General features: G+C 35.3%; 10 protein-coding genes across 22 annotated transcripts; 5 read left to right on the top strand and 5 right to left on the bottom strand.

Moving 5' to 3' along the window:
- Positions 1-21,147: 21,147 nt before the first annotated feature.
- On the top strand, positions 21,148-23,790 carry LOC110615228 (myb family transcription factor PHL8). Of its 2 annotated transcripts, none has more exons than XM_021757005.2 (6): positions 21,148-22,173; positions 22,265-22,341; positions 22,441-22,552; positions 22,649-22,739; positions 22,845-22,914; positions 23,003-23,790. In XM_021757005.2, the coding sequence occupies exons 1-6, from the start codon at positions 22,041-22,043 to the stop codon at positions 23,609-23,611; spliced, it is 1,092 nt and encodes a 363-aa protein (XP_021612697.1). In that variant the 5' UTR covers positions 21,148-22,040; the 3' UTR covers positions 23,612-23,790. The 2 variants fall into 2 exon arrangements, with proteins under 2 accessions (XP_021612697.1, XP_021612698.1); XM_021757006.2 differs by having other exon boundaries at positions 21,150-22,173; positions 22,664-22,739.
- Positions 23,791-23,805: 15 nt separating this feature from the next.
- On the top strand, positions 23,806-26,309 carry LOC110615227 (protein HOTHEAD). Its single transcript, XM_021757003.2, has 4 exons — positions 23,806-24,306; positions 24,404-24,554; positions 24,636-25,280; positions 25,366-26,309. Exons 2-4 carry the CDS (start codon positions 24,461-24,463, stop codon positions 26,238-26,240), a joined length of 1,614 nt encoding a protein of 537 aa, XP_021612695.1. The 5' UTR covers positions 23,806-24,306; positions 24,404-24,460; the 3' UTR covers positions 26,241-26,309.
- A 46-nt stretch (positions 26,310-26,355) lies between these two features.
- On the bottom strand, positions 26,356-27,395 carry LOC110615229 (E3 ubiquitin-protein ligase MPSR1). The gene has a single exon (XM_021757007.2). The coding sequence runs from the start codon at positions 27,165-27,167 to the stop codon at positions 26,499-26,501; it is 669 nt and encodes a 222-aa protein (XP_021612699.1). The 5' UTR covers positions 27,168-27,395; the 3' UTR covers positions 26,356-26,498.
- Positions 27,396-30,786: 3,391 nt separating this feature from the next.
- LOC110614902 (50S ribosomal protein L18) lies at positions 30,787-34,613 on the top strand. 3 transcript variants are annotated; one of them, XM_021756591.2, is made up of 5 exons: positions 30,787-30,966; positions 33,155-33,252; positions 33,435-33,523; positions 34,074-34,226; positions 34,414-34,613. In XM_021756591.2, exons 2-5 carry the CDS (start codon positions 33,156-33,158, stop codon positions 34,567-34,569), a joined length of 495 nt encoding a protein of 164 aa, XP_021612283.1. In that variant the 5' UTR covers positions 30,787-30,966; position 33,155; the 3' UTR covers positions 34,570-34,613. The 3 variants fall into 3 exon arrangements, with proteins under 3 accessions (XP_021612283.1, XP_021612282.1, XP_021612284.1); XM_021756590.2 differs by having other exon boundaries at positions 33,083-33,252; XM_021756592.2 differs by having other exon boundaries at positions 33,083-33,252; positions 34,074-34,266.
- Positions 34,614-36,533: 1,920 nt separating this feature from the next.
- On the top strand, positions 36,534-37,526 carry LOC110615845 (protein DMP9). The gene has a single exon (XM_021758010.2). It carries the CDS (start codon positions 36,853-36,855, stop codon positions 37,504-37,506), a length of 654 nt encoding a protein of 217 aa, XP_021613702.1. The 5' UTR covers positions 36,534-36,852; the 3' UTR covers positions 37,507-37,526.
- Positions 37,527-37,777: 251 nt separating this feature from the next.
- LOC110615844 (beta-1,3-galactosyltransferase GALT1) lies at positions 37,778-43,458 on the bottom strand. 4 transcript variants are annotated; one of them, XM_021758006.2, is made up of 10 exons: positions 43,285-43,456; positions 42,384-42,451; positions 41,732-41,852; positions 40,735-41,634; positions 40,101-40,330; positions 39,720-40,001; positions 39,278-39,406; positions 39,026-39,205; positions 38,433-38,540; positions 37,778-38,284 (listed from the first exon to the last, which is right to left on the bottom strand). In XM_021758006.2, the coding sequence occupies exons 4-10, from the start codon at positions 41,492-41,494 to the stop codon at positions 38,072-38,074; spliced, it is 1,902 nt and encodes a 633-aa protein (XP_021613698.1). In that variant the 5' UTR covers positions 41,495-41,634; positions 41,732-41,852; positions 42,384-42,451; positions 43,285-43,456; the 3' UTR covers positions 37,778-38,071. The 4 variants fall into 4 exon arrangements, with proteins under 4 accessions (XP_021613698.1, XP_043812895.1, XP_021613701.1 ...); XM_043956960.1 differs by having other exon boundaries at positions 40,735-41,852; XM_021758009.2 differs by lacking the exon at positions 42,384-42,451.
- A 2,670-nt stretch (positions 43,459-46,128) lies between these two features.
- LOC110615982 (ribonuclease 3) lies at positions 46,129-47,101 on the bottom strand. Its single transcript, XM_021758260.2, has 3 exons — positions 46,941-47,101; positions 46,695-46,850; positions 46,129-46,599 (listed from the first exon to the last, which is right to left on the bottom strand). The coding sequence occupies exons 1-3, from the start codon at positions 47,040-47,042 to the stop codon at positions 46,177-46,179; spliced, it is 681 nt and encodes a 226-aa protein (XP_021613952.1). The 5' UTR covers positions 47,043-47,101; the 3' UTR covers positions 46,129-46,176.
- A 1,080-nt stretch (positions 47,102-48,181) lies between these two features.
- Positions 48,182-49,710, bottom strand: LOC110614888 (extracellular ribonuclease LE). Its single transcript, XM_021756578.2, has 4 exons — positions 49,512-49,710; positions 49,279-49,434; positions 48,633-48,831; positions 48,182-48,541 (listed from the first exon to the last, which is right to left on the bottom strand). Exons 1-4 carry the CDS (start codon positions 49,611-49,613, stop codon positions 48,318-48,320), a joined length of 681 nt encoding a protein of 226 aa, XP_021612270.1. The 5' UTR covers positions 49,614-49,710; the 3' UTR covers positions 48,182-48,317.
- A 3,454-nt stretch (positions 49,711-53,164) lies between these two features.
- LOC110616255 lies at positions 53,165-57,436 on the top strand. 7 transcript variants are annotated; one of them, XM_043957016.1, is made up of 8 exons: positions 53,173-53,344; positions 53,453-53,909; positions 54,105-54,561; positions 54,739-55,125; positions 55,375-55,434; positions 55,744-55,827; positions 55,952-56,056; positions 57,122-57,436. In XM_043957016.1, exons 3-8 carry the CDS (start codon positions 54,159-54,161, stop codon positions 57,160-57,162), a joined length of 1,080 nt encoding a protein of 359 aa, XP_043812951.1. In that variant the 5' UTR covers positions 53,173-53,344; positions 53,453-53,909; positions 54,105-54,158; the 3' UTR covers positions 57,163-57,436. The 7 variants fall into 7 exon arrangements, with proteins under 7 accessions (XP_021614312.1, XP_043812952.1, XP_021614310.1 ...); XM_021758620.2 differs by lacking the exon at positions 53,453-53,909 and having other exon boundaries at positions 53,165-53,344; positions 54,823-55,125; XM_043957017.1 differs by lacking the exon at positions 53,453-53,909 and having other exon boundaries at positions 53,172-53,344; positions 54,118-54,561.
- Positions 57,437-57,520: 84 nt separating this feature from the next.
- On the bottom strand, positions 57,521-60,108 carry LOC110616254 (amino acid transporter AVT1I). Its single transcript, XM_021758615.2, has 3 exons — positions 59,923-60,108; positions 58,980-59,587; positions 57,521-58,033 (listed from the first exon to the last, which is right to left on the bottom strand). Exons 1-3 carry the CDS (start codon positions 60,059-60,061, stop codon positions 57,521-57,523), a joined length of 1,260 nt encoding a protein of 419 aa, XP_021614307.2. The 5' UTR covers positions 60,062-60,108.
- Between the last annotated feature and the right edge of the window lie 8,610 nt (positions 60,109-68,718).

The following is a 68,718-nucleotide window of genomic DNA, read 5'->3' as shown; positions in this document are numbered from 1 at the left end:
TGGGTCTGCTCCACAATGGCTAGGGAGGCTTCCCTCACGCCCTCTGAGGAAGCTGGAGTAGATTTAGACCCTTCAGCGGGCTTAAGAGTTGAGCTCGATCCACCACGGCTAGATGGCCGACATGATTTGGCGCCGCGAGAGCTTGGTTTAGAAGCTCGAGAAGAAGCTTTGGCAGGAGGTCGGCTAACCTTTTTGGAGGAAACAGCTTAAACCACCTCCGCAGCAGCCTCAGACACCGAACGCCCAGCCGAAAAAGCGTCGAAAACTGCATGCATATTATCCCGAGACAGGCCAAAGTTCTTAGGGAACTTGATGTCATCCATTTTAACCTCAGAAGCTGCAAAAAACACGAAATTTTAAAGAGTCAGCATACTTTCTGATATCATGAGCAAAGAAGAAACAGAATCGCTGGACAAAGCAATATACCCGTGTCCCGGATATCCCTAAGATTGGACACGAACATACACTTCTCAACGTCATACTTCCTTTCAACGGAAGTCAGTCGAAGCAAACACACCTGCTCAATAAGGCTCAATTGGGGCAGCTCGTTGCAACCCGGATGGACCTCCTCCCAACTTAGATCCACCTCCCACGATCGGGCGGACTCTAATTTCAGCTCCGCCACAAGGAAATTCTCTACCCATCCCTTTATGGAATCCTTGTAGCCCGTGAAAAGAGACAACCCACTACGGGGGGAAAAGTAATAAAAATCCTAAACCGCCCTAACCAGACGGAAAAAAGTGACAAACAGACACGCTGTGGGGGTAAAACCCCAACTCAGGCAGATAGACTCAAAACAGGACAGAAACAAAATAGAATTTGGGGATAACATCCGAGGGGTTACCCCGAAGTACTCGAAAACCTCAATAAAGAAAGGGGTAAAAGGAAACGGTAGACCGAAATCCCTCTGTTTGAGAAAGAACACTATACAGCGACCCCTTTGGTGATCCATCAAACCAAGAGGAGGAGGGTTAGGAAGGACTATCCTTTCGTTTTGAAAAGGCGCTCGAATAAGATACAGAGGAGTATCTAAGAGCCTCTGGAAAATGTGCTTAGTTATGTTGGAAGAAGTAATATGTGACTTAAGATTAACGACATCGGGGAGCTTTGGACCTTCCATGGAAGAACAAAAAAGCGTACCTGAAAATGCAATAGGGTGAAAAAAGCAGAAGGAGTTGCAGGACAACAGAAAGCAGAAGAGAGCTAGTTTCTTCAGAAGACAGAAAGAAGTCGAAATGAAAGGCAATAATGAGACGGAACGTTGATCTGAATAGTTTTGTCTTGGAGCGGTGCGATCATTAATTACTCTCGAAGTTTTCCCTCTCAACGGTTAGATAATAACCGGCGAGAAGGTAAAGGGGCAAAAAGATGATCGCTGGGCTTATCCACATCCATCAAGGGCCAGGTCCACGATGACAGCCCATCATTCAAAAGCCCATTCGCCGTTTACAAGCCCAACTCGTCCGAACCTTAAAGACAGGGCTCTACCCGGATTTCCCAGTCAGTACAACTTAACTTACAAAAATTTACCACTTCACCACCCCTATGGTAAATACCGAGGAAATAAAGGGGCAAGTCATGAAAAGGCTAAAAAATACAAGCAGATAGGAGCATGATAAAGGTCAGACCTGCTCAACACTTAAAAAGTTATAAGATTTGACTTATCGTTATTAAACAAAGGCTACGAGATCGGAAAGAAGCGATGAGGGCACTCCGGAATTATACAGAGCTGAGGGCTCAGAGTCCAACTCATGAATAAAAGACAAAGCTCACAGGTCGATTAGTCCAACCCGGGAAACATAACTTGAGAGCTCAGTTGGCTAAGGAGACTCAAAGCTCAATTCATCGAGTAAAGACAGAGCTCACAGGTCGGATATTCTAGTTCGGAAAAAGTTAACCAAAAGCTCAGTTGGCTAAGTGAGTCCGGAGCTCAGCTCATCGATTAAAAGCAAGAGCTCACGAATATGGTCAGTCCAGCTCGGGAAAAGCAAAACAAAATTTAGTTGGATAAAACTACGAAGAAAGCAGTCTCAGTACTTCACCCATGACAAAGGAAGAACAGCTCAAGTATGAATGAAAAACAAGAATTTCATTAAAAGAAAAGTACATTACAGCACGTTACAAAGGCCTACACTACGGGATGAAAGGCTATCTTTAAAGGTTTTACATGCCCGGATACTTCATCATCTACATTTACATCATTATCACCTACCCCACTACCCCAGTCTTCGGATCTGAGGAATTCTCATAGCTCGGAAAATAAATTTAGCAGGAAGGCCAAGATCTGTCTCGTTATTATAGGGGAACTGAACAAGTTGATTCCCATAAGCATCTCTCACTGTTCCCCTATAGGTCGGCGCCCTGTTGCCCAAATGTGATTCATGGTACATACGAACAGGATATAATATCTGAGCTTGTTCGTATGTACCCTGAAAACATAAGTTTTCTAGTTACGGCTTCAGGAAGATCACAGAGTATATATTCGAAGGCATCGCCGGAAGCTTGACTGAGTGTAGCAGATCTCAGTCTCTCATAATACAAATACTTCATTCCAAAGGGGACAATAAGCTGAGCACTTTCGCCACTTCCATTTATATCAAAAGCAGATGACAAGGGTATCGGGGAAACTTCCTTTTCCCTCTCGAAGGAAAGCAAAGTTAGAATAAACCCTTCAACAGCCCAGAACCTCTTTGGAGCCCGGACAACAAGCAGAGGAGGAGGCCGACCAGACAACCTGGGTAAAGTAGTTTCAGCAACTTGCCGAATGGTCCCACCCATCGACCGCCCTACCAGAAGGATCTCCAAAGCAACGTTCAAACTCCTTAGAGGTAACCTCAAATTCTCAAGAATTTTGAACTGACTCATCTTTATCTCAGGTACTGCAGAAAAGTTCCAAAACAGAGATAAGTTAGAATTATTTTCTAGCAAGATGACAAATGCAAGATTAAAGCAAACCTCTGGGACAACAAAGCAATGTAACCTCAAGCTCACCTCTATCCGTTTGAAAAAGGCGTCAAATGGACCCTTCACAGATAAAACAAGAATCTCTCGCTCCAACAGAGGGTTTGAGAATGAAGAAGAGCTAGCGCTGATATATATACTCAGAGCCTAAGGCCTTAGCACAAGGCAGAGTTATACTAGACTCTAAGCTAACGATGTCTGAATCTTAAAAGATATTCATGGAAAAGGAAAGAAAAGGCATGACCAGATGACGGTGACAGGAAAGCAAAGATAGCAGAGAACACGGAGAATAGAGAAAAGCCAGAAAGGGGAAAGAGCAGATAGGATTCAAAAACTGAGCAATGACAAAAAGATGAAAGGGTGTTATGAAGGCATCTGAACACGAACAGGCGCGGTCATAATGGTTCTCGGTATTCACCCCCTCGGTAGTTGGAGCAATAACTACCGAGAAGGTGAAGGGGCAATTGATGACCGCTGGATTTCTTCACCCCGGTCCAAGGCCTTGGCCACAACCTAAAGCCCACAAAGTAAAGGCCCACGTACTTGGTACTCAAAGCAGGCCCGGCTCATCCAACTTTCAAGGCCGGGCTCGACCAAGCTTCCTCACTCAGATCGACCCAGTCCACGCAAAGCAGGCCCTTTCCTCTCTGGCCCTACTCTCGGCCCAACCCAGGATCCAGAATGATACTCACCAGACAGCCTGGCAGATCCGCTCGAACGTACGCACAAGGAGAATCAGAAGCCGTTACGCATGGGGCAGGCGCCTGATACCCTCGTACGCTCGAATCTGTATCTTAAAAGACCTCCCGGAGCATGAAGACCGGGATCCCCTAGAACTTCCGAGAAAACAAAGAAGACCGGGATCCCCTAGAACTCCCGAGAAAACAAAATAAAAACGGCCGGCGAAGATCTCCAAGATCTCCCGGAGCAACAAAGACCAGGATCCCCAAGATCTCCTGGCAAAAGAAGACCTCACTGAGGTCCTGGCATGAGAAGACCTCACTGAGGTCCTGGCAAAAGAAGACCTCACTGAGGTCCTGGCATGAGAAGACCTCAATGAGGTCCTGGCAAAAGAAGACCTCACTGAGGTCCTGGCATAAGAAGATGTAATACCCGGCTAGACTCCGGTATCGGAATTCCTACCGTCCGGTGGAATCTCGGATGTCGGAAACCTCTAGAAGGGTAAAACCATGTTTTATGAAATGTTTTTAATGTATTTTATGTTTTAAGCAAAAAGGAAATTGAGTTTTTGAATGAAAAAGACCAAAGGAGGCTTTGCCAGCTTCGGCCGCCGAAAGTGAGGTTCGGCCGCCGAACATGGTGGAGTTTTGGGAGCGCTTTAGGCCTCCGAAAGCCTTGTTTGAAAGACTCAAGGTTCGGCCGCCGAACCTCATGTTCGGCCGCCGAACATGCATGAGATGTGGGGGCACGTTAGGCCGCCGAAAGGTGACAGAACCTGCCCTATAAAGGACCCCGTGACCGAAACAGGCGAGGTTTTCTCTCCCATTTCGGCCGACGGTAAGCTTTAGCCCTCCTGCGGTCATTTTAAGTGTTTTCCCTCAAATCCTTTAGATCTTAACAAGTTATATCTTGTTTTTGAAGAGTTTTAAAGTTTAAGCAAGTTTTGGAGCTTTGAAGTTCAAGAACTCGAATCTCCCCACCTTCGAGCTAGGATCGTTTCTCTCTCGATCTTCAAGAGGTAAGAGCCGATCTCTAGTTCTATATGTGTTTTAAGTAAGTTTTATGCAAGTTTTTGGGGTAGAAATGCATGAGTAGGCTTGATGGGTTTTTATGAAAAATCCATGGTTTTAATATGTGTTTATGTGCAATGTGGCTTGCTTGTGTGTTGTAGTTGGGGTTTAAGCTTGTTGGAGACCCCTAGGAGCTTGTATGCTTGAGTATGTTTGTTGTAGAATAGGTTTATGCATGATTGGTTGTGTAGGGGGTTGTTTTGGGCATGAAGAACCAAGTTTCTGCCCTTTGGCAGAAACCAGGTTCGGCAGCCGAAGGTACTTTCGGCCGCCGAACCAGCTTGGGAGGCAGCTTTAGGCTGCCGAAGCCTGCCCCCGAAAGTTGGAGTTTCGGCTCTGTCCGAGACTTTCGGCCGCCGAAGGTGCCGCCGAACATGCATGAGTTTCGTCTCTGTCTGGGAGTTTCGGCCGCCGAAGGTGCCGCCGAACCTGCCTGACTTTCGGCTCTGGAAGGACTTTCGGCCGCCGAAGGTGCCGCCGAAAGTGCCCTTCCCAGCCTTTTCTTGCATGTTTTCTAAGGATGTTTTGAGGTGTTTCTAGGAGGTTTTTGGGGGTATGTTTAGAGTTATGTTCTTGTTGTTTGGTGCCTCATTTGAGTCCACCTGTGTAGGTTCGGATCCGAGGACCCGAGACCCCCGGTTGTGAGATAGTCTTTCAGAGTCCGTCGTTAAAGCTTCGGTCACCAGGTGAGTGGGATTATTTCCCTAAGTTTTTAAGTAATGAATAAATGAACAAATGAATGAATCTGATAGCATACTCATGCATCATTAATGCCATGCGATGTTTCAGGATGTTTGCATTAGAAATTCACGAATATGTTGCATTGCATAATTTGATGTTGATGTGGATGGTTATTGGGTGATCCATAGTCCTCTAATGTTATGTTATGATGATATGTTATGGAAGACCAGTGAGGCCCATTCTACGCCCCTGGCACTATGTAAGAGAAAGACCAGCGAGGCCCATTCTACGCCCCTGGCACTTTGGAATGTTATGTTATGTATGTTATGTAAGAGAAAGACCAGCGAGGCCCATTCTACGCCCCTGGCACTTGGAGATGTGAGGACTAATGGTGACAATACCATCCTTTATGTGATTAAATGTGATGTGTTGCATTTCATGAAAGCATGCAAAGTAAAAAGTTATGTTATTTAATGTTATTAATAAAATGAATAATAATATACCTAAAAAGTGTGGAATTAAAGCAAATGATAATAATAAAATGAAGAATAAAATACCTAAAAATGGAGGAATTAATATCACGTTTTACTTTTTACTCACTGGGCTTTTTAGCTCACCCCTCTCCCCTAACCCCAGTCTTGCAGGTACCGTGTAGATAGAGAAGTCAGAAGAGTAAGAGAAGTTTATGTAATAGCATAGCTGTGGACATGGTTTATTCATAATGTAAAAGTATGTTATGTATTGTAATGTAAGTTTTATAGTGTGCTTGACTAGAGTCTGTTGTAATCCCTTAAATACATGATATAAATGTTTTTTGATGTTTATGTAACCCAAGCCTGCTATATGTTATGTACCCCATTGGAGTATTGGTTGAGGACTCCAAGGAGGGGTTTATGTTATGTTTATGCATGCACAGGCTAGGCTGGGTAGAGAAATGTGTGAATGAAAGAAAAGTTTAAATTTTTATGTATGTTTTGGTTCATGTATGGGATTGAACAGGTTCACAGGATGTATGTTTGGCTTGCTACGGGTTCCGGCGGCCTTAAGCCGACCTGGATCCTAGCGCCGGTAGCGGTCCGGTTTCCGGGTCGTTACAGAATGGTATCAGAGCCCTAGGTTCATATGGTCGGACCTAGAGTGTCGGGCTCATAGATGTTATAGAAAGGTCAAGCACAATAGGAAATCATGTCCACTAGGATAGGATGTAGAGTCCTGTCTAGAATGAAAGTATGTATGCCATGAGATATGCTATGAATATGATGTGTATATGATGTGGGTTCATGTGTTTCCACGTGAACCATTTGATGCTAATGTTTTGTTATCTGTGCTGTTTTTCAGTAAACAGAATGCGAGGGACTCGTCGATCAGCTAGATTGACTAGAGTACCACCGGAGGATGAGGGCACGAGCGCCCGTCCTCCAGCATTGCCAAGGGCGATGTCAAGCAGGTCCAACAGGGACAGAGCAGTGAGGGACCCTAGAAGGTCCTTGGATCTGGGTAGAAGCAGATCAGTAAGGGGTACAGTTCAGGAAAGGATGTCAGTTGATGAAGAAGTAGAGATGGATGTGGAGCAGAGGAGGGATGGTAACCTTGGTGTAAACATGCCAGAAGAGGGCATGGGTGAGTCACAGGGAGGCACTCAGGCCTCGGGGTTTGTTCCACCACCCCAGTACCCACCTTTTTCACCATACCCCGGGTATTCGATGGGAAGTACATCGGATTACCCCAGTTTTAATCCTTACCCTTCTCACATGCCATATCCACCTTTCTACCCACAGTATCCACAGTACCCTATGTACCCACCTCCATCCTTCCATCCAGGCACGGCAAACCCTATCCCAGGGGATGTCGCACCTCCACCACCAGCAGAACCCACAGTTCCAGAAACCCAAAGACCTCAACCTACCTCATCTGGAGGGAGCAAGGCCAAGATGACCGACTATATGAAGTTGGGTGCTCCCCAGTTTGATACCGGTGATGATCCGTTTGTGTACCTGGAGAAGGTCAGAACAATTACAGATGAGATAGGTGCTGATGATAGTAGAGCCATTCAGATGGCTGGTTTCACCCTGAAATGCAAAAAGGCCCGTGAGTGGTTCAAGGGCTATGTGAAACCAAGGGTGGACAGTCTTTCATGGGAGGAGTTTGCGAATGAGTTCGCAGGATGGGCTTTCCCTGACAGTTCAAGGGAGCTGAAGATGATTGAGTTTGAACAGCTGAAACAGACAGATGAGATGGGTGTCGATGAGTACACCGATAGATTCTTAGAGTTGTTGCCGTTTGCTGGGCAACATCTGGACACAGATTCGAAGAAGTCGAGGAGGTATACCATGAGGCTCAATTCCAGGTATTCCTCTTTGATTCAGTCAGCCGATAGAGAAAGTTTCCATGCCATTATAGACATGGCCAGGAGAATGGAGGCTAGTGCCGTAATAGAGGGAAAAGTCAAGCAGTCAGTGGCACAACCTTCTGGTTCTAAGACCCCAGGTGGGGGAAGGATAGATCCTTCATCCTTGAGTTCAGCTAGTAAGAAGTGGAGCAGTACCACTAAGAAACCAAAGAAGAATAAGTTCTGGAGCAAGATCAAGTCAGGTCTGGGACTAGGAAGTGGCTCAAGCTCTGGTGCTGATAATGCAGTATGTGCAAGGTGTGGTAAGCTACACAGAGGGGTATGCCGTTTTGGGACAACAGCCTGTTACAGGTGTGGGCAGGAGGGACACATGTCCATGGAGTGTCCTAGAGCAGTCCCTATGGCGCGGCCCCAGCAGACTACTTCAGGTAGTGTGGCACAGCCAGCAGCTTCAGCCGCGACACAGGCCAGTGGCAGAGGCCGAGGGAGAGGGTCAGCCTCTTCTTCATCAGCTTACAGAGGGGAAGGTCCGTCAGCTCCAGCACGGATTTTCACAATGACACAACAGGAGGCAAACGCATCCAACACCGTGGTGTCAGGTAATATCATCATTGGTTGTTCAGATGCTTATGCCTTAATGGACCCGGGTGCATCCCATTCTTTTGTTTCTCCGAGAGCGGTCGAGAGGTTGGGTTTGATGGTCTCTGGGTTAGAGTGTCCCCTATGGGTCAGTGGACCCAAGTGTGACCCATCAGTGGCAGAGTCAGTCTGCCAGTACAGTCCAGTTTTCATAGAGGGAAGATGCCTATCCGCCGACCTTGTGGTTCTAGACTTGACAGATTTTGACGTCATTCTAGGGATGGATAGGCTATCTACCCATGGTGCTACCTTGGATTGCAGAGACAAGGTAGTTAAGTTCAGATGTCAGGATGGGTCAGAAGTTGTCTTTAGAGGAGACAGGGGGAGTACGCCTAGAGGTTTGATATCAGCCCTACAGGCTCGTAGGCTACTCAGGAGGGGTTGTCAGGGTTATCTAGCTCATGTGAGAGAGCTAGATAGAGATGTCAGAGAGCCCACCTCAGTGCCTGTGGTTAGAGAGTTCTTAGATGTCTTCCCAGACGAACTACCAGGTTTACCGCCTCCGAGGGAGATAGAGTTCGAGATAGAATTGATGCCAGGAACCAGACCGATCTCTATCCCTCCCTACAGGATGGCGCCAGCAGAGCTGAAAGAGCTTAAAGAACAGTTGCAAGAGCTGGTAGACAAGGGTTTCATCCGACCGAGTACCTCACCTTGGGGTGCTCCAGTGTTGTTCGTGAAAAAGAAGGATGGATCCCTTAGACTTTGTATCGACTACAGACAGTTGAACAAGGTCACTACCAAGAACAAGTACCCGTTGCCTAGGATCGACGATCTATTCGACCAGCTAGCAGGAGCAGGTTGTTTTTCCAAAATAGATCTGAGATCTGGGTATCATCAGCTGAGGATCAGAGATGAAGACGTGCCGAAGACAGCTTTCAGAACCAGATATGGGCACTATGAGTTCCTAGTGATGCCGTTCGGGTTAACAAACGCCCCTGCAGCATTCATGGATCTCATGAACAGAGTATTTAGCCAATACCTGGATCACTTCGTTATTGTCTTCATAGATGATATCTTAGTGTATTCCAGGAATGCAGAAGAGCATGCCCATCATCTGCGGTTGGTCTTGCAGACTTTGAGGGAACATGGTTTGTATGCCAAGTTCTCTAAATGTGAGTTCTGGCTGAGGAGCATTTCGTTCTTGGGGCATGTAGTGTCAGAGAATGGTATTGAGGTGGACCCCAAGAAGACAGAAACTGTGGCTAACTGGCCTAGACCCACTTCAGTGACAGAGATTAGAAGTTTCTTGGGTTTGGCTGGTTACTACAGGAGGTTCGTTCAGGACTTCTCAAAGATAGCAGCTCCTCTGACCAGGTTAACCAGGAAGAATCAGAAATTTCTGTGGACCGACCAGTGCGAAGAGAGTTTTGAAGAACTTAAGAAGAGGTTGACTTCAGCACCAGTTTTAACTCTACCATCTAGTGATGAGGACTTTACAGTCTTTTGTGATGCATCCCGTGTGGGACTGGGTTGTGTACTGATGCAGAATGAGAGGGTGATTGCTTATGCTTCTAGGCAGCTGAAGAAGCATGAGTTGAATTACCCCACACATGACCTTGAAATGGCAGCAGTAATCTTTGCACTCAAGATGTGGAGGCACTACCTCTATGGGGTAAAATGTGAGATCTTTACAGATCATAAGAGCCTGCAGCACATCCTGAGTCAAAGAGATTTGAATTTGAGACAGAGAAGATGGGTAGAACTGCTCAGTGACTACGATTGCAAAATCCAGTATCATCCGGGTAAGGCTAATGTAGTAGCTGATGCCTTAAGCCGGAAATCACTCGGCAGTCTAACCCACATCACGGCAGAACGAAGACCAGTAGTAAAGGAGTTCTACAAGCTCATCGAAGAAGGGCTGCAGTTAGAGTTGTCGGGTACAGGTGCCTTGTTGGCTCAGATGAAAGTGACACCCGTGTTCCTTGAGCAAGTTGCTCAGAAACAGCATGAGGACCCCGAGTTAGTGAAGATTGCCAGGACTGTTCAGTCAGGCAATGATAGTGAATTCAGATTCGACAGTAAGGGGATTCTCCGCTATGGGAGTCGATTATGTGTACCAGACGACATAGGGCTAAAAGGAGACATTATGAGAGAGGCTCATAATGCAAGATACAGCATTCACCCCGGAGCCACCAAGATGTATCAAGATTTGAAGAAAGTTTATTGGTGGCCAGCAATGAAGAAAGAAGTGGCACAGTTCGTGTCAGCCTGCGAAGTGTGTCAGAGGGTGAAGCTGGAACATCAGAAGCCAGCTGGAATGCTTAACCCGCTACCTATTCCAGAATGGAAATGGGAAAATATAGCTATGGACTTCGTAGTAGGGTTACCGGCGGCGTCCAACAGAGTGGACTCCATATGGGTGATTGTGGACAGACTCACCAAATCTGCTCACTTCATCCCTGTCAGGAGTGGCTATTCTGTGGACAAGTTGGCGCAGGTGTATGTGGACGAGATCGTCAGGCTGCATGGGGTTCCCGTTTCGATAGTGTCAGATAGAGGGCCCCAGTTCACCTCCAGGTTTTGGCGGAGTCTGCAGAATGCCATGGGTACTAGGTTGGATTTCAGTACTGCCTTCCACCCCCAGACTGATGGACAGTCAGAAAGGACCATCCAGACTATCGAGGATATGCTCAGAATGTGTGTGCTGGACTTTGGCGGTTCTTGGAGGCAGCATCTACCTTTGGTGGAGTTTGCCTACAATAACAGCCATCATGCTAGCATCGGGATGGCTCCGTATGAAGCTTTGTACGGGAGGAAGTGCAGATCACCTGTTTGCTGGGAGGAAGTTGGAGAGAAGGCCTTGGCAGGGCCTGAGCTAGTAGAGATTACCAGCAGGGTGGTACCCATAATCAGAGAAAGAATCAAGACTGCTGCAAGCAGACAGAGGAGTTATGCAGACATCCGCAGAAGACAGTTAGAGTTTCAGGAGGGGGATCTGGTATTGCTTAAGGTGTCTCCAATGAAGGGAGTGGTTCGCTTCGGGAAGAAAGGTAAACTAGCCCCACGATACATCGGACCCTTTGAAATCTTGCAAAAGATTGGGAATGTGTCGTACAAGCTAGAGTTACCTGCTTCAATGGCAAGAATCCATCCGGTCTTCCATGTTTCGATGTTGAGGAAGTTTGTGTCAGATCCGAGCAAGGTTCTTAGTGAGCCTGATGTGGAGGTCCAAGAGGATCTCACCTATGTTGAACAGCCAGTACGGATCATAGACACGCAGATCAGAAAGTTAAGAAACAAGGAAATCCCGATGGTGAAAGTCCTGTGGAACCACCACAACTTGGAAGAATGCACTTGGGAGACACGGGAGTCTATGCTCCAGCAGTACCCTCAGCTCTTTTAAGGTTAGATCCCTATGTGTTGTTGTGCCTTGTATGTATGTTATATGTTTGCCTTGTTATGTGTTGTTTGGTGAACATTCGGGGACGAATGTTCTTAAGGGGGGAAGAATGTAATACCCGGCTAGACTCCGGTATCGGAATTCCTACCGTCCGGTGGAATCTCGGATGTCGGAAACCTCTAGAAGGGTAAAACCATGTTTTATGAAATGTTTTTAATGTATTTTATGTTTTAAGCAAAAAGGAAATTGAGTTTTTGAATGAAAAAGACCAAAGGAGGCTTTGCCAGGTTCGGCCGCCGAAAGTGAGGTTCGGCCGCCGAACATGGTGGAGTTTTGGGAGCGCTTTAGGCCTCCGAAAGCCTTGTTTGAAAGACTCAAGGTTCGGCCGCCGAACCTCATGTTCGGCCGCCGAACATGCATGAGATGTGGGGGCACGTTAGGCCGCCGAAAGGTGACAGAACCTGCCCTATAAAGGACCCCGTGACCGAAACAGGCGAGGTTTTCTCTCCCATTTCGGCCGACGGTAAGCTTTAGCCCTCCTGCGGTCATTTTAAGTGTTTTCCCTCAAATCCTTTAGATCTTAACAAGTTATATCTTGTTTTTGAAGAGTTTTAAAGTTTAAGCAAGTTTTGGAGCTTTGAAGTTCAAGAACTCGAATCTCCCCACCTTCGAGCTAGGATCGTTTCTCTCTCGATCTTCAAGAGGTAAGAGCCGATCTCTAGTTCTATATGTGTTTTAAGTAAGTTTTATGCAAGTTTTTGGGGTAGAAATGCATGAGTAGGCTTGATGGGTTTTTATGAAAAATCCATGGTTTTAATGTGTGTTTATGTGCAATGTGGCTTGCTTGTGTGTTGTAGTTGGGGTTTAAGCTTGTTGGAGACCCCTAGGAGCTTGTATGCTTGAGTATGTTTGTTGTAGAATAGGTTTATGCATGATTGGTTGTGTAGGGGGTTGTTTTGGGCATGAAGAACCAAGTTTCTGCCCTTTGGCAGAAACCAGGTTCGGCAGCCGAAGGTACTTTCGGCCGCCGAACCAGCTTGGGAGGCAGCTTTAGGCTGCCGAAGCCTGCCCCCGAAAGTTGGAGTTTCGGCTCTGTCCGAGACTTTCAGCCGCCGAAGGTGCCGCCGAACATGCATGAGTTTCGTCTCTGTCTGGGAGTTTCGGCCGCCGAAGGTGCCGCCGAACCTGCCTGACTTTCGGCTCTGGAAGGACTTTCGGCCGCCGAAGGTGCCGCCGAAAGTGCCCTTCCCAGCCTTTTCTTGCATGTTTTCTAAGGATTTTTTGAGGTGTTTCTAGGAGGTTTTTGGGGGTATGTTTAGAGTTATGTTCTTGTTGTTTGGTGCCTCATTTGAGTCCACCTGTGTAGGTTCGGATCCGAGGACCTGAGACCCCCGGTTGTGAGATAGTCTTTCAGAGTCCGTCGTTAAAGCTTCGGTCACCAGGTGAGTGGGATTATTTCCCTAAGTTTTTAAGTAATGAATAAATGAACAAATGAATGAATCTGATAGCATACTCATGCATCATTAATGCCATGCGATGTTTCAGGATGTTTGCATTAGAAATTCACGAATATGTTGCATTGCATAATTTGATGTTGATGTGGATGGTTATTGGGTGATCCATAGTCCTCTAATGTTATGTTATGATGATATGTTATGGAAGACCAGTGAGGCCCATTCTACGCCCCTGGCACTATGTAAGAGAAAGACCAGCGAGGCCCATTCTACGCCCCTGGCACTTTGGAATGTTATGTTATGTATGTTATGTAAGAGAAAGACCAGCGAGGCCCATTCTACGCCCCTGGCACTTGGAGATGTGAGGACTAATGGTGACAATACCATCCTTTATGTGATTAAATGTGATGTGTTGCATTTCATGAAAGCATGCAAAGTAAAAAGTTATGTTATTTAATGTTATTAATAAAATGAATAATAATATACCTAAAAAGTGTGGAATTAAAGCAAATGATAATAATAAAATGAAGAATAAAATACCTAAAAATGGAGGAATTAATATCACGTTTTACTTTTTACTCACTGGGCTTTTTAGCTCACCCCTCTCCCCTAACCCCAGTCTTGCAGGTACCGTGTAGATAGAGAAGTCAGAAGAGTAAGAGAAGTTTATGTAATAGCATAGCTGTGGACATGGTTTATTCATAATGTAAAAGTATGTTATGTATTGTAATGTAAGTTTTATAGTGTGCTTGACTAGAGTCTGTTGTAATCCCTTAAATACATGATATAAATGTTTTTTGATGTTTATGTAACCCAAGCCTGCTATATGTTATGTACCCCATTGGAGTATTGGTTGAGGACTCCAAGGAGGGGTTTATGTTATGTTTATGCATGCACAGGCTAGGCTGGGTAGAGAAATGTGTGAATGAAAGAAAAGTTTAAATTTTTATGTATGTTTTGGTTCATGTATGGGATTGAACAGGTTCACAGGATGTATGTTTGGCTTGCTACGGGTTCCGGCGGCCTTAAGCCGACCTGGATCCTAGCGCCGGTAGCGGTCCGGTTTCCGGGTCGTTACAGAAGACCTCACTGAGGTCCTGGCATGAGAAGACGTCACTGAGGTCCTGGCATGAGAAGACCTCACTGAGGTCCTGGCAAAAGAAGAAGACCTCAATGAGACAGAAGACCTCACTCAGAGAGGCAGAAGACCTCACTGAGGCAGAAGACCTCACTGAGGCAGAAGACCTCACTCTGAGGCAGAAGACCTCAGAGAGGCATAAGACCTCAATGAGGCAGAAGACCTCAATGAGGCAGAAGACCTCACTGAGGCAGAAGACCTCATTGAGGCAGAAGACCTCACTGAGGCAGAAGACCTCAATGAGGCAGAAGACCTCACTGAGGCAGAAGACCTCAATGAGGCAGAAGACCTCACTGAGGCAGAAGACCTCAATGAGGCAGAAGACCTCACTGAGGCAGAAGACCTCACGGAGGCAGAAGACCTCAATGAGGCAGAAGACCTCACTGAGGCAGAAGACCTCACTGAGGCAGAAGACCTCAATGAGGGAGAAGACCTCAATGAGGCAGAAGACCTCAATGAGGCAGAAGACCTCACTGAGGCAGAAGACCTCACGGAGGCAGAAGACCTCAATGAGGCAGAAGACCTCAATGAGGCAGAAGACCTCACTGAGGCAGAAGACCTCACTGAGGCAGAAGACCTCAATGAGGCAGAAGACCTCAATGAGGCAGAAGACCTCACTGAGGCAGAAGACCTCAATGAGGCAGAAGACCTCAATGAGGCAGAAGACCTCAGTGAGGCAGAAGACCTCACTGAGAGGTACAAGACCTCACTGAGGTAGAAGACCGGCGAAGATCTCAAAGATCTCCCGGAGCAAAAACGGCCGGGATCCCCAAGATCGTCCGGTGCCACAAGCAAAAACAACTCATAAGAACATAGTTCTGATCTCACATAAAAGATTGGGGCACGGGACCATAAATGAAAAGCTAAACTCCGACCTCCCAAAGGACCTCAAGTCACCAGGTAGAGAGACTTTGATCTCACACAACAGCCAAAAGTACCAAAGCATCATGCCGATCTCAAGAAAACGAGCACAGTACTGGTAAACCCAATAGGCAGACCGAATTAAGGCAAGGCGATTCCTAAGCAAACTGCATACCAAAATACAAAGCCCAACAGAGAATCAGGGGCAATCATAAGAGGCACCGACCTCGAGAATTGACCGCTCTGACCTAGAGAAAGGTCCAGGCAACAAAGAGCCCGCAAATCGCGCGAGAGAAGACAACCCATAAATACTCAGGGGCAAAAAACATACATGAGAGTCCAACGCTCAGACAAAAATAATAAAGAGGCAAGAAAGGGATACTTTCAACAAGAGCAGTTCTCAGACCACACGGTCATGAATAGAGTTTAAAGATTTATCCCCTCACCAGTCATGGAATAACTGCTGAGGAGATAAATGGGCAATTGATGATCGCTGGATTTCTTCACCCCGGTCTAAAAGGCCAGGCCCATGAAAACAGTCCATGATTCTAAGGCTTCAATATTCCCCTCGAGAGTCAGGTCCAGCCCGCTCAGTCACAGGGCCGGACTCCGCCTAGACTCCTCAATCAAGCCGACCCAAACCTCTTGGCCCAGTAATCAGGCCCTCACCAGGATTAACTTCAGCCCTACCATTCAACCCAGCCCGGAAAGGGGAAAATGACCAAGATGCCTCGCTAGTAGGTCCTTCCGCATGCGTATCAGAGGAGAATTAATGGCCGTTATGCATGGAGCAGGCGCCTGACACATCCGTACATACGGAGCTAGGCGGCAGAAGACAGCTAGCATTGTGGCAGAGAGACAGATATATATATCACGGTAGAGGCCACGCAGAAAGGGGGTTCTCTCTTCTTCTTCCTTCTCCTTCCTGGATACCATTTTTATTCTTTCTGCAACTCTTGCCTAAATATATTACTCTGAGCCATAAAACCTGACTCGAGCGTCGGAGGGTCTCCACCGGGGCACCCCCGGTAGGCCCCTGACCATTTTTTCTTATTTTACAGGTCATTTCACCAGGTAGAACATGGAGAGACCCACCAGGGAGCCCAGCAAGAAGGGACCCAGAAGAAAACCAGATCTATCATGGACCAGGAGGAGGAAAAGATTTATCAATTTAAATAATCCTTTATTTACAAAATACTTTTTATAGACTAATTAAATTCCACATTCTTAATAGGCATATGACTGACATTTAAAATTAAGCTATGAAATAAAAAGACTCTGTTTATTTTTTATATTTTTTTAATATTTGAGAGGTTAATGAAAATTGGACAATAAAAAATATTTTTTTAATTAAAAAAATTAAATTATTTTTTAAAAAATTACTTTTTTTTAATTGAGAAAATCATTTTCTCCACTCTAATTGTCTTATTATAAATTTTTAATACTTTTTATCTTTAAAATTAAAATTAACCAATTAAAACTAAATTATTTTATTAAAAAATATTTTTCATAAAAATATATATATTTTTTATGTAAGTTATCTTTAAAGGGAATAAAATTTGCATCCACAAAAACATGATGAAATCCAGATGAAATCCAAATGAAAGCCATAAGCGGCACAGTCCAGCGTTCATAACTCGACTGGCCTTGGCCGCCAAGCCCAATTCTCCGAAATTTGCTTAATTAATCATCTTATTCTAATCCACTGTCTCAATGGCTTGACCCTTCAGGATCCAAGCGCGAGTGCGCGACCACATCTAGATCCATTTTCCCATTCTCGGTCCCGGCAATGGCTAGCCGCCAAAAATGTTAGAACTACAATGCACACTGTCTGGAATCTGCCGAGATATGATTTTCTTTCCAGGTACATCCGAAAGCTCATTAATCATTTGTTGCTATCCTCTCAACCCACCTTTATAAATTTCCTATTTTTCAATTGGTAAATGGGATTTTTTTTAAAAAATTGGTTTCTACTTTGTCACTGTGAGTTTGCTGAATGGCCAATTGTTTCTTTTTTCTATCTGGATAATTCGTAGTCTCAATTGCAATGCAAGCTTTTTTTGGGAAATTTTGAATGCAATAGAAGAGGAGAGGAGTATAATAAACCATTTCATTGTATATTAGGTGAGTTTTGTCTTCTCCAATGATTATTGCAAATTTAGGTGATTATTGTATATTAGGTGATTTTAATATCTTGTGATAATAATTCCAAAATCAACTATTTATGAGATTCCTTTTGAGCATCATAATTTTCGGAATTATTTGCCTTCTAATAATTGTCATTGGTGGCTACATTGTCTGTGTGGAAATTTTGTTTCAGTCATTATATTGTGTGTTTGGCCATTTTCATAAACCACTCATATTATATTTATTTTTCATTTTCAATCTGCATAGAGCTGATAGAATCTCTAGCCAAGCCGGCCTCAAAATTCCTATACTTTTGTCTTAATTCTTTATTCAGTTGGGAAGAGTTGCTTAGTTAATATCACTCAGACACATAACCTCTAATCAATCCCACCGCTTTATATTAGTGGGCTCCAGTGCTAGAGTCTCAAATTCGAATTCAATTCAGAGCAAATTGTACTAAAAAAAAGTACAAAGCTTTGAAGTGAAGCCAAGAACTTCAATAATGGTTTCACTTCATTTTATATTAAACTAACAAGGGCTCAAGTGTTTTTTTTTTCTTCTTTTAACAGTAAAAAGAAAAAAAGGTTCGCCTGTTATGTATTTCCCTAGTTCTTATATCTTCTCAAGTTCAAACTCATAATTGATTTAAGACTCAAAATGAAACTAATTCTTGTTGTTAGCTTAAAATCAGGTTTCTGCATTTCACTGTACCCTCCTCCTCCCTCTTCCATGCAGTAAAAGGATCTTGGTGGTTTGGGTCAAGTCATGTAGTTCATTATTAGATGTAGCAATTTTATCAGGACTGGATGACTTAGTCTTGCCTGAATTATTTGAGCGAATATCTTTGTAAGATTCCACTTTGTCTCTGTCAATCAAGTCATGAGATATTGGACAAAGATGTGCCTCAAAAAGATTCTAGAAATTGGACATCACTTAATGTGGCATGTATAATGTTTGTTACTCTAGTGAAATTAGCAATTATGTCTACCACTAATAAGATTATGTGTTACATTGAACTCACATGTATTGAATATCAAGAACTACTACACCATATCCCATGATTAAGATGAACCTCAATCTGCACTCTTTGGTTCACAATCATGTCCAGATATTAAAATATGATGGGACTAGTTGGTAGTTCTGACATATGCATGTTCAATTTTTGTTTACTATTTCACTTGGGTAAGAGGGAAAACTTGCTAGGTGATTTACAATTGCAAGAGCCAAGACTGACTCTGGCTTAGTTGGTCTAGGCTCAAGATCATTCTGCTAATTTGATTCTTCTGAATGCTCATTTCCTAACTGATTCACTTTTAAATATTAAAGTTTGAATATATGATAGCTGTTGCTTTTCAAGTTAGATTATGATTGTTCATATGCTCTAATGAAATACTATATTCTTCTTTCTTATTGGATTGACTAGTTAATTTGTTAATGCCCATTCCACAAGATGGTGACATTTCACTTGAAGATGGAATTTTTTTCCTTTTCTTTCCCTTTTATTTGGCACCTCTTTCTCAAAGAAAAGTCCAAATGTTGTCCACATGTATAAGTATTGCTTTATCTATTCCTTTAGCTTTACCTAACTCCAGCCTTCTCCCGTGCTGCAGTAGCTTCAGTTTGCACAGGGATACTGCTGCAACTGGGCCAGTGATACAACTGCAGCTGCAGCAATTGCATTTTATTAACTATGCTATAACGGTCAGGAAAATCTTGTCTTCAACTGGCTTGCACCAGTAATGAGTGGTGTTATGTGACTTCATATCAATAATATGTGAGACTGTACATCTTTTTGTTCTTTAGAAACTCGCATTTCACTTTACAATGTGCATTAAATTTGCAAGAAATGCGTCATTTTTATATAATTGCTAAGTGCTCACTCTTTTTCCCTTTATAAAGCCTGCAATCACTTGCTCATTTTTAGTGTGTACAGAACTAAATAGGAGTAGTGACATATTGCTCACGTCATTTTCAGTGCGTGTTCTACGTAAATTTGCATTTGCTTCGATAACTCTCATTATTATTTAGTGGGATGGTGACTAGTTCCTTTTGTTTCTCTTTTCCTGATTCCTGAGGCCATATTCTTCTCATCTTCTTTACATGCTTTTTAATTTATGAGATCTCCTGTAATGGGCCCCTTAAAAGAATAATAATTGATGAGGCACCTTTGCTTAAATGACTTTTGATTCACCGGACCTTCTCCTACTGGCTTAAAAAAAAAAATACTGGGTCTCTTTGGCATCATCCTAGAATCTCCTTTACCTATTATGGAATATATTAAAGTGAGAAAGAAGCCTTCAAGTACAGCAGCTGGTTAAAGAGAAAGGTAATAACTCTTCCTTCTTTTCTTGTTTTTCAAACATTCGGGCCACCCACATGCCATAAAAACCTCTCAATAATTTTTATTCCTTTCTTTAAATATGATCTATGAGCTTGCCATTTCCACTAAGGAATTATAGCTTTGGGACAGAAGAAGATGCTTTTGTTAGGAAGAACTTACTGTTGAACTGGACCTGCTCCTAATTGGGTCCACTGCTTTGGTACTTTAGCAGTTAAAAGTTTTTATCTAAGGGAATGGTGACAGTAAAAGCATGATCAGTGGACTTTTTCTCTCCATTTTGACTGTCTTGTATTCAACTCGCAGCTGATGAAATAAGGATTGAGTCAACTGATTGAAATCCATCATTGATAATAAGCAATGGACTCTCATAAAGAATATCTTGCTGATTTCTTCCAAGGTTTCTGTTGTTTAGATAGGTCTATTACTAGACTAAATATCTGTGTTTAAAATATTACTTGGTATCTAATCTTCATCTTTGAATCCTGGGAAAGTAAATGCAGCAGACCAAGTGAATGTATGGCACTGGGATGGCAATGCTTTGGGAGATCAATCATTGAATTTTGATTCCATTTGATCAACACCCTTGACCGAAACCCAAGAAATCTTAAGATTGATCTGATTCAACTAACTTTTACGATCTGTTGTTGGCCATTTTGGCTTCTCTTTTTCTTTTTCTTCTTTTCTTTTCTTTTCTTTTTTCAGTTTCAGCTTAGATATGGATTACAGAGTTAAAGCTAACATTCCCTTTGGAATATATTTCTTTAGGAGACTTAATTGCTTTCATATTAGAAAAGTGTTCAACCAGAAATAAGTGGGTCTTTTTCCTCGATTTATTGTTGCGTAAGCGACACCCCCACACCCACATTCAATCTTGTTAACTCTTACATAGTAGTTGTGTTTCTTTGTATTATATAGCAACCAGCATGAGATGCTCTTCAGTTTCAGCTTTATTTATATTATCAGATCCATTATGGAAGTGTTAATTTAGCTTATCATCCATTTAACAGGAAGTAATATCCAACTTTAGTTCCCTTTGCAATTGAATTGAATGCAGCCACTTGCAGAATTCTAAAGCAAGTTAGATCATTATTCATCAATCATGATCTTCAAGGGAATTTTTTTTAATATATATAAGAAAAAAAGGGACAAAGATGAAAGGGAAAAAAGAAAAAAAAGGAAGAAAAAGAAAAGAGAACTAAAGTGGGGGTTGGAGGAGGGTGGGAGAGTAAATGTGAAAGAAACATGATTTTTCCTCCAATGGGCATCTATACATGATAGAAGATATACTTGAAAGGCAGGTTTTCATTACTGATTGATGGCATATCTTCTAGAGAAATTATTCAATGCAATCGTCTTGATCGTTAATTATAATAAGATTTATATAGAATCCACCATATGCTTAATACAATATAATTATTATATATACGATGGTTGTACTATATAATTTCTCTATCTTTTACCTTGTGTTAACTGAGAGAAATAATCCGATAGGGCCAACTGACAGTCTGAGTTTGAAACTGGGATTCTGAGATTCCCCTGGAAGTGGATAAATCTCACACAGGTATGTCTCTTTTTGGTTCAATTTCCAGAAAAGAATTTCTAGCGTGGAGGAAGTTTATCTTCAATTTAATAAGCTTGCTGATTTGATTCACCTTTTCTGGAATATTTCTTTATAAGAAAAATAGGGCAAGTTTTGGGTCCTAAAATCGAAGGATAGATTCTTTGATTCCTCCAGCCCTACAAAGAACAAAAAGAATCTGCCAATCACACTACAGCCTCCTCAAAAGAGAAAAATAAATAAATAAATAAAGCAAAAGATAGAAAATTTAAAAAGAACGATAGACCCATTTCAGCAAAAAGAAATATCCATTACAGAATTACCCATCAGACATTTTTATTTTTCCTCAAAGTTTCTCAGAATTATTCATCATGGTGGGGCTGCCTAACTCATCAGGGAATCAAGCACAGAGAGAGATAGAGATGTGGAAAAACAGCAAGATAAAAACAAACCATACACTTTTCCTCTTTTCTCTCCTTTTGAGAGACGCAAATTGAACTGTGTTGCTTTCTCTGTTTTTGCTGCATCATAGATTCTTTCCCACCCCCCACCCCCCCTTTCAAGTCAAAGAAGAAAGAAGGAAATTTTAATAAAGAAAAGTTAGTATGAAATGGAAGAGCCACAGCTCATGGGCATATATTCCTCCTCCAACATAACCCCACTCATGTTTCCAGATATGGAGTGAGAACATAGGACAGCCCAACAACTCCAAAATTATAAAGAGAAGGACACACCTCCCACTATATTGAATTGAAACCCATAGCTAAAATAGGATCCAACCCCATATTTATGTTTCACTCTTCTACTTCCCCTTTCATCCACACAACCAAATTTCAATGGGTCTTCACAATTTGCAAAATCAGAACATGAACTTGGTTTTGTCCACTGATGCAAAACCTAGGCTTAAATGGACTCCAGAACTTCATCAAAGGTTTGTTGAATCTGTCAGGCAACTTGGAGGAGCAGACAGTTAAGTTTCCACATATGTATATAATATATTTAAATACTCTTTCTGTTGTAATTGCAAAATCTGATCTTTTCCATGATTGTGTATGAGCAGAGGCAACACCAAAGAATCTGATGCGGTCTATGGGAATTCCTGGACTTACTTTGTACCACCTCAAGAGCCATTTACAGGCATTTTCTATTTACAGTGACTGGATCAATATTTCTTGCTTTTATCAATATAGGAATACAAAATTGTGATTGTATTTTCTTCTTCTTTATTTTTGGCAGAAGTATAGGCTGGGTAAGAGCCAACCATCGCAGTCACAGTCACAGTCACAGTCACAGTCTCAGTCTCAGTCTCAGTCTCAGTCTCAGGCCAGCATTGAGAATAAGAAAGAAGGTGAGATATGAGTAATGAACAAGTTAAAGCTATAGGAATTATTGTTTTTCTCGTTTGTGTTCTTTTTTGGATTTTGGGTGTTTCTTTTTTTCATAGTTCTCTCTGATGCAGATTACAAAGAGATCCAAAGTAGTAATTGTGATCCAAGAGCAGGAATTGCCGATGGAAATCAAAATCCAATTAATGAGTAATAGTCGGAAATAATCTCTATTTTCTTATGGATGAATTGGGTTGATAAGATCATGGGAAAGGTTTTCTTTTTTTGTCTGATTCAAAGTGCTGTGTTAAACAGAAGCTTTCAGATTGCTCAGGCTCTTCAAATGCAAATGGAAGTACAGAGGAAACTTCATGAACAGATTGAGGTAAGACCAGGAAATCTCCATTTCTTCCACACTACATAGCCATTCGTATATCAGAAAGAAATCAATGGAATTAGCGATGTTATTTTAGGTACAAAGGCATTTACAACTGAGAATAGAAGCTCAAGGGAAGTACTTACAATCAGTATTGAAAAAGGCACAAGAAGCACTTTCTGGGTATAATTCCTCTTTGGGAATAGAACTTGCAAAAGCTGAACTATCTCGATTAGTCTCAATGGTTAACACCGGATGTCAAAGCTCTTCAATCTCAGAATTGACAGAAATAGGCGGTTCGAACTTAAAAGACACAGAAAGGAAACTAATGAGAGGCACAGTTTGTTCAGTAGAAAGCTCCTTGACATCATCCGAGAGCTCTGGGAGAAAGGAAGACATGAAACAAAAAAATCAGTTGGGTAACACCAATAATTCCAATCCAGTTATCATTGAGCTACCTCTAATGGATATCCACCCCCAAGAAAACCCATGGGATAATCACAAAAGTGAACAAGTGAAGAAGAGAAGTTGCAGCACAATTTCCGATGGCATCTGCGTAGAGCAGCCGCTGGTGAAAAGATCAAAAAGTGGAGATAAATTGAGAATATTTGATCTCAACAGCCATTATCAAAATGACTTTGAATCAGGTTCAAAAACACTAGACCTGAATTGCAAGGGAATCGAACAAGTGAATGGACAAGTTTAGAGTTGTGGGAACATTGTACTTGAAGTGTTTTAGCAATATAGTCTATCCAGTAGCAACGTTAATAGTTAGAGTTAAATCTTTGTTTATAAACTATGTATATTGGTGGCATCTGCATGGAGCCCCTGGAACTTTTCACGCCATATCCATTATCAAAAGATGGTATAATATATATTGTGTGGGCACATCTCTGTTTAGCCTCTCTCTCTCCAGCAGCATGACATGTTTGAAATGCTTAATACTTGAAAGGCAAATGCTTACAGTGGTCAGAGAGTTCCAAATGTTGCTGTAGACCTATTTTGGGTAAAAGGAGATGGTGGTTACCTGATCAATTAAGAAATATTTTTATAGATTAAATCGTATTGTTGTCTTTCGGGGACATGACACGAAGTTCAATATTGTCAGCTACCTATTGACACTATTCTATTGTTGATTATTCCAGTAATGACGTGAGAATACTAAAACTAATTTTGGGAAGAAACAGGAAAGGAATTCTTAGGTTGCTCAATTTATCCTTGCTCTTTCAAAGAGAAAACAACCCCACCCCCATAAGAAAACAATAAATATATGTTGATTTAAAGGGGAAAAAAAAAGATAAAGAGGCAGCAGCAGGACACCAGAGGAAGAAATCATCATGGCAGCACTAGAATCATTAAGCACCCAACAAAGTTTAAATCATTAGCTGAACCACGCGTAAGGTTAAGTACATTAGTTCTTAAGTAACTTTGTTCAATTTTTGTTGCTAGGCCTGCAAAATCAAATAATTAAACTCACAACAATTGCCAATATATGCAGCAAACTTTTTTATTTTCCTAAGCAATCTCTGCGGAAGGGAAATTGGAAATCCAAGAGATGAATCATCCACTGATTATTCATGGTCATCTGCTGCTTGCGGCTACTCTCGTTCTATTTGTTAACTTGGGCGAATCTTCTCCGCTGCTTCAAGGTAACTCAATATTATCACAGCTTTTATTTGGTAACATCAAACATTTATCCTAATTTCATTCATCTTGTCCCTTCAATGTAGGAAAAAGCTTCCCCCACATGACTTCAGATGTCAATGAGGTCTCAGGAAAGTCGTTTGATTACATTATTGTTGGGGGCGGCACGGTGGGTTGCTCCCTGGCAGCAACTCTTTCAGAGAAGTTCTCTGTGTTAGTGGTAGAAAGAGGAGGCTCCCCTTATGGAAACCCTTTGGTGGCAAGTAAGATGTACTATGGTTTCTCACTGCTTCAGACTGATGAATTTTCATCGGTGGCTCAAAGCTTCATATCCAAGGATGGCGTTATGGGCCATAGAGGAAGAGTTCTTGGTGGATCATCAGCTGTAAATGGAGGCTTCTATAGCAGAGCCAGTGATGATTTTGTTGAAAAGGTTGGGTGGGATAAAGAGCTGGTGAAGGAAGCTTATGAATGGGTTGAGTTCAAAATTGTTTCCAAGCCTGAGCTGACGATGTGGCAATCTGTCGTTGAATTTGGTCTCCTTGAAGCCGGATTTCTACCTTACAATGGATTCAGCTGGGAACATATTGAGGGAACAAAAATCGGTGGGACTATTTTTGATGAATTTGGAATAAGGCATACATCAGCTGATCTTTTGGCTGCAGGTAATCCAGGAAATATCACAGTTCTGTTAACTGCAACAGTACGGAATATCATTTTCTACAGCAATGGTAAGTAGAGACATCTTCAAATGGTGTTCAAAGAGGTTGATGTTTAGTATCTTGATGGTTCATATGATCTCTTCCAATGACGCAGGTGAAAGGAACGAGACAACAACTCGTGGCATTCAGTTCATCAAGAGCGATGGAAGCAGCAATCAAACTTTCGAAGCTTACCTTAACCAACCGGACAATTCAAGTTCATGGGGAGAAGTTATTTTGTCAGCAGGAGCACTAGGCAGTCCCCAAATCCTAATGTTAAGTGGCATAGGACCAAAAAAGCATCTCCAGAATTTCAGTATCCCAGTTGTGTTGAACTTGAAAGGCGTCGGCCGAGAGATGAAAGACAACCCTGCCATTGCCCTTTTAGCAGACACAAAACCAGAATATCGGCTGCCAGATACACCTCAAGTTGCAGGCATTGCAAAAGACTTCAAATTCATAGTACAAGGTGGAACCGTACCAATAAGCTTCAATGCAACAAGAATGCCAATTGCTATCAAGCTTGCATTTCCAGAATCTAAAGGGAAGCTGAAATTAAACAGCACAGACCCAAGGCAGAACCCCTCGGTTCAATTCAACTATCTAGCCAAGGAAAAAGACATGGAAGGATGCACAGAGATGGTTCAAGTGCTTGAAAGAGTAACAAAGTCTGACTCAGTTGCTCTGTTCCTGAAGACTGTACCCCAGAATAATTTGATGTCCAATCCTGATGAGCTGAGAAATTTCTGCAAGAAGAACGTTAGAACCTATTATCACTACCATGGGGGCTGCACTGTTGGTTCAGTTGTTGACAAGGATTACAAAGTCTATGGAGTAAAAGGCTTAAGGGTTATAGATGGCTCAACATTCCTGGAATCCCCAGGCACAAATCCAATGGCTACCGTGTTAATGCTGGGAAGGTATCAAGGGATCAAGATTCTAAGAGAGCGACAGAATGCTTCCATCTCTACTAGCCAAGAATACCCATAGCCAAAAACTTGTGCTTCAGTTATCAATATCACCATTAATATTAAAGAATGTCAAAATTATCTCATCTTCCTGGAAAGCACAGTTGTTGGAATCAATTCTCAGGCACTACATCATATGAATTGAAAGTTGCTTCACACACACACACACACACACATATATATATTTCATTTTTGATCCAAGATGAAATACAAATGATAATTGTATACATGCTATTAATAAGATACATACACAAAAATCTTGCTACAAATTTCTCCAATTCTAACCTTCCATTACTTGATCAAGTCCTGGACTTGAGAAAGAATCATCATTAGAATTAGCTGAAGGTTGATTTGATTCCTCACTTCTCCTATTCCTGTTGAAAGAAAAACCGACCCAAATTTCTCTTTCAAATCTTCTCCTCTCTCTCCCTTCTTCTTCTTCTTCTTCTTCCTCCCTCTGTTTGCCTAAATCCACCTCATCAACAGGCATCTTATACCTGCAAACAGGGCAGGACCCATGAATCCCCAACCACTTCTCTATACAATGAGCATGAAACCTATGCTTACAGGGCATCTCCTTGGCCAACCCACCAAGCTCCCACTCCTCTAAACAGATCACACACTCACAATCACGATCACCAATTTCTGAAATCTCTACACTAGGCAAGGCCTCTATGGATGCCTTTGAGGCAGGAGGTTGACCATTCTTGGTAGCTAACTCTCTAAGAAGAGAACCCAAGTCCCCAGCTCCTTCAATCACCATCATCCCTTGAGTGAAAGGGTTAATAAGGATTATTCTTTCGTGTAGGTTGGTCGTCTGCGGCGTTTCTTGATCTGGGTTGGTGCCGGTAATGCCCAAGATGAGGGGCAAAAACAAAGAGAGATCTCTACGCCTCAACATCCTCTCAAAAGCGGAAGATAATTCAGCAAGTTGAGACTGAGAGGCCATTTTACAAGTCTTGCAAAGGGAGAGAGCCGAGGAAGATAAAAAGAAAAAAAAAAATTGAATTATGAGATGATTACGATATCATGAAAGGCAATGGAGGAGAAGAATATAAGAGCAAAGGCGCGAACCCACAGAGAACAGAGGAAGATTGTAGAAAGATCTGGAATTCGCGCTGGCTAGAATCCATTGCTTATGACCTGTATGTTTCTCTGTTTTTGATGTTTATCTTCCCTTCCCCACATGCCCTAACAAATATCGGATTCTATGGTATTTACATATTTTTTATTAAAAAATTTAGGTTTTCATTTAAATTTAATTAAATAATTATGTAAATTAAGTTATTAAAATACCTTTAACTTTATTTTAATTTAAAATAATTCATCTCATTTTTAATATGTTGATATCTAAGATATGATGTGTATATAAATGCGTTACACGTTGTAATTATATTTTATATTTTTTTATTAATTAAATTTTAATTTTTTAAAATTATTTTAAATACATTTAAGTATTATTTGTATCGATCACATCGTTCATTACGTTTACTGTATATAATTAAATAATATTATTAAAATTTAAAATTAATTATCAATAAAATTCTCTACTTTATTTTTATTATAACTCTATTTTATATTTTTATTTTTTATTAATTAAATTATATTTTTTTAATATCTAATCAAAATACATCCAACTATTATCTGTATAGCTGAAAATTTTAAAAATTATCAATTTATTCATTTTTATTATTAAATATATTTAAAAATTAATATATATATATATTATTTAATTTTTTTACTTTTATTAATAATTTTATAATAATAAATTATTTTTATTTTCTACCAATTAAATTTTATTTCTTTTAATGTCTCATCAAATATATCATACCCACTATTATTATTATTCGTTAGTTAAAAACTTCAATAATTATCACATCACTTATTTTCACTATTAAATATATTTAAAAATTAATATACATATTATTATTTAATTTTTTATTTTTATTAATAATTTCTCTCCATCTTATTCCGATTAAAAGTACAACCAATCTATTTTTTTTTAAAATCTGTCTAATTTACTTATTATTTAATATTATTTTTAAAATTATTATTAAGAAAATAATTTTATTAAATATATTAATTATAAAGTATTAAAAATAATTATAAATTAGCATTATTTTTAAAATTATTGTTAAGAAAATAATTTTATTAAATATATTAATTATAAAGTATTAAAAAATAATTTAAAATAATATTTAATATCATTCAGTTTAATAATATTAAAAATAATAAAATATTTTTTTAAAATATTTTTTTATTATACTTTTAACTTTTAAGTATAATGTTAATTCAACTATTTTTTAAATTACACTAATATTCAAAATAAATTTTTAAAAAAATAATAATAAATGAATTAAATATTTAATTGTTTAGTTTTGCTTATTCAAATAGTTAAAAGAATAGGTAATTTATCTCAAATTATAAATTTATTCTCCATTCGCCGTGCTCTAAAAAAATAATTAATAAAATAAATAATTATAAAAAAATTATATACTTTTAATTTTATTATAATTTTATCCTAAACTTTTAAATTATTATTACATTTACCTAAAAATTTACTAACATGTCATGACTTAGTGATGACATAGGAATTTCATTAATTTTTAACAGGTAAAATACGATCGAAATAAAAATTAAAATTTAATTAATAAAAGAAATACATAATATAATTACAATGTATATAATTTTTTTAGCTATTAACTCTAAATTTTATTTGATATTAATATTATACTATCTTTATCTTATAATAGGTATTGTTTAAACTTTATTTATTTAAATTAATAAAACTAATTAATAACCATAATTTAAAAAAAATTATAATAGTTTGTAAAAAAACCCTTTAGACAGTGATATTTTTATCCATATTAGTATTAAATAACTTAAAAATTAATAAGAGTATATGGAAAAAAATAATACTAACAACCAACCTTTTAAAATTTTATTTATTTTAATTAAAATAAGTCAATTTATCGACAGCATTATTGACGTCTGTAAATTTATTTAATCGTTTAAAATAAAATTTTCAATAAAATTAGTCATATTTCTAATAAATAATATCAATGATACTTTATCTATAATTTTATTTAAAAATAATTTTTATTTACCATACAATATTAATTGCATTAAAACTTATAGGATTAAAGAAGAAATAAGTATAAAATTAACTATCCGACCCACAATTTAATAGTAGAAATTCAATTCAAATCTCAAAAGTCCAATCTACAAATTCAGTCTACGAAACGACCGGTAGTAGTCGTCACTGATGTTGTCATCTTCATCGCCATCTCCAATGAGAGATCATAAAACAGTTGAAACGCAGTCGAAGCACCATGGCCAAACTCCAATTCACACCAAACGCAAAATAAATAAATAATAAAACAACATGCAAACAGACATAAATTAATAAAAAAAGCAAAAATGCACACAAGAGTAAAGATGATAACAAAAACAACTTTCCATCAAAATCAATTCCAATCTATAGTCATGCCCAGACAATCATACCAACAAACTCATTTAGAAAAACTTGAATCCTGCAGTTTTGGATAATAGACTCCATTTTGCAGGAGGTGATGCGACAGAGCTGCTAGAAGCAGTGATTGCTAAATGTAATTGTGCAGTTTTAGATTATGGTCGTGGACATGCAATAGATCTCTTAACAAATATAGATGGCACATTCATCAATCGAAGAGAAAAACTGACCCAAAGCCTCCCTAGTCTTCGTTTTCTTTTTGAAAGATACAGGAGCGAAACAATCAACCTATTGATATTAGAAGACCAAAAAAATTCTTTTCTCATTATATCGAAATGATAAACAGACTCATATCAATTAGATCAAATTGATATATCAACGAAATAAAATTAAATTGATAAAAATCAATCTAACTATGTACTATGAATAAAAAAAAACAGCGAGATAATCATCTCTTCTGTACCGATAAAATCAATTTTTATTATTTTTTTTCTTTAAATTAAATCTCTCATTAAAATCTCTTTTAAACAAATTCTTTAAATTACGGATAACTATTTCACGTTGTTATATTTATTTAGTAATTTAAAATTAAAATTAAAATATTTAATAAATAATACTGATAATTTTATTATTGGTATTATTAAGTTTTATTATTATATCTAAAATAGTGAAAGATAAAAGGTCTTGAAATGAATATGAAAATTAGCTGGTTTTTCAAATGGTTTCAGGACAAATGATAGTATGTAAATTTCCAAATTGACAATATTTGCTGAGAGATAAATAAAATTGCGACTTCCGTTTATTTAATTTCTTTAGTTATTGAGTAGAAAATAATGCAAACAATTAAATTAAATAAAATTCAACTATTATTAGACAACAAAAATTAAAAGTTAAGATTTATAATATATAATAAAGTAAATAAATATTTTCAAAGAGATAAAATTATTTTTTAAAATTAAAAATGATGAACTTGATATTTTTTAAATCAGTAGAATTATATTTTAGTAAATTTCTATAATTTTAATTTTAAAAAATATTAATATATTTTAATTATAATTATATTTTTACCTAAATTCCTCCCCCAACTATTTCTATAATCTGATTTCCCTCTCTGTTCCCTCTTTCTTTTTCGACCTCTCTTCTCTCTCTCTCTCACTGCTCCTGCTACTGTGACAACATCGTTTGTCGTCCGGCTATCTATCCGTCCTTTGTCCGGCTGTCCGGCTGTCCGTCTGTAGCAACCTGTCGTCCTTCGTCTCTTGTACCAATACTTCAGGTTTTTTTTTTTAATATTTCAATTTATTCAGTCTTTCATTCATCATTATTTGATTAGAGTGATTTGGATGAGAAAATCTTGAAATAATGAGTTATCTCTTCCTTGCTGTATCTGGGCAAATCCTGAAATAATGAGTTATCATCTGTTTTGGGGTTAGATAATAATGAGAATGTTTCAGAGTTATTTCAGAGTTTTTTCACTGAATGTTGCTAATTAAACTGTAGATCAGAGAATTATGAGAATGGTGTATGAATTTTTGGCTTTCATATATTTTTTTTGTCAGCCATAGTGTTTGTTCATTCGGCAAACTTGTTCCTCCTTTAGAGAGATCATTGTCCGATAGTTTTCTCTTTTGTTTTCTAATGTCCCATTAGCCACTCTGTTGTAGAGTGACTGAAGGCCATAAGAGTTTAACATAGCTTGTCTGGAGAATGTCTCTTGTCACTGGTTAAACTGAAATTGAACCAATGATTGGCCTACTCCAATTGGCTTTTCGTTTTTAAATTTTATAATGATGAATTTATGATTGAATTTAATTAGCGGGATGGATTCACTAGTCAATTTCCAGCTTTAAGCACCGTAAATTTTTATTTCCCAGATGTATGTCATGAGTTTGAAGGCTTTGTGCTTTGTAATTTTGGAGCCTATAGAGCCTTACCTTCTATGCTTTTGGAAATAGAAATCAGATGCCACCACTTTTTTGTAGTAACTGATTACTTGATCATCGGCTGTCAATTTGTTCTTCTGCCACAATCTGTAAAGGGGTTGTCTAGAAGATGGGACAGAACCTTAGCTATTTATAACTTGCTTAGAATTCATATTGAAATTGTTTTGGAAAAACATCCTTGTTGAAAAAATAGAACAATTTTAACAATTATTTGATATTTTGCATTTTTCTTTTAAAAGATATGTTAAATTATAATTATAATCATAATTTACTAAGCATTTAGTTGATTGTCTGAAGAAGACGTTAGAGATTGATTACAGAAATGAGCAGGAGTTCATTTGATCATATTTTCTTTTCTGAATGCTAAGACAAATACCATCTAAATTAGCTTATACTCTGAATGCTTCTCCTTTACTTGTTATATCCTTATCAGTGAGATTGGTTAATATATAATGTTATATAATATTATAAAATGCCCATTATACACTGAACTAGTGCCTAACCAAGCCATTCCAAGCATATTATAAAATATTATTACTACAAGTGGGGCCTTAGAACATATTCACATATAATGTTGGTGCAGTTTTCTTTGAGGCATTTAATTTCACTTATGACAGTTAAAGGGCACCCTGTGTAGGGTTGGCAACATGGCTAGGGTACCCTAACATTATTAAACATAGATACCTGTTCATTTCCTACTCACATTACTTGTGAGAGGATTGTGAATTGTCTTTGTAGACAATTCAGAATTGCATACTTTACTAGTCATTAGACGTTTGAAAAGTTCTTCGGTAGTTCCCCTTTGAGGTTCCGAAGTATTTAGAAAATTAACTAGTTCGTTCCTATTTCAATCTCCAAGTAGCATGTCTCGTATTTTGCAAAATCAAACTTTTTAATCTTTCGGTACTAAAAAAAAAACTTTAGTCAACTTATTTAACCGTAGTAAAAGGGACTAAATAACATGAATATTTAAAATTATGAAGACTAAATAATACGTACATTAAAATTATAAGGATAAAATAATATAAATATCTTAGACGACTAATGGTTGTTTTCTAATAGAATGACTAAAATACTGAATTTTATAAAATATAAGAACGTTTAGTTGAGTGATATTGAAATAGGATGAACTAATGAGTTTTCTAAAAGTTTAGGGACTTAATAGTAATTTATCTATATGTTAAGGACTTAAAAATGTGTTGATTTGCACTGTGCATAGGATAGAGACAAGTCACTTAAGGAATGTGTCGATTTTCGTAGGCAAGGCATTTAGCAGGTATCATCAAAATAACAGTTCGAAGACTGGCCATTAAACATGTATGAAGTTCAACTTTCGGCATGCCTCTTCTCACACCAAATGTTTGATGAAATTCCTGAAAGACAATTTGATTGCTTTTCTCAGCATGCTGTGCATTTTATTTGCCTCCTAAAAATAGTCATCTTTTGCAGATTTGCTGTTGCCATTTAAGCAACATTGCATTTTATTCTGGGGCATTTATTTAGGTTTCACCATCTACGCAGTATGGCTCTTATGAGTGTTCCTGCCCTCCAATTCAAGACTTGTGATATCTTTGGGAATCACTCAAAAGCTTTTAATTTTCTTCCTATTCAAACTACCAGTAAGTGGAAAGACTTAAAATTCCTTATTATTCTTTGTTAATTATGTATGGAGTCACTGGTAAATGAGTGTTTCTGGGTTTATGCTTGGATGTTAGAAGATTTTCCCCTCTTTCAACCTTTCTTTGTTTTAATAGCATTTTTTACTTTGTTATCAAGCTTAAACCTGTCATTTGCATGGTAGAATTTCAGATGATGACATTGGTGGCAAATCAAAGGGCAAATACTCGAAAAGAAAGTGCAAAAACCATAAACATAAGAAGGCGAAAGAAGGTATGTCTTGAAAATGGCCTCGACATTGGATACTTTACATCGTTTGAGTGGCTTTTTTATGCTTTGAAGTGGTGCTATTTCTTTGTCCACTTTTAGTTGGTCCTACCCAGAAGATAATGAACAAAAGGGTGATGATCTAAGTTAATATATACCTATATGATTATGGATAACTATGGTTTTAGGCTATCCTGATTTAGTGTGCAAAAGTAGAGCATGTTTCTGAATAATCAGTTTTTGCTTAGTAACTTTGACTGATCCAGGGAAAGGTGGAATACTTCTTGATGTATCTTTTCTATATCATATTCACATTTATTTGATATTGTTGGATGCTTTCTGATTTTAATGGTTTAAAATTTGGTTAACTACTGTGATTTCAAGTGCTTGCTCTCCCTCAGGCATTGCATTATGTGGCTGTGTTACTGTATGGCATTAACTAATCTATGTTCATAATGGATTGAACTCCTTTTGGCAAGAATTCACTGGAAAACTATTTTTTTGATACAACATTTTGCCTGACTGTTATTATATTAGCTTTTGATTTTTACCCCAGTTTAACGGCACATCTACAAAACCAAGGCTGTCAGTTTTCTGTTCAACTAAGCAGTTATACGCTATGCTGGTAGATGACCAAAACAAAAAGTGTTTATTTTATGGGAGCACTTTGCAGAAATCTTTACGCGACAATCCCCCTCGAAGCAAAATGGTGAGTGCTCCATCAAGATTAGAAAAGCAGGCAATGAGAGGTTCGGAAAATATAGAAATCCAGAAGTGCTTAAATTTGCTGCTTGAAAATTTATCTTAACCACCACCTTTAATTTTGATATCCATTTGGTAGAGTGTGGCTACCTTAAATGCTTCACATTGCTGCTTATTTTTTGTTCTTTTCACAGGAAGCTGCAGAATGCCTTGGAGAAGAACTTGTTAAGGCTTGTGTAAATCTTAATATTAATGAAATATCATCTTATGATTGCAATGGTTATCCTCGCGGAGAAAGAATAGAAGCGTTTGAGATTGCAATTTCTCGGCATGGTTTTTTACCAAGATAGTTATGTAACAAATTCTGCATATATATATTATTCTTTCACCAATATACACATTGCCGTATGCATTACTTTTATTTTATTGCACCATCCAAACTGGATTAGCATGCCATGTCTAATGATAATCTTCGTACTGAATTGCAGACTTCAATTTTTCTGATGTGAGAAGTTGTTCATTAGAAAACTTAAATTGATTTAAATATAGACACTAGACAGTGGTAAATTGTTGTCTAGGCATAGCGTCTCCTTACAAAGTGAGAGATGGTAAGTTCAAAAAATTCTGGTACCATAAAGAAAAAGAAAAATCTGGCGGATTCGCTGATGAAGAATTTTTCACTAGTTTCATCAAATAGGTCTCATGGTATGCAATGGAAGAAGATCCACAAAATAGAAAAAATGAATTAGGGATTTATCGGAAATGCTCTTTTTAAAAATAGAAAAAATGAATTAGGATTTATTGGAAATGCACTTGGTAAAAAATTTCTAATTTTACGTGAAATTTATATCATATTATTTTATTTTAATATAAAATAAAAACAAACTTTAAAATAAACCATAAATTTAAAAATAAAAATCATAAAATCACATAATATTGTTTTAATATATTTTTTTATCAAATTATATGGTTATTTTAGTGGGGAACGAGAGAGTAGGGCTCAAATTTAGATTTTTTAATTTATAATTTTAATTAAACAAATTTATAAATGACGGACTTAAAATAAATTAATAAAGAAAGAAAGCCGTAACTCTAAAATTAATACCTTAGCTTTAAGTATATAGTCAAACAAGCTCTCGATTATTTACTGCAATCCCTTAGCCGTTTTGAATATTAATCAGATAATATCTGTGCTATGCATAAATTAATATATATTTTTATTTATTTAATATAATATTTTTAACTATAATTTTGCTTTAAAAAAAACTATAATTTAAGTTTTATTTTTAAAATCATTTATCTTGTTTTAATAATTTTTTAGTTTATCTTTGCGATAACTAATTAAAAATATCTCATTTAATTTTTTGTATAAATTAATTGTATTTTAATATATACTTTGTTTAAAATATAGTAAATTTTGTTATTCTTTAAAACAATTTAAATTTCATTGCTTTAATGGGTTGAATTAATTGTGTATATATATATATATAATTATAAAAAAATTATTTTGCTATATTATATGGATAAAATTGGGCTTAATTAGAGGCTATATAGGATGATAATCAATAAGTCTAAACAATAATTCTTTACTCTTATTTAGAATGATAAATTTTAAGGGAATTTAAATGAATTATTTTTTTTTATTTTTGTATTTGACAAAATTAAGAATATAAGCATTTTAATTTTAAATTAAAAGTAAATTTTTTCAAAATTATTAAAATTTCGCAAGAAATTATTTCATTTAAAGTTATTTGTATCAAAATTATTTAATTAGCTCTTTGAAAACTCTAATTTTCTTATTTATTTATTTATTTATTTTAATTTCAAATTTTGTTTATATTTTCTTAAATAATAACAGTTTTCTTTAGAATTTAATTTAATATTAAGTAATAATATTTAAAACATTTATAATTGATATTAAAAAGTTTATTATATTATTTTGTTAATTTTTAAAAAATAGTATCCATCTTAATTTATATTTTCTATTGGTAAAAAATTATATAAAATTTAGATTTTAAATATTATAAAAATATTAATAATAATGTTCAAAAAATATTTTCAATATGAAAATATTAGTATTCATAAAATAAATATTTATACTTAGTTTATTTTATAAGGATAATGAAAAAAATAAATCAGTTTGAATTTATTATTAATTTATTAAAATAATTAAATTCTATTATATTAAAATTTATTTTAAATAATAGAATTCCTCCCAAAATTAAATTCATGTTTTTTTATCATTCAAAATAAATACTTAAAAAGGCCTAAAACAACAATCAAATATTTTTCAACTCAATTATAACTCCTCAAATCCGTTCTATTAAAATTCAATTAAATAAATTCATTAAATTAAACATTTTCCATGGCAAAACCCATTGACAAAGTAAATTTTGTAAATAATAAAATCACAATATGAACTCTCATATTTTCTTCTTCGGTTTCTATTGTTAATTAGAAGAAAATTTTGAATTTCCATAATCCCCATTTTGAAGAGTGTGAACTGCGAGGACTGGGGTTACCCGGATGCAGTTACTAACCGTTTGTCATGTTTAGAAATAACAGTTACTGCAAAACTACCTTATAAAACTTTCTCAGTTCTCTTACTTACGCTTAATCATCATTCTACAACCATGGAGCAAACTGGAGAAGATTTTGGAATCAAAATCTACACTGCATCACCCAAAAATGATCCAATGCCGTTCTCTTCTTCCAATACTCCTCAAGCCCCTAAAGCACCAGGATCCAAAAGGAGAGTTGTCGCTAAAGGCGTCCAAAAAACTCTTTCGAAAACTTCAATGCTCGTAAACTTCCTTCCTACAGGAACGCTTTTAACCTTTGAGATGGTTCTGCCATCAATTGTCAAGAACGGAGAGTGTACTCACATTTCTATTCTGATGCTTCTTGTGCTTCTCGGTCTCTGTGCTGTCTCTTGCTTCTTCTTTCATTTCACTGACAGTTTCAAAGGCCCTGATGGCAAAGTTTACTATGGCTTTGTTACTCCAAATGGGTTGGCTGTTTTCAAGCCTGGACTTGACGTCGATGTGCCTAAAGATGAGAGGTTTAAAGTTGGATTCACTGATTTTGTTCATGCTATGATGTCGGTTATGGTGTTTGTAGCGATTGCCTTCTCTGATCATAGGGTCACCGATTGTCTGTTTCCGGGACATGTTAAGGAGATGGATCAAGTGATGGAGAGTTTTCCTCTTATGGTTGGTATTGTCTGCAGTGGCCTGTTTCTGGTCTTCCCTAATACTCGATATGGCATAGGTTGCATGGCTACTTGACTAGGATGCCGTTTACAGTTTGTTCACATTTTATCAGTTTCTGTTGTATCAGACTACCAGTAATTAAGAGATTAGTAGTAATTAAGAGATTAGTATTATTGTTGTTATAATAACTCAGTTATTGTAGTTTTGCATTAATGCATCAGCAAAGCTAGTTTAATCCCATTAATTTACAGATCCATCTCAATGTATTAAACAAGTTTTCAGGGCGGAAAATAAATCACAAGCAAGGATTAGAGATGAAATGGTATAAAGAATTGCACGTGAGTGATAATGGTAAAAAAATTGATGGTACTGAAACAAGTAATTCGTGTATAGCCTATTACTAGATAGATTCTATACAATGCTATTGCTATCTACAGGAAGTCATTGAGATGTGATGACCTTGCTCATAAATCATAATTATACATCAGCAACGCAATCTGTAGGAAGTAAAAGGCCCCGCTGCAATTTCTCCATGTGTATGACAAAATCTGGTGAAAAAAATCTCATAAACTGGTTAGAAGATTAATCTATCCCGGCTTGAGAAGCACCAAGTTCCCCTAACATAAACGATATATATGCTTTATCTATCACCACAACATCTAGCACCATTTCCTTCTTGAAGTTTCTGCCACAGACAAAGCATCTCTCTGGGACCTTGGTAGTGGGCGACAATATAACCATCCTTGCACCCTTCATTATAAATCCTCTCATTGTTTTCATATCTAACTTCTAATCCCTCCTTTTTCATCTGGTTTATCCAGATTCCCATTGCAACATCTTCTAGCTTAAAAATCTGCAATATCAATCATAAAAATATCAAACAGAAAATTTCAGAGGCCATGTGTATTCACTTGGTAGTAGAGTATAAATTCAAATTTTAACTGAGAAAGACTGCTATATTTGTTGATTGCACAAGGAAGCGAGTACGACTAGTATTATACCTTTAAATGACCTTCTTTATATCTCTTGTAAACTTCCTTTGCTATGTCATGGGAGACCACATAACCCGGACCGTGTGCCCAAGGGGGGTATTTCTCTTCGGGCCATTCCTTTTTTAGTAAAGACAATGACGGAAAAAACATAAGTGACAATTAATGGAAAAATTACTTACCATAATCAGAAAATCAAAGGCAACTAAGAAAGCAGGTACTTAGCATGCATCTTTGTATATACTAGAAACTAACACCAACCTTAAATTCAAGAGGGTAAGAGAGCAAAAAATTTGGCCCTATTGTTTGTGTACTATGTGTATCTGTGTGTGATTTCTACGTTTGTGGAATCAGCAAACAATTTCCAAGAGCATTTTGGCCGGTGGCAAGTCTTCAACATGCAACCAGAAGGGTTTATTTTTGTAATGTTAGTGCAGCAGATTCATATGAACATGCTGGAGGGTGCATAGAAAAATCTCCTAATTCTCTGTCCTTGAATCAATTCATGGAGAACCTATTAGGTATGTGTTTTATTTGTGACCATGTGAGCATTCCATGATGAGATAGAATCAAAACTAGTGTGTCTATCAAGACTAGCGAATTACCTCAAGGCTAGTGTACCATTTACTATCAGTACTCCGATGAGGTTGGGAATCAGAGTTGATGAGTCCATAAAGCAAGCCTTTACTCACTTTGATCTTTTCTAACGAACCTAATACTTCATCCACTCGAATAAATGCATCATCATCTGTCTTCATGACATAATTGGCTGATGCAACCTCTGTCTGTTTAAGAAATGAGGTCAGTGAGATAATGATTCAGACATCTGTATCTCTAAATAAGAGAGAGGATTTTACCCCAAAGATGCAGATGGCTAAAGTTTTCCAGGTGATGAGGTTGTAATAATCAACAAAAGGCATCAGCTGTATGTCTCCATATGTTCGTGCTTCATTCCAAAGTTCCTCATTAACTAATTGATTTTTATGCTGCAATACAACTCAAAATTGTAAGTGATAGCAAAAAGATCTGCACGACTAATCTGCCTTTTTACACCTTTAATAACTTGGCTGGTAGTAATACACAAGCTGAGACCTCCATCATATATGGCTTACAAAGAGAAAACTTAGGACCCATCTGTCACAAGATGATGCATTTCATGGCCAGATCAATTAGACTATGATTTAACCACGACACTATTTCGATCGGGAGAACTTTCCTTTCTTTAAGATGTGCCAGAAAACATGACCACCATAACAATTGCTGAACAAAAAATAAAAGGGAATACTTGCTAAAGCTCACCAAACCAACAAAAAAGCGCACTGCCACAGTTCCTGACCGAACAGCAGCATACTGCATCCAAGTTCTTCGAACAGCCATCCTGCGTTTAAAATTGTTTGCTGTGGAGAAAACACCAATAAAAAGATGTGGGGGTTTTCTAGGAGACAGAGGAGCTGATTTTAGTGCTTCTAGATCAATTGTATGTTCTGAATCCTCTGATGTGGGCAGACCACTAGCCACAACAGAAATTAGCTTCAAGTCTCTAGATATCCTAACTTCGCTAACTAGCCACGGTTCCAAGGTCTGAATGGGCAAGAAACCAAGAGAGGAAATAAATACAAATAAACTTCTACCCTTGCAAAATTATAAAAATATCACAAACTACAAAGTCAGAGAAAGTACTTCGCGATATGCAAAGGACGTTATGTGCTTTCCATCAACTGTCATCTGGATTCCCTCTGATCCAACTCTAAGTGTTGCAACTGATAAATAACCTTGCTTAAAGGGAAAATATCTTTTCCTTTTAGATCCCTCCTGAACCATTGAAGACCTCCTTGGACCTTTTGAATGCATGATAGCCACCCGAGTAGCATTGCTACCAACTATCTTATTACATTGATCCAACTCATCCACTGGCATAAAAAATTATTAGGGTCATCACTGCTTATCAGAGTGAACAATGAAAATGAAAATAAGCACATAGAAGCAAAGAAAATTTTACAAAATGAAAAAAAAAAAGAAAAAAGAAAAAAAAAAAGAGAAGGTACTGGTATGTATTGCTAATTTATAATCTAATGGATCAAAGACTTCAAAAACAAAAGAATATTAAATAAATAAAAAAGAAACACTAACCAAAGGGAGATATATAATTGGGCTTGGAAAACCTATTCCACTTGTTATCAATGGGTCATAAGTAATAACTTTTTTGAAGATACAAACCAAAAGCATGAGCATATACTGAAACACGTGTAGAGATATAAAACCAAACTACAAACATATTTCATCAAGAACATAAAGATGTAGTATGCATCTCTACCTTTCTTATTCTTTTCTGGAGTAGGAGATGGGCAACGCTCCTCTTCACCCCAATCATGAGCTACAGTCCAGGTGTTTTGAACTATAACCGGATCCTCAGTTATCCTATCACCATGCAGCCTAACATTGTAATGTAAAATGATGGGGGGATCAGGCTCCCCAGGAAGTGCTTCCCCGGTTAAGTCAATCTGAAAATTGCCGAGAAGACCATTTGGAATGCCTATAATTGTTATGGATGAACTCTGAGTCAGGCCACAAGGAAGCTGCAACTTAAAGCCACTACTCTCAAGTAATGTGGCATTCACTTTGCTAAGAAAATGAGGACACTGTTTATCTTTTGCTCTCCTATTTAAACTCTCATTTGTAGAACCACGTCTTTCCTCTTCAATTGAAGCCATAAGGCTGTTCCACGCATTCCCAGCTTCCTTAATAGCCTCTATGCCATTGGGTAAAAGCTGAGCTTGATCAATCAAGTGTTTCAGTAGATTCCATGTGTGCAAAGATTCTTGTTCTTCATTAGAGGTATTTCTCTGAGCAAACAAACTGAACATTATGGCATCACTAGAAATCACTTGAGTAGAATTCACTGGATTTTTATATGCTGGTGGAACTGTAGCTTGGACCCATTCAAGAGGATTACTCGCATTGGAGAAAGCATTCATCAAATAACTTGCTCCAATAGGATTTTTCACGAGACCATATCTTAGGATCAGCAACATAAACATGGATGCAATGAGAACACCACCAGACCATCTCTTCATTCTGCTGATAAGAAAGACACATTAAAATATTGGATTCCAACTTCTAATTTGAGAGCTTTAAGGAACCAATAACCTCCAGCTTGTAATTGTCATGCAAACAGTGAACATATCTCTTGAGAACAATTGTAAGGCTCCACTAGCTGTCAATGCAATTATAAAGAAAATAGGCTCAATACATCCAACAAAGTGGAGACGAAAACATGGAAGGATCAGATCCTCTTATTATCAGCCAGCTACCTGACTGAGCCAACTATCAAGCTCAGGAAGTACATGCTCCTGCTGCAGCTCAGTATCTCCATAACTCAATGCAAACACCTCTGCATAATTCTTAATGATATGTATCACCAGAACTATCAAGCTGCATCCATATTTCAAATTCATCAATCCATTAACAAGCCATAAAAGTTTACAATTCAATACTCTAAAGCGCTGCATGTCAACAGCAAATCATGTAAGCTCAAGGTTTAGTCAATGATCACGAAACAAAAGCTTCTAATAGAAAACTATAAAATAAGCTATACTGATGGCAGTGCATACTATCATCATACTACAAAAATATCAGCACCAGGACTTTGGAACACAAACAAAGACATGATTTTTAACAAAGCATACAGCAGGTAACTCACAGAAATTATTTCTTAACTGCAAAGATGGAATTCACGGTTTACTTGAATTGATTTGCTATGAGTGTCATCTAAAAGCAGTATTGAGTTCATGACAAGGAAGCACTGGATCTTGAACCATTTCCAAAAAGCATCGATAAATTTTCTTCCCATATAAAAAACCAAATTGACCATCAAATTAAACTAAAATTCATTTGGGGGAGAATACTACAATATTTATTTTTTAGGCGCATCCAAAGAATGAGCCTGTGCAGTCAATGCCTCACCTAGCCCGTTGCTAATCGGTCAAATTAGAGCGAGTAGATATCGTCCTCTTTCAGAGATGTAGAGTTTCCTACATGCAACCAAAGAAGCACCAAAGCTATATAAAATTATGTCGTGACGACTGTATTATCTAGAAGGATGTAATGGTAAAAACATACAACAATATTTTAAGAGAACAGAAGTTAGATCAACCAAGCTAACGGAGTACGGTCCACTCATAAGCAAAATCACAACCATAATTCTCAAAGAGAAAATGATCCTCCAAATTGTTCAATTCTGTTTAATTATACTACAACTTTGCTGAACAATCAATGAGTAATTTCTTTCTTTTATCCTCCCATCGGATGATAATTTTCGAGCAGTGCATTGACCAGAATGAGTCAACGAGCCGCCGTTGACACGGAAGAATAATATAAAAAAAAGAGCAGAAAAAAAAATTCTAGAAATATGAAGCAAATTTGTACTGTTGCAGCGATTAATCCAGAGAAAACGAGAGAAAAATAAACTCAGATTTATGAAATTCTATACTCATTCAAGCATGAAACAGAGCATTAGCTTTAGCTAGGCTGGCTCAATTTTTCGTAATTCAGAGAACTTTAGAAAAAGAAGAAGTCTACTAAATTTCTCGCTCGTTTTCTGATGTTCAATTTCCTGAGACACCAAATACACTTTTACTTAAACATAAAAAGATAAGAAAATAAAAGGCAAAAAATCATGAGACAGATCGAAGCACAGTGCAACAAATCCAAACCAAATCGTTCAATTGCTATAAACGGAAGTATTTTAGCTCAGAACATAAGAAAATTAAAGGAAAACGGATAATGCAAAGGAAAAACAGCGTAAGCAGTTGAAGAGCTTAATTAAAGAGAAGAGAAAACCATAACATAGAAAGCATAAGCTCACCTGCCAGAATCTGCAGAGAAACAATGGCGGAAAGGAGGAGAGAAAATGCTTCTCGAAGAGAGGGAGAAGTGAATTGGCTTTTGAACCGGTGCCTCAACGGTGGGAAAAAGGGAAGGAAAGCAGAAGTGTTCCCTTAGAAACATAGACGCAGAAAAAAGAAAATAAATTAAATATGTGCTGTTTGACTCTGTCGCTTCTTTGTGGTCATCGATATCGACCGAAAAGCCAAGGACAGACGGCCGCGTATCATAATTGATGTCTCAATCTTAAGGACCACGTGGCTTTTTCTAGAGCTAACCATTCAATTCTAAAGTGTTTTTTTTTTTTTTTTTTTTTTTTTTTTTTTTTTTTTTAAAAAAAAAAAGATAGAGATGGTTTCATTAAGATTGAAAAACAAAGGCCCAATGCTTCAAAATATATATAAACTCAAGTATCTGATAAAAAATTGGAGGCTGTTTCATGATGGAGTCTCCGTTCTCCGCTTTGGTATCGCGGGGTTTGGGTGGTCCTTTGATTTGTCCTCTTTGTCTTGCTGAGCCTCAGCCTGTCAAATAAATGTCATTCTAGTGTGATAATGCAAGAGCGACATGGCTTGTGGGCTCTTGTGATCATACGATTAATTCTATCGGATTTCTTAGTTTTTCCCAATGGTGGACTAGTTTATGGAGCATGGCCAAACCAGACCCTGATGGTCCTCATCTTCTCATCCCATTACTCTTTCACATATTTGTCAAGCACGAAATCAATTTGTTTTGAATATATTATATCTTATTCTCTATTATTGCATATTGTGTTTTGAATTGAATTCTATAGCTTATAAAAAAATAGTCATTTAATGGTGTCTTCCACTTTAATAGAGTTGTGATGTTGCATAAAGAAATTAATTACCATCTATTGCTATAGCTAGAGTGGTCACTAATAATGCTAGATATATTGTGTATGATTTAGCCAAATAGATCTAGTGTTATTTTTCAATTAATCTCTCTTGTATTGTCCATAAAATAGATTCGATAGTTCTCTTCCAAAACTTTTAAAACTTTTAGAATTCTAAAAGTTTTTAATTTATTTTATTTTGAAAGATTATTACGACTTTAGCTCCTATTTAAAAAATTAATTATTATATTTTATATTTTTTTTAAACACTTCGATCAACTAAAGTGATAGTAAATATTATTATTAGGTTATGTCTTAAAAATAAATTTTCTTCAAATTAATAATAAGCTATTTTATTATGATTTTGCTATTTTTGTCGGCCTTAAAATATAATTTCATTTGCAAGTTAAAAAAAATTGAAAAAAAAAAAAGTAGGCTATTGGCAAAAAAAAAAGGCAGAGATTAGAGCAAGAATTTAAGGGCATGGACCTTACAAACAAGCACCCCATATAAGGATCCAATTCTAATCACAAGACAAGCCCTGCCTACCACAGCAAACCTTAGCGAAACCGAAAAGAAGAAGCGTCGCCAGGATCATGCCGCAACGACCTCATTGCAACGCCGTCCAGGTGAAGCTAATAGCTCCAAGTCTTCTCACTGAAACCCAGCAAGATCAACCAGACTAAAACTTTACCGGCAAGAAGAAACAATCCAAGCACGATACCCTTTAGCAATGAAGCCAAGGCTTACTCTACGACGCTCAAAGGAAAGGGAACAACAAGGCCCTATACATATATATTAATAATTTATAATGAATTATAATTATTAATTTATACTAATTAAATTTGCTGAAGAAACATAAACTTAAAAGGACATGGTTTTAATAATTTCAAAATTTAAATAAACTGAAGAGTAAAATTTAAGTGTTTCTAAGTGCCTTGAATAAAGACTTCAGTAAAGGAGATGAAAAAATTAATGTGTTTCTAACAATAAAATTTTCCTAAAAAGATCATAAGATGAGACAAAATAAAATTAGTGATTAAGTTTTTACAATTATGTCTAAGATTTAAGAATGTGTTTAATATCATGTATATTTTTTTTACGCTTGATTTTTATTTTTTTATTTATTTTTTATTTTTTTAAAACGTATAATCATCGTGCATCCGTATTCCTCTGTCATATTCACGCCAATAACACATATCGAAATACCATATCTTTTTTTCTCGTTAAACAGTGATTTAATTCTATTTGATATCACTTAAATATGATTTTGAGTATCGTGAAATCTGCTTTTTTATGGAAGTTAACAGGTATTTAAAGTTAGAATTTCATGAATAGATTCAAGTTCAAGTCCAATCCGACTGGACTGGTATGAAATTTAAAGATGTATACTGAAATTTCATAAGCTCTGACTCGATTCTTGTAATTTGGACTACTTTAAATTCAGACATCCAAAATTTGCTATTATCAATAATGAATTCAAAAATTAAGAATTATTAAGCGGATAACTTTTATAATTTAATATAAGAAAGTTGATTTGAATTGTGGATTTAAAATTAAATTTTCATGCATTCATATTCATATTTCATATACGATCATATTTTATAAGGCCTATATTATACTTTTGAATTATTGAAATTGGATTCAAAGTTGAAAATTTCAAAAAAAAGAGAAACTGCTTTTTAAATCTAAACTAATTAGTACCACTATAAATTATGATTAACTTATGTAACGATATAATTATTACCTTGTTTGCTGAAATTTATAATTTGAGTTGCTTAGAATTGATATTAACAACAGTATTGGACTAAGAAGCCTGCAATAAATTAGCCCAAATATCTCTTAAATCTATTTTTTATTCCTTACCAGGTCTCTCGTTATCCTTTTATCTATTTCTCATTCACTTTTATTTCTATTTGTCATGCAAATCTCAATGGAATATCAAATGTGAATGAGATAAGAGATAATGAATGAGAAACAAAGTAAAATAACTTTTATTCACAATAATAATAATAATAATTAAAACTTAGGAAACTGAACACGAGATGCACATCTTCCCCTCGGAAGCAAAGGGCATTTGATGAATTCTGAACCTGAAGTGTCGATGCACAAGTAAATCTGGAAGAGCTGAGTGTTTCTGGATCCATCCACGTTGCACTCGATCCCTGGCGCATAACCAATAGCGTCTTCAATTGCTTGTTCAATGCTATCCAAGTCGTAAAATTCATCATCTGGTTTAATATCTGCATTCTTCAGAACTTGGAGAAGGTTTGCTTTCTCCTTCAGCTTCAGTGCTGCTTCAAAGTAACCGTGCTGGTCCAGTTCAGACTCGGCGCAGGTCCCGTGCTTCTCCCATTCATGAGTCCAGAACTTGTAGCCGTCCCCGCTTGGGCAAGCCAGCGTTGGCCAATTCTTCTCTAAACTGCTCTTCAAGTCTGAGATCTGAACATAAAACAAATTTCTAAAATTAATAAAGTCTGTTGATAAGACCAAAACAAGAAGCATGAATGCCAATTTGGTGTAAGATATATAATCACCTGAGATTTATCAAAAACGCTGTCAGGATTACAGTTTGAAGGGTAGCCTCCATTGTTGTAATTTGGCCAAAGGCCATGAATGCCAAAATCAGCAACAGGTTTCCCAGTTTTTGGATAACAGCAACTATGCCTGGTATCACAGTATGATCCTGGCCACTGCAAATATCATTTACAGCATCAACAAAGAATTAACACATAAACATTTATCATCAGACAACAAAGAAGAAGAAGAAGAAGAAGATGTACCTGTTGGACGAAGTAGAAGAAATCAAAATCTTGAGAAACGCAAAGAACTGAAAGGTATTGTAAGATGAAAAGCTTGATAAGGATTGAAAAGCTAGGTTTCATCTTTAATAAAATAATAAACTCTGATGATGAAATTATATAGGCAATAGAGAGAGACGGTGTTTAGTGATTATATATAGATGAAGTAGAAGAGAATATCCATTATCAAAGATAAGTATGCTCTACATCTTTTTTATTATTTTACATGCTAATTGCACGATTAAAGGAGTCCCCACCAATTGGCTGTTACTTGCATGGAGGGTTTAGCATTCGATCGGTTCGATTCAAAATCAAATCGAATCGAATAAATTAAAAATTAAAATTTAAGTATTTTTAAAAATTAAATCGGTCTGATTCGATTCGGTTCGGTGTTGATCGATTTCTATTTTTAATAAATTTTTTATTTTTTATACTTTATTTTTAATATTTTAAAATTTAATTAGAATATTTTAACTTGAATATGATTGAATATCTTTATATTATTGAAAATAATATATTATTATCACTAGTCGATTCAATTCGATTCGATTTTTTCAATTTTTTTCTAATTGAAATTAAACTGAATCAAAATAATTAAAATTTTTTAAATTAAAGACTGAATTGAATAAAAATTAATAAAAAAATAAATTAAAAATTTAAATTAATTTAATTCCATCTATTTTTTGAGTTTGGGTTATCGTCCAAGCAATGGTAAGCGCGTGTAGCTTTATCCTTTATGGCACGGCTGGTGTATGGTGCGAAGTCTATTGTGGGGTAGTTGTGGAGTAATGGTATTGTTTTTTAACTTAAGACCAATCTTCTAAGGGTGGTTCCTTGTTTTTTTCTATTTAATTATTTGCATATACAAATGGTTCAATGTGTTTCTTTTTTTACGAATTTTATAAAAATATTCAAATTTCTTTATTTGTTTAACTTGCATTGTCAAAAATTGTTGGAATATATTACTAAAAAGGCTTAATTCGTTTAGTTATTATATAACGACTTTTGCATTTTTTTAGTTATAATGGATATTTATTATTTATTTCGTTCACAGAGTTTATAAGTTATTTATTTATTTGACCAATTTATTCTTTATATTTTTATAAAAAGTTATTTTATCCCATTAATTTTATTTTTATTCTATTTATTTTTTTAATTTTTAAATTTTAAATAATTTAATCATGAAAAAATATACCTTCAATGCTTTCATATTGGTAAAGATGGACTTCAATATATATGTTGAGAATTATTATTGCCAGCCAATTCAAAAGGAAACCTTCAATGCTCACTTGAGATACAAATTAACAACTGTAGAATAAAAAGTGAAGGGAAAAGTATCAATTTTTTCAAATTGGTCCTCTAAAAGCTGGGGAATTCAATCTCTGACCCACATTTTCCACTTGGAAACACTGGGCATTCAATGAGGTTAGATCCAGAAGTGTCCACACACAAGTAAATTTGGTAAAGCTGGCTGTTGCCTGATGCATCAGTATTGCACTCTATCCATGGGGCATAGCCTACTGCTCCTTGTATTGCACCCTTGATGCTGCTCAAGCTGTAGGTTCCCCCGTTTGGTTGAATTCCTATTACATTTAAAAAATTCTTAAGTTGTTAATGAGAAAAGTTTATCTTTTTGTAAAATGCAATCAAGTTAAAGGGTATTAAGATTTTGACCTGCACTCTGAAGAGCCTGGAGGAGATTTACTTGGTTTTTCAAGGCAAGAGCTGCCTTGAAGTAGCCATGTTGGTCAAGGACTGACTCGGAGCATGTGCCATGCTTTTCCCATTCATGTGACCAAAAGGTCACTCCATTGCCGCTTGGGCAAGCTAGTGTTGGCCACTTCTTTTGCATACTGCTTATTAGGTCTGAAATCTATACCATTTGGAAAACAATCAAATCATTATGGGAAAAATTCTAACTTCTGATATATTAAGACTTTGTTTGATTCAAAATTTTTCATAAAATAACTTAACTATAAAAGAAATAATAGGAAAACATTGAGGCACATAAGCAAATGTTGCTTCTGAGTTCCGTTAAGAAGAGTCACACATACACAGTTATCACAACGTACAAGGAAAGACATGGGTATTAGTGGGAACAACGGCAGAGACAGGACAAAAATTTAGCAGTTCCTAATAAACTAATAAAGAAAAAGAGAGACCAAAAGGTGGATTCTTTTCTCCTTTCAACAAGCAAAAGAAAGTGCTTTTCATGTCACAATCTCGTGGGTGGTGAAGGAAATAGGGCTGACAGATGCTATATTTTCAAATCCAGCCCTCAAAAATACAAAATTTAAAAATAGGGTAGGAAATTATATACCTTATTTTGATTGAAGGGGTTATTTGAATCACAATTTGAAGGGTAACTCCCATCATTGTAATTAGGCCAAAGCCCATGAATGCCAAAATCAGCAGCTGGTTTCCCAGTGGTTGGATAGCAGCAACTATTCTTTGTGTCACAGTATGATCCTGGCCACTGTATCAAAAACGAAGAATTTCGTTAAAAAACTGAAAACTCAAATTAAATCAGCAATCATTAACGGACTAATTTACCTGTTGAACAAAGTAGAAGAAATCAAAATCCTCTGAAGCACAGAGGAGTGCCAGGCACAGGGCAAACGAAAGCCTAATCAAGATCCCACTGCACGTTTTCATCTCTCTCACTCAACTTTCGGCGAGGAATTATGAGTTTCTAGTACTCTAAATTCCTAGTATGGGGAGGATTTTTATAGTGAGTTTTATGGTAAGCAATGTTGTTTTCTAGGTGTATTTATAGGCAAAAAAGGAAGGTTGTGAATATGAGCATCTAAGACAACATATACTTGCCAATCCTAGACAGTCCAGAATGCTTGGCCCTGTGTATGTGTGTAACCATTTCCTCATGATTGGCTTATGTCGGCTCTCCCTTGTTCTTCACAATTTTTTAATTTTAGCTATCACTATCAAATTGAACCTAATCTTGATCCTTGGCTTGGAACCATTGTCATTGTCAATTTCTTGGGTCTACATGGGAAGTTTCTAACTCTAATTAATTACGGGTAACCAACGACAATAATATTTTTTTATTATATAATTTATTACCGTTAAGATACAAATTCAAAATTTTATAGTTTTAATTACGACTTTCATATTAATGAGTTAAAATGCGAACACGACAAATAGTAATTTGTTCGATGAGGAGGTTGGTGGGGAGAGCAACGTGCAAGGTCAATTGATTTGGTTGCAGATTTAGCGAGACATGGATAACCAATAATGGAGGGAGTGTTCAATTCAGAACTGTATTTGCTCTTTTATTTTCTTTATTTCACATTGGAAACCTTAATTTAAAAAAGGAAAATTGGAAAAAAAAAATGGAAACCCTAATTACAGAATGAGAAAGTCAGCCCTTACACACCATGTGCATGGAGAATGTGAGGAGATCTCTATGGAATATCCTATATTTCCTTAATTTGATTCTCCATGTTTCTATATTTTTATGGAAATATTGTATTTATTAAATATTAAAAGATATTTTAAATATTTACAATAATTTAATAATATTTATATATAAAAATCATATAAAAATAAAAACTGGCCTAATAATAATAGAATTATTTGATTTTAAAATGAGATTGATCATAATTTAATCTAAACATTACAAATAACATAATTGATAAATTTTATTATATTTTTCAATTAGTTTTAAATTAAAAATTTTAAATAATGGTAAATTAATTTATTATTTTTAATTAATTAAAATAAAATTAATTTATAATAAATGTAAATGGACAATTTTAATATTTACTACTAATGATTTATAATATAAATTATATGTAAACTAAAAAATATAAAAAACTAAATGAATTTATTATATATAATAATTAAATTGAATTAATATTTAATTAAATAATTTTTTATTTTATTTCTAAATGTAATATATTATAAAATTTTACTTTTTCTTAGTATATTAAAAGTAGGTTACTTTTTATTAATATTATCATATATAGGTTAATATTTTTTGAAAAATCTACTTAATTAAAAGGAAAAAATAATTTTTTATGAAATATTTATAGTTTAATCGGTTAGAACCATGTGTTTTTTAAAAAATTCTGAATTTATAATAAAAATAAGTATAAAAATTTAAAAGAATTTGAAATTTATATAAACTTTATAATTAATTTAATTAATAAAATTTAAATCAAATTAATTTGATTTTTTTAGAAAAATTTTGAATTATCTATCAAATAAAATTATTATTTTTTATTAAATTTAATCCACATCGAATAACTAAAATTATTTATTAAAATATTTTTATCAGTAAAACTGTATTATATTTAAATAACATGATATAATAATTATGTTAATATTTTATTTTATTATCTTAAATATGTAGATAATATTTAAAGTAATTTAAAATTGAATAGTTTTTAAAATTAAAATAATATCTTTTATATAAAATCTACAATTAATTTAATTAATAAAATTTAAATTAAATTAGTTTGAATTTTTAAAAAATTCTGAATTATTTATTTAATAAAATTATTATTTTTATTAAATATAATCCCTATATAGTAATTAAAATTATTTATTAAAACAATCTCACCAATAAAATTATAAGATATTTAAGTAATATGATATTATAATTATGTTAATTATTTTATTTTATTTATAAATATTTAAATAATATTAAATTTAAAATTAGGATAATTTTTAAAATTTAAACAATATTTTTTGGATATTATTTTATACTTATTAATAAAATTAAAATAATTTTATCAATAAAAATTTAAAAATATTTAAGTAAATTTGAGTGTTCCTTTACTCTTCACACATTTATATATATTATAGATCAGCAGAAATCTTAATCAGAGATCTAATTTTATTTTGTCAAATTTTTAATTTTATTCATTTTTTTTTGAAATGGGATTTTATTCATTTTTTTTAAAATTTATATACACATATATAAAAATAAAATTTTTAAATTAAAAAATCAAATTCAAGTTGAGCAATTGAAAGAAATATTTACAAACAAAATTTTACAAATTGAATCATTTTATCTACATTAAAAAGTCAAATATGGAGTTTTTAAATTTTTTTATTTTATAATTTTAATAATATAATTTATAATCCATAGAAATATTAATTTTTATTTATATTTTAAATATTTTAAATTTAAATAATTTACCTCATTATCTATTAAATTATTTACCATTTATATTCTTAAATTTAAATAGTTTATAAAATTCATTAACCTCCGTTTGAATTCAAAAACTTTATAAAAATTTAAATTGATTAAATTTTTTTTAAAATTTTTATTTGAAATAAAAATATTTAAATATTTTTAATTTAAAAAATTTTCATCATATATGAATGATAAATAATTTTGTAATAATTTATTTAATTTTTCTTTTATAAAATCATTCATGCCAAGTGAGAGAGAAATAATTTAACTATTAAATAATCATAAAACTTTCTAAAAATTTAATATTTATTTTTTTAAATTTGAATAGTTTAACATATAATTTCAGTCATATAAATAAAAATAATAATTTTTTAATAATAAAAAATAGTGCATTGGAAATAAATAAATAATGAATAAATAAATTTTCTTATAAATATTTTGAAAAGAAAAAAGAAACTTAAAAGTTAAAATTCTGAAAATTATAAATAAATCTTTTAATTTTATAGATTAAAAAAATAAAAAAAAAACCTATGAGTAAGTATAATTGTTGTAATAATAGTATTTGGGAGGAGATTTATTTATGGGAGATTCTTTTAGATTTTTAAAATTTAATAATTTATTTTTATATTAAAATCACTTTTATGAGTATAATTTTGATTAAATATATTAAATAGTATAAATTTTAAATTTATAAAAATTAAATAATACATATAATTAAAATTATAATAACTAAATTGTATAAATGTTTAAGATATATTAATCTATTTTTTAATAGAAAGAATAAATATGAATTTATAAAATACAAATGTGTTTATAATTGATTAGTTTTAAAATAGAGATAAATTATTAAATTTTTAAAAATTTTAAATATTTATATTAATTATTCTTTCACTTATTTAAAATTTAAAGAAAAATTATATAAATAATATAAATAACTTTAGTCCTAATTAAATATATCGAATAGGAAATTTGAAATTAGTACATTTGCTATGCTACTACGTTTTCATTATTGACATGAAATATCGTAACGCGCTGATAATTAAGAAAAATAAAGTAATATAGTTTTTGATTTTGAAATTGAAAAGGTCAGTGAAGTGATGCTCCACTTAGATTTTTAGATTCCTCGAAGTCGGAGTTAGGGTTTTTCAGAAATTATTTTTCGTCATCTTCTTGTCTCTTCATTCTGCTGTTGATGCCTTTTAAATACCACTATTTGTACTTTCCGGTAAGCCCACAATCTACTTCCATTGTGTTCTGTGTCCTCTTCTTCCATTCAATGGCAACCTTCTTCTTCTTTTTTTCCTGTTTTCATTTAATTTACATTTTGCTGCAGTTATTGGACATGGCCATTGTTTAATTCTTCACATATGGAATGATCATTTGGTTTTTAATATATGAATGTCGAGCGGAAACCTTATCACTATGCATATTGTTTAACCTTTTAAACTGGGTTCCATGTATAGATGCCTCTAAATCTAATATCAACTCTGATGCCATTACGTTGTGGGAGTTCTATTGGAGTTTTTTTTTCTTCTTTCTTGGGTCTTATTTATTTATGTATTTTTCGGCTTTAAATTGTTTCTTGGTTTCTTAGTTCTCCACACAACAATTTCCCTTTGGCAAGATTCATTTTGCAAGAAAAGAATTCAATTCTTGCAAAATCATATAATATTTCAATTAAAACAAATTGAATTCTTTCAAGGAATCATTTGAATTGAATTATTACAAAATTCTTGATGCCAAACGAAGGGTTTAAGTTTAGCTTACTTGGCAGTGCTATTATTCTTCAGGTATGAAATATATATTTTCGTTATTGTTTGGGTTTATAATCTCTATGCTCTCACCATACCTTTTTTCCCCTTAATTTAACTGGGGGCATGGATTCTTGGCAAAATTGAGCAATGACATGGTAGATTTCTGTGCATATGATATATATATATATTTATTTCTTTTGTTTTCCCTATTTTTCGTTGTGCTGAAAGTAGATGGCAGTGGCAGTTGGAGAGATTTCATTTTCTTTGGACGCCTGAACTGTTGAGATGACCATCAAGCAGAGAGAAAACGTTATCATCTTTTCAGGACAGAAGAAAGTTACTGTTTTCAATGAGAAAAATGGAAAATTGAGTGAGACGGCAGAGGCAGAGTCGCTTCAAGTGTCCAATTTGCAGCAGAAGTTGTGGAAGACATTGCGGGAAGCTGCTTCATATCAAGAGCAAGTTGGTAAGCACAGCCAATATGTTGAACAATCTACTCAGGATAGAAAATTGGAAGGGAAAGGAAACTATCCAAGTGAAGAAAGGCAGTCAACTAAAGGGCCTGTGAATGAGGAAAGCAACCCTGGTGGACGCAATGATCATCTGTTGATTCTTGCTAATTCTGCTGAGCTCATGTTGGAATCAGATAGCTTAGATGGCACTCTTGAAAATGAACAAAACCATGAAGGTTAGTGCTTCAGAGTTTGTGAAGTCGGTTCTAATTTGTTAGGTATTTCACTGATGTTATGTCATTAGTTATATAATCAGGGTTTCAAATTACTACAATGGCTACTTGTCAGTTTTGCTTCTGTTGAAATTTCCACATTTTCAGCCTTTAGTTTTGCTTTTCTACAACCCTTTCCAGATCATAAATCTCCTGGAAAACAATTTGAAGGAACACTTGTAATTGATCATTTAAGAAATGATGGGGATGGATTCAACTGCACAGGAAGAACTCCACGCTTGAGTCAAATTCGATGTCAAGCTCGGTTAAAAAGTAATTTATTGCTGAAACAGACGCTTGGGGAGCCAACAGTTGGGCATTTGCAAGGTGGGAGAATCCGATTGACTCAAATTCGACACCAAGCTCGGTCAAAAAGTCATTCACAAAGATATTCCTGTGGGGCTGTGCAAGGAGGAATAATGCGTTTGAGTGAATTGCGACGTCAGGCTCGATCCAAGTATAACTCTTCCATGCAAGAGGCAATTGAAGATCATGTGCCTGGGCATTTGGATTGCCAAACCTATAAAGGTGAAGTTTATTGGGAGTGATTGATGGAATTACAAGCTTACATTTAGTATTTTTCTCTTTTGAGCATGTGCTGCTATCTGGACGTAGTCCAGTATTTGGATGGACACTTGAAAAAACTGAGATATTCACCTTTTACTTGTCCTGTCTATGTCTATCATACAATCTTAGTTTAACATCTTGGGTCTATCATAATGCTTACTAATTTGTTCATGCTTATTTATATCGTGTCAATCTGCTGCATGGTGCCAGATAATCAGAGAAAAAGGGTCATTGAAGATATATTTGGGGAAGAAGATGGCTCCAAAGCAGGTTAGTCTTGTTTTTCTCATTATAGCATAAATATCTTTCAAAAAAATTTGCAAGTAAGATTTTTTTAAGTTGTTGTAGATTTTGCTTTTCATTTCTTGTTTTCATTGTTGAAGCATTCATTATTAATAGAACTGTAAATCTGACAAATCTTAGTGTTGGGTGGTTCATGGATGTTTTGCATGTAGCCTTAACAATCTCTGGTGAAAGTTCAAACCTGCTAAAAGGCTGCAATATTTCATTTACTCACTTTGTTTTGATTTTGTGTCACACTCTTTGATTGAGCGAACTCCCAATATTCTTATACTGCAGCTTCTGGATTTGGATTTCATCCATCAAAGGTTGATACCGTGCATGAATATATTGCAAGTGGAGGAGGTGATCTATCACTACCTGGTATGCATTAATTAATTTGATTGATTTGTCTTTTGTGTAATATAATCCTTAGTTAGTGTTACTGTGAATCGGAATATTGGGTGTTTGACTCATATCTGGACTAAAAATATTGATGTTACCATAGCGAACAATGAAGTTCTGGACAAGATAGTCTCAGTAAGAGGGAGAATACGATTGAGTCATTTAAAATGCAAAGCTCGTCTAGGAAATGCTAGCACATTGGATAGAGGTGATTATGCTTGAGGTGATTATGCTTTTTTTCTTCTCTGTAATGAATTAATTGTTTATTACCTGGACATATAAAACAAAGGATTTTTTTTTTGTAAACCCTGTCATACCCCTTTCATTATTTGGTAATTTGGAAAATATCTTGGAAAGAACAATAAGTGGCCTTGTTAAAAGTCAGTCTAAGGGGGCGCCATACATGAATCAGGAATAAAATTTGGAGTTTCTAGTATTGGGAAAGGAAAATGTTTCAAACGCTAGTTCTAAGATTCCATGACCTTGGAACTGCATCCTTATGTGTGACTGATTCAAAGGCAGGCAAACAGGAACAGTGATCACATTAGAAATCTTTAATTTGAAGTGAAATGATACTTAAGGGGAGTTGTGAGCTGTCTCATCCTTCCACTAGTTACTGCATCTTGTTAGGATTTTACGTTTTCATTATTGTTCCTTTTAGTATTAATATTCTTAAATCTTTGAACTAATAGAATCTGCAAAACTGAATAAACAGAACTAAAAAACTCTCAAGTATCTGTTATACCATGGCTGCAAGAGAGTTTATTTAATGTATCTATTGAATACAATGTGATCAGAGTTGGTTGCTTGTAATGGTTTTGCTGTAGTTGGAACAAACTGATGACTGTAATTTTAGTTTGGGGGTACAAGATGAATCTTTGATCCCTCGGGATATGTGCTTTAGGAACATTACAACTTGTATGTCATTGTCATGATTCTTTGTTTAATTACATTCTATTTCTGCTAATGCATTTTTCAATTTTGATTTTTTTTTTCAGAGGTTCTCTAAACTTTGATTGCATAATCATTCCCCCTCCCCCACCCCGCCCAAAAAATAAATAAATAAATAAATCAAATCTTAATACCTATTTTGCCTAAACTATCTTCAAATGTACACTTGCATTTTTAAGATTACCAAAAGGGTGTATGTCTTCATAGAATTTTGTGCATAATATTTATTGGTTTAAGGAAATTTTCAACTTTCACATGGACATGCTATCATGTGTTCGGTCCGTGTCTGTAAACTAATTTAATTTTGGATGCTGCTGAACAGATTCAACAGAACACAACTGTAACACAGCCCATAAAGGTTAAAAGTTGAACCCACTGCAATGCGGCCCAAACTCAAAAGGTGAAAGGAGAAAGCATAAGTTGTACATATAGCCCTTTCAGGTTTGCAATGGTATGTTTTGAGAGACTAAACAGGATACAGTTTTTGACATGGCAACTTGTTTGTAGGAATTTCTTTATTACATGAATGTGACAGGATGAATAGTCAGGTATCTCATATTTGTGATGGTGACTATATCAGAGGAAGACATGCTAATATGATGAAGGTAACAAAATAGAGGAAGTTTTCAAATTTCAATTGATTTTCTATTTTTCATCATGCAAAACAATTACATTAGTGTTGCTCATCTGAAAGTCCAAGAGATAAGCACAATCGTTTGTTTTAGAGATGGTTGATTATTTGTCTGAGAGAAGTGTATGTGCCTACAACGGCAACAAAAAACCCAGATGTCAGAATCCCCACAATTACCACCAGCTCTAACCCAAATCGTCGAGCAGCTTTATTAATCCTTAGGTAGCAAAGGCAGGGGAACAACACAGAGACGGCCACACTAAAAGAAGAACCAATAAAAGCCATTATATAGCCAAAAAATGGAATGGTTAGTGCCACGATTAGCGTGCTGATCATGATTAGGGTTCTGACGAGGATGCTGAGTGATCTGTTGTTGCCCAAACGAAGTGTGTCCTCAATAGCTTTGGCAATTGGTGTGATGATGACTGCATACTTGGTCAGGGGATTTACTAGTGCTGTGTATATTGCTATTTTTGCACTGATTTTTCTGATAGGAAGGTTTAATGTCACCTGAGAGTTTAAATTTTCTCCATATATAAGGTACCCAAGAACTGCCATTGATCCATAGATGACTGTGCTCGTAATGAAGCAGACGAGTAAGACCTGCAATAAGAGCGCGAAAGAGAGTTGATGAGATTTTCCGAAATTATTTTTTTAAATATATTAAAATATCTTTATTTTTTTTATTTCCATCAATAATTAAGTCATTTCATTCAATTTTATTTAGTTATACTGTTAAAAAATCATGAAAAATACCAAATTATCCCTCTAACTTTTTGAGACACCATGCCCAGCAACAAAAATCCCCAAATTCTATTTGAAATTCCACTACCAAATCCAAAAGATTAGAGATCAAAACTAAAAATTTAATTAATCAAAATCGTCAACACACTACAAAATTAAAAGATTAAACTAAATAAATCTATATGTAAATAATTATATTTTTATAAATCTGTATCAATAAATTATATTTTACAAATTTGATGCACAGTATGAAGCAAATATTGAAAACTGAGGACTTTGCATCGAATTTGCAGCATGCAGCAACAGTGAATCTGCAGCATGCATCGATAATGTTGATGGGGCTCAATTAGTCGAGAAGAAGAATAAGAGAAAGTAGAGGACCCGCGTGATTATCATCATAATAAAATATTAGAGATATCCAATATATTACAGTTTGAATATTAATTTCTTGTACAACATCACAAATGCTATGATGATTTATTATTAAAATTAATCAACACGTGCATGCAAAAAATATTAAAAAAAATTACTATTTAATTTATTTAATTTTTATATTATATAGAAACTCATTAATTGTGAGATTTTAATTTTATTAATTTTAACAGTTAAATATTATAAAAAAATTAAAATATTTATATACTTCTTACAAAATTAAAAAATTTTAAATTATAGAGATTAAATAATAAAATATTCTAAAACTAATAAAAATATTAGTTAATAATTTTTTAAAATTTGAGAGACAAAATAATTAAAAATTAATTAGTAAAAAGAGATACTACTTTGAGGATTCTGTGATCAATCTTACCTTAGAAAATTGGCTTCTATCTTTCATGGAATTGCACATAATCGGGAAAACTGCATGACCACAATAACAAATGGTAAACAAACTTATAGCAGTAGGCAAACCTCCCCAGTTCCAGAGCAAATCTCCTTCATGGAACCCAACACCATCAACCGCACCAGCCCATAAAACACAACCAAGCAACACAACAGAAGCCAAAACCCCACCAGCAGAAACATAAGCCAACATTCCTAAACTCCTTAACCATGTTGTCGGTAAGATTACAAGGGCAGTGAGCAGAACAAACCCTTGTTTGCCTCCAATTTTCATTCCACCAACTCTGAAACTCATGTTTGGAAACAGCTTGTTTAAATTGTCACCTTCTAGTATCAGAAACTCTACTGCAATCAAATATAGCTCAAGACACATGAATATGGATACTAGAGCTCTTCCTTTGTAACCGAAAGCTCTCCCTCCTATATCTGGATAAGTTTTGATGGCTGGATCTTCATCCATACAACGTCGCAGAAGTAAGCCTGTGTACCAGCACAGAGTTGCTATCAGAAACAGAAGTATTAAGCTCAGCCAGCCTCCTTGAGAAAGTGCATATGGAGTTGATAGGATCCCAACACCTGCAAGAACAGACGATGCTTTTAGCAGGAGTTCAGATACTAAAGCTGTTCTTAGTTAATAAATATATGGAATTGGTTACAAATGTTGTTGCACTTTCAAACACGATGATGGGTTTAAGTCAGAATCCTGATAAAGCTAATGGAAAACAAATTGTATTGCCTAGAATGGAGTCATTACAGGAAAAATGAGGACACTGAACTAAACTAAGTGACAATGGAAAATTGGAAACTGATTGTTTCTTATGATTAGACGGATATACATCATAGAAAAATGCTAAAGTAAACTTGTGACACACACACACACATAAAGAGAGAGAGAGAGAGAGAGAAGAGACCAGCTAAAGTATTAATTCCATTAAAGCAAGTCCTAAGGAAGGTGGTGCCTTTGCCAGGTTCCTGTGATTGTGGAAGCTGGTTTTGTGTCTCCATATTTCCTCTGCCTGTGGCTAGGTTGTCTAAATTTTGGTTGCCCATATCTTAAGATGTTGGTATATATAGAAGTGAGGGAGTAATGATTTTGCCTTGTGGGTCAAAAGATAGTTTTTTTTTTTTTTTTCGCTCTCTTTTATACATCAGAAGTAAAATTTTTCAGTTGGTGTAAAATGGAAGATAGTGAGGATGAGTAGATGGCCATTTCAATAGGTTGGCATCCCAATACTTTGTCACAGTTCCTATCCACCTCTCAAAAAGGGTATCCGCTCACATGTCACCACCACTCTTTTGTTCAACTACAGTTCCTGCTGCCTTCTGATTCAGGATTCTTCCAATAATTAGCTCCAGCTCAAAATTTAATATTTTGAGGCTAAAAAAAAAAAATTGAAAGCAACAAAAATACCAAATTTTATTTTTTGTCTAAATTTATTTCTGACTTTCATTTAAATAGCATGTATTCCTGCAATGGAAAATTTTGGAACTATTTTTATAAGTAATCAATAGTTTTTTTTTTTTTTTTGAAATGGAAGTAGCGAATTCTCATATGAGAACATGATTTCCTTAATTTCATTATTTTCATTTAACATGATTATAAATATTTATAGAGTTAACTTATATGTGAATAATATCACTTTATGCATATTTCCATATTAGAATTTTCAAGCATGAATCAGTTGCTATGTGGTGATGCCTTGGTGAATCTTGCGAAGGAATAATCTTTTCAAATACCGGATAATGATCTGAGATTCAGAAAGAGTAGGTTTTAATATGAGTAGCTAAGCTTAACTTGAATAATTCACGCTTTCCTTTTTTATTCTTTTTTCCTTTATCCTCTAATAACGCGTAACCGCCACCCTACTATAGTGTCATTTTTCTTAGATAGAGTTGTACGTCTGCCTTTTATATTTTTTTTTATTAGTTTTAGATTTGAGAGATTTCAATAAAATAAAAAAAATTTAATTTAAAAGTCTCTTAATAACTTTTTTTTGAAGGAATTTTTTAATGACTTTATAATTTAAATTTTTTTTTTAATTTAAATTTATTTATAATTTAAATTAATTTAAATTATATTGAGTTTGTTTATAATATAATCGAATTCAAATTTGAGTTTAAATGAGTTCAAATTCAAGTTTTTTTAGTAGAGTTTGAATTGGCTATTTAATGTGCTAAACGAACTTATTACGAATCGAGTTCGAACTGAACTCGAATTTAATATTTATTTTATAAATCAAGTTTGAGTTTATAAATAAAGTTCGAGTCGAGTTCGATTTCGAACTCAAACTTTTAAATTTATTTTTCAATTGAATCTGAATTTATCAAAACTTGAATCAATTTGATTCGATTACGGCCCTAATTTTAAGCTTAACTCTCCATAAAAACTCGATTGCAATTCGAGTCTCATTTACCCTGCCGGTCATCACGAAAAATCATAAATCAGCCCTTACACAACATATCAAATTCATATTTTTTATTAAATAAAAATTATATATATATATATATATATATATATATGAAAGAAGAACAATTTAGAAATTGAATGATGTTTAACTAAAATGATTATTTTCATTTTTCTACCTAAATAATAACGTTCTATGTGCATTGATAACACATAGCTACATGTACCTAAAATATCTGTACCAGTTCAATTTAAATTAATTTAAGTAATTTTTAAATTTTTTTATTTTTTTATTTATACGTTACATGATCTTTCATGGATAAGTCATAACAAAACCTTTCAAATTAAATAATAACATTAAGCTTAATTTCCATGATTGATTAAATTAATTCTCAATACTAGTATGAATGAGGTTCGTCTATGAAATTTATTTTGTACAAAAAAATTAAATAAATTTTTATATAAATTTACATATTTTTATTAAATTTTTATATTAAAAAATTAATTAAATTAAAATTCGGAGAAATTATTAAATTAATTTGATTTCATCAAATTAAAAGTTATTTTTCTTGATTAAAAACATTAATCTTCATTTAACATAAATAATTTTATAAAAAAAGAATTTAAATAATTTTTTATAAAATTATTCATGAGTTTATTTCTATATATAATGAAAATAGAGTCATAATAGTCTATTTATATATTAATTATAATAATAAATAATAATATTTTAAAATAGCTAAAAATAAAAAAACATAAAATTATGAGACATTTCGAATAATTATTATATTATAAATTATAAAATATGAATAGGTATTTTATATAATTAAATAAATAATTAAGAAAATTCAAATGAAAATTAATTATTATATAAAATTAAAATAATTAAGAAAAAAAGTTTAAAAAAATGTAGGAATAAGGAGAATCATCAAATATCTATTATAATAATAAAAAGCCAATTTTTAAATAATTATTATTAAAAATAAACATTAATTTCTTCATTTGAATGTTAATTAATGCTTCTGAAAGTATAGCATGAAAGAAATCGAAAATAAAAAAAGCCGAAAGTTACAATTGTAATTATTAATTTCAATAACTGTATAAAAGGGGTTTCAAACCGCAAGTTTTAAATATTTATTAGAAAAAAAAATATTTGTCTTAATATACATTATAATTAATGAATTTATTTTTTTATTTTTAAAATTCATCGCTTTAATTCATAAATTTTAATCATGTTAAAATTACAGATTATTCTATACAATAATTTTGTTAAATTAATAATTTAAAAATAATTAAAGGAAAAATATTAAAATTAATTTCTTTCTGTCATTCTCTTAGTGTCTAGTCTAAAATAATATTCTTTCCATCTAAACTCTTATCTTATTGTACCTCTAAAGCCGGTTGCGCCATTAATTTCTTCTTCTTTTAACAATGGTATTTTGTAATGGTGGCTCCTTTTTATTTACTATTTGATCTGAATTCTTGGACACTCAAATCACTTTTTTATGTCTCACAAATTGTTTCTTCTTTTGAATTCATAGGCATGCAATTTGATTTTAAATTTTCTTCTAGTCAAGATGTGGATTCTAGATTTTGGGCTTATATCGAGATTTACGTCGATTGTTTCCTTAATATTGTTGCTTTTTTACTTGGAAATGTATTTGTGTTATTGACATTTTAATATAAGATTAATTAGATTTCGTTAGAAGTTTCAATCAATAACGTTTGACTAATATGAAACAATAAAAACGAGAAGTTAAAAATCGAAATCTCTTATTAAAATTTTTGAAAGATTGAAAAAGTTTTTCCAAAACAGTCAACAAAAAAACTATTTATAATAGAAAACTCTAATATGAAAAATTATAAAAAAATAATCAAAATACAAAATTGACCTTCTAAACAGTGAAATTTTCGTCTCAAATTTTGTGACAGATCTACGGTCCTCGTCATACTTTTGAAAGTCGTGCGTCTCGAAATTTTCTTTCCGAAAAGCTATCGTGGGTCTCCATCGAACGTGAACAATAAAAATTAGGGCTGATCCAAGTCTGTCGTAAAATCCAAAACTAATTGCTCCGTATCATTCTCTTCCACTCGTAAAGAACTCGACCTCGAGTTGTCATCAGTAGGGTAGTACTGAAATAGATCCGCCACGTTAAACGTCTTAGAAATTTTCATCTCATTTGGGAGATCAAGAACATAAACATTGTCATTAATCTTCTGAATGATTCGAGAATTGACCAATCTTCTGAATGATTCGAGAATTGACCAATCTTCTTTGGGTTTAACTTTTTCTATTCTCTATCACGTTCCTTGTATAAATACACCATAACTTAGTTACTGACATTGAAGGACTTGAAACGCTTATGTTTATCGACTATAGCTTTATACTTGTCATTGGCTTTTGTAAGGTATTGTTGTACCTATTTGAAAACGTCTACATGCTGCTTTGTCAAGTTGTTTGCTGCAATACTATTGGGAGAACCTGCAGGAAGGGCAATAAGATCAACTGTCTATGCTGGAATTTTTCTGCACACAACTGCATAGGGCAACATCTTTATAGAGTTGTAGACAGAACTGTTGTAAGTAAATTCTTAGGCAAGAGCAAGATCCCAAGCGATTTTCTTATCACTGCAGATGCAGCGCAGAAGATTGTCAAGAGTGCGGTTCACGACTTTATTTTGACCATCAATTTGGGAATGGGTAGCACTGCTATATCAAAGTTCAGTTCCAAAATATTTCCATAAAATCACCCAAAAGTGAGTTAGAAATTTCACATCTCTGTCAGAAGTAATAGTCTTAGGAATGTGATGTACGCGAACAACCTCCTGAAAAAACAGTTTTGCAACATAAGAAACATCATTAGTTTTCTTGCAAGGAATGAAATACGCCATTTTGGAGAACCTGTAAACAAGAACAAAAATAGAATCAGATCCACATTGAGTACGTGGAAGACCAAGAACAAAATCTATAAACAAGTCCTCCCAAGGATATTCTGAAATAGGCAATAGAGTGTATAAGCCTGTATTCTGCGAATGACCCTTCTGAGTTTGACAAATTGAACCCTTCTGGACCATCCGACCTGTATCATTTTTCAATTGTGGCTAGTAAAAACACTCCTCCAAACCAGCAATAGTCTTATCACGCCCCAAATGACCACTCAAACCTACTCCATAGACCTTTCGAATTAGTTTTTCCCGGCAGAGAAGATCGAGGAATGCATAACCTATTCTCCTTAAAAAGAAAGCCATCATGTATCAAAAAACCATCAGTAGACTAGTGAGCCTGGACTTTAGCTCATATATCAGCAAAATCATCATCTGTAGCATACAAATCCTTCAGAAATTCAAAATCCACAACCTCCTGATTAACTGTAATCAATAGGGCAGCCCTCTTACTCAAAGTTTCTGCAACCTTATTACTATGGTCAGTCTTATATTTTATGACATAATGAAAGGCTCCAAAATAAGCTGCCCATCGAGCATGCATCTTATTCACATGTTTTTCAGTTTTAAAGTGAATTAAAGATTGATGGTCTGTGTGAATAATAAACTCTCACCTAATCAAATACTGTCCCCAAGTTTTAAAGGCCCGGAATATTGCATATAACTCATGCTCATAAGTAGATCATTTCCTCCTAGTTTCATTCAATTTCTCACTAAAGAAGGTAATAGGCCTATTAGACTGTGACAACACTCCACCAATCCCAACTCCACAAATATCACATTCAACCTCAAACAATTTATCAAAATTGGGTAGAGCAGGAATAGGGGCAGAAGTAAGCTTATTTTTAATATCTTCAAAGCTCTTGTTAGTAGTGTCAGTCCAAGCAAATTTTTGCACTCTCTCTTTCTTCAAACAATCTGTGTTAGGGATAACAATGCTGCTGAAATTTTTGATAAACTGCCGATAGAAAGTAGCAAGTTCATGGAAGTTGCGAACATCTGAAATAGTTTTGGAGATAGGCTAGTTCCGTATTGCTTCTACCTTCTTCTCATCAACATGTATCTCTTCTGCACTAACAACAAATCCAAAAAACAAAACGCGCTCCATCATATAGATGCATTTTTTTAAATGAATAACTAGCTCACTTTCTTGCAAGGCTGTCATGACTTGACGGAAGTGCTGTAAATATTCTTCTTCACTGCGAGTAAAAATCAATATATTATCAAAATAAACAATCACAAATTTGAATAAGAAATGATGCAAAACCTGGTTCATAAGTCGCATGAACGTGCTAGGTGCATTCATCAAATCAAATGGCATAACCAACCACTCGTATAAGCCTTCCTTAGCCTTGAAGGCTGTCTTCCATTCATCTCCCTCCTTAATCCGAACTTGGTGATAGCCACTTTTAAGGTAGATCTTAGAGAAGACTTTAGACCCTAATAGCTGATCCAACATGTCATCCAGCCGCGGAATAGAAAATCGATACTGAACTGTAATTTTGTTGATGGCTCTGCTATCCACGCACATTCTCTAAGTTCTATCTTTCTTTGGAACTAATAAGGCAGGGACTCCGCAGGAGCTAATGCTCTCCCGAATATGCCCCTTCTTTAATAACTCTTCAACCTGTTCTTGGAGGATTTCACTCTCCTTTAGACTCATCTTGTAATGAGGTAGATTTGATAATTTTGATCGGCGAATAAGATCAATCTGATGTTGAATATCCCATAAAGGTGGAAGCTTGGAGGATTCCTTCACTATCCTAGGAAACTCCTCCAACAATTCTTTGACGGGTGGTGGTAAATATGGTGCATCCTCCGTTGCACCTATTGCTCTCACCAATAAAGCCAATGTGCCTCCAGATTTCTCAATTGCACCTGATAGCCTTTGCACTTCTATGGGAATAGCATCAGCATTCTTCCCTTCCACTTTAGAATGTTTTGCAGAACCAAAATGTAATACCCGGCTAGAGGCCGACATCGGAATTTCTACCGTCCGGTGGACTTCTGGGTGTCGGAAGGCTCTAGAGGGGTAAGGGTTATGTTTTTATATGTTTTTGAAGAGTTGTAACGGAAAATGAGTTTTTGCATGGGAAACACAAAGGAAGGAAATGACAAGTTCGGCCGCCGAAGGTCACTTTCGACCGCCGAACCTTGTATGGTTTCGGATTCACATTTGGCCGCCGAAGGTGGTCTAGCCAGCCACCTATTTAAGGGCGCCAAGTCGGTGGAAGGAGGATATTTTGCTTCCATCTTCAGTCAGAGGTGAGTCCAAACCCTTCCCAAGTTGACTTTCATGATCTTCTTCAAATCTTTCAAAGTTTGAAGAGTTTTGATAATTTTTGAATGTTTTAAGCAAAAAGAACTACGTTTGACGCTTGGAGAGTTTGAGAGAGGATTTCTCCATATCTCCACGTTGGGATCGTGTAATCTCTTGTTTAGAAGAGGTAAGTACAGATCCAGAACCTCCTTTAATGAGTTGTGAAGGTTTTATGGAAGTTTAATGGGTAGTATGCATGATAGGGTTGAGTTGAGGTTTTTGGTGAGTGTGTGTGTAGAAGACAAAATAGTAATCTTCTTTCGATTCTATGTGAACATGTATGGATTCTCCTTACCTTTATGCAAAGCATCAACATTAAACTACCAAGGACGACTTGACAAAATTTCATAGCAATTCATATCCACAACATCACAATTAACAGGTTTAGTGTAGGATTTACTGATTGAGATAGGCACGCTGCAGATTCTGTTGACTTCAATTGTCAGACCTTCCTTAATCCATCCGACTTTGTATGACGAAGGGTGAGATTGTGTAGGCAACTGCAATTTCTCCACCAATTTCTTAGCTATCAAGTTCTCACAACTGCAGTTATCTATAATTAGCCTGCAAATCACTTCTCACACTCAACACTTTGCCTGAAAAATCTTCCTCCTTTGCATTGCATCCTCTTGTTTCGTCGAGCATAAGATTTTCTTCACCACATAGGTGACCTCTCCATCTTCAAAACCAACAATAGATTCATCATCGTCATCCACTTCCTCCTCAAATTCAGCCACCTGTTCAACCACATTAACCTATCGGCGATCATTATTAACTCCTTTGCGTTTTGGACAATTATTCGATCGATGACCAGGTTGCTTGCAGCGGTAACATATGTCTCCCATTGGTTTCTGATAATGATTGGTTTTGCCTCCTTTGTCTACTATAGTGGCGGCTACTTTTCTCTTACTGTCTCTCCTTTCTTTCATAATATTATGAGGATTGCCAAAATTTATAACCTTAGAAGGTTGCCCGCTATAATTGCCTCTATACTGCTGAGTTCCTGTCGAATCAGAATTTTTACAATTAAAATTTTGGTCATACTAATGTCGAGGTTGGCAATCAACACGTACTTTTGCCCTTTTTACCATCTCAATGGCATCTGCCAAAGTGAAAATCGCAGCTACTCCAATTATGTAGCGAATTTTGTGATTCAGGCCCCTCTGATTATGAGCAACTTGTTGGGCTTCGTTCTCATAGTTTTCACACCTCGCCTGCAACCTCAAAAACTCCTTGGTATATTCATCCACCCTTTGACTCTCTTGAATACAGTCATGATACCGGTTATACAAAATCTGAGTGTGATCACTAGGCAAGAATCGCTGCTCAATCATCTGCTTTATCAGCAACCAGTTTCGTATAGGTTACAGCCTCATGCGAGAGTTTTCGTTTTGAACCAAATTCCACCAGGCTGCTGTGCCACCCTTTAATTTATAGGGCATAATAAGAACCTTTTGATCATCTTCCACATTCATAACTTTGAAGAACTTATCAACCTCCGTCAACTAATCAAGAACAGATTCTACATCCAACGACCTAGAAAAGTTTTGAAGGTCTATCTTAATCTTATAACCTTCCTGACAATTTTGTTGGGGATTTACAGCCACAGGATTGGCAACTATAGGATTTGAAACCAGCTGTAACGACCCGAAAAATCGGACCGCTACCGGCGCTAGGATCCGGGTCGGCTTAAGGCCGCCAAGACCCGTAGCAAGCTTGACATACAACCTGAAAACCTGTTTAATCCCATACATGATCAACAACATACATAAAATTTAAAACTTTTCTTTCACACATAAGCCAAACTCAACCTGTGCATGCATTGAATATACTCATAATCATAAACATGACCCCTTAGTGGGATCTCCTCAATGCCCCAATGGGCATAACGTCATATGTTGAGTTGGTCTACATAAACATCATAAAAAGATCTAAGATCATGTATTAAAAGGGATACCTCATACATAAATTCAAGCACAATCTCTAATCCTCAAAGTCATTACATGACTAAAACTGTACTTTTACATAACATTATTACATT

The sequence above is a fragment of the Manihot esculenta genome, chromosome 5, assembly GCF_001659605.2.
Source record: "Manihot esculenta cultivar AM560-2 chromosome 5, M.esculenta_v8, whole genome shotgun sequence".
Classification (NCBI taxonomy): Eukaryota; Viridiplantae; Streptophyta; class Magnoliopsida; order Malpighiales; family Euphorbiaceae; genus Manihot; species Manihot esculenta.
Note: the sequence above shows the minus strand (reverse complement) of the source record. Positions and strands in the feature narration are given on the sequence as shown.

Coding starts and splice junctions, on each gene's coding strand:
- LOC110615228 (XM_021757005.2), top strand. CDS start 22,041: ATGGGTCTTCACAATTTGCAAAATCAGAACATGAACTTGGTTTTGTCC. Junction 22,174..22,264: donor GCAACTTGGAGGAGCAGACA/GTTAAGTTTCCA, acceptor GTGTATGAGCAG/AGGCAACACCAAAGAATCTG. Junction 22,342..22,440: donor ACCTCAAGAGCCATTTACAG/GCATTTTCTATT, acceptor TATTTTTGGCAG/AAGTATAGGCTGGGTAAGAG.
- LOC110615227 (XM_021757003.2), top strand. CDS start 24,461: ATGAATCATCCACTGATTATTCATGGTCATCTGCTGCTTGCGGCTACT. Junction 24,555..24,635: donor ATCTTCTCCGCTGCTTCAAG/GTAACTCAATAT, acceptor CCTTCAATGTAG/GAAAAAGCTTCCCCCACATG. Junction 25,281..25,365: donor TATCATTTTCTACAGCAATG/GTAAGTAGAGAC, acceptor CCAATGACGCAG/GTGAAAGGAACGAGACAACA.
- LOC110615229 (XM_021757007.2), bottom strand. CDS start 27,167: ATGGCCTCTCAGTCTCAACTTGCTGAATTATCTTCCGCTTTTGAGAGG.
- LOC110614902 (XM_021756591.2), top strand. CDS start 33,156: ATGGCTCTTATGAGTGTTCCTGCCCTCCAATTCAAGACTTGTGATATC. Junction 33,524..34,073: donor ACATAAGAAGGCGAAAGAAG/GTATGTCTTGAA, acceptor TTTTTACCCCAG/TTTAACGGCACATCTACAAA. Junction 34,227..34,413: donor ATCCCCCTCGAAGCAAAATG/GTGAGTGCTCCA, acceptor TTCTTTTCACAG/GAAGCTGCAGAATGCCTTGG.
- LOC110615845 (XM_021758010.2), top strand. CDS start 36,853: ATGGAGCAAACTGGAGAAGATTTTGGAATCAAAATCTACACTGCATCA.
- LOC110615844 (XM_043956960.1), bottom strand. CDS start 41,494: ATGAAGAGATGGTCTGGTGGTGTTCTCATTGCATCCATGTTTATGTTG. Junction 40,331..40,734: donor TCCAGAAAAGAATAAGAAAG/GTAGAGATGCAT, acceptor TTTTTATGCCAG/TGGATGAGTTGGATCAATGT. Junction 38,541..39,025: donor AATGGTACACTAGCCTTGAG/GTAATTCGCTAG, acceptor TTACTAAAAAAG/GAATGGCCCGAAGAGAAATA.
- LOC110615982 (XM_021758260.2), bottom strand. CDS start 47,042: ATGAAACCTAGCTTTTCAATCCTTATCAAGCTTTTCATCTTACAATAC. Junction 46,851..46,940: donor TCTTCTACTTCGTCCAACAG/GTACATCTTCTT, acceptor TGATATTTGCAG/TGGCCAGGATCATACTGTGA. Junction 46,600..46,694: donor GCGTTTTTGATAAATCTCAG/GTGATTATATAT, acceptor TTTTATGTTCAG/ATCTCAGACTTGAAGAGCAG.
- LOC110614888 (XM_021756578.2), bottom strand. CDS start 49,613: ATGAAAACGTGCAGTGGGATCTTGATTAGGCTTTCGTTTGCCCTGTGC. Junction 49,435..49,511: donor TCTTCTACTTTGTTCAACAG/GTAAATTAGTCC, acceptor TTTTTGATACAG/TGGCCAGGATCATACTGTGA. Junction 48,832..49,278: donor ACCCCTTCAATCAAAATAAG/GTATATAATTTC, acceptor CAAATGGTATAG/ATTTCAGACCTAATAAGCAG.
- LOC110616255 (XM_043957017.1), top strand. CDS start 54,159: ATGACCATCAAGCAGAGAGAAAACGTTATCATCTTTTCAGGACAGAAG. Junction 55,126..55,374: donor GGATTGCCAAACCTATAAAG/GTGAAGTTTATT, acceptor GCATGGTGCCAG/ATAATCAGAGAAAAAGGGTC. Junction 56,057..57,121: donor TGCTAGCACATTGGATAGAG/GTGATTATGCTT, acceptor GCTGCTGAACAG/ATTCAACAGAACACAACTGT.
- LOC110616254 (XM_021758615.2), bottom strand. CDS start 60,061: ATGGGCAACCAAAATTTAGACAACCTAGCCACAGGCAGAGGAAATATG. Junction 59,588..59,922: donor TGGAATTAATACTTTAGCTG/GTCTCTTCTCTC, acceptor CTGTTCTTGCAG/GTGTTGGGATCCTATCAACT. Junction 58,034..58,979: donor ATAGAAGCCAATTTTCTAAG/GTAAGATTGATC, acceptor CTCTTATTGCAG/GTCTTACTCGTCTGCTTCAT.